Here is a 72,089-nt window from a genome sequence, read left to right as displayed (position 1 = left end):
GCAAAAACTCTCATCACTTTTTAAAAGACATGATAGTCTGACCATAAATATATCAAATATTTTATGTTTCACCTCTTGTATTTTAACTTTCCCTGGCATTGTAACAGATTTTTGATTTCCAAAGGAGTCTCACACACTCCTTTTTCAAGGAGTCAGTGCTGAATATTTTTACATCCAACGTCAGTATTGGCTTCCCCCTACAACATCAATCCCCACCCCTCATTTCCTGCAACAGGTCGGCTATATTGATTGCTGAGCTCCAATAATGTACCTGAATGAAATCAACAGCTTGCCTTTATATAGCACCTTCAATGTAGTAAGATGCCCCAAGACATTTCACCAATAATTATCAAATTTTGACCCTGAGCAACAAAAGCTTGGTCAAAGAGGTGGATTTTAAAGAGCGTCTTAAAGGACTAGAGGCATCAGAAAAGCACCACGACTGCATCAGTGGCACTTCCATTTTGTAGGCCAAATTATTGGGACGTCTCAGGGTGAGAGAAATTTAATTCTAATTTGCACTGAACTGTGGCAAATTTTGTGTCGTGAACTTGCAGAGTGGGAATTTGGTTGAGACTTGTCCAGATTTAATCATGCTGAACCTCTACAGCCAGCAGAGGGTATGCAAACTAAAGTCCCAGAACTCTAAGCACCCCTCACCTAATTCAGCTATGCTTTGGTGCTCTTTCTGAAAACTGAATTATTAGGTAGATTCTTTCAAAAAAGAAATGGATTATACAATGGTATGAAATTCTGCAAGAACACACATGTAACATCTTTCTCCATGGAATCTGGCTGTAAATGGATACATTGGTGTCTGAACCTGTAATGGAATTATCTGGAAAAATTGAAAACTATTAAAAATGAAATCCCAATTTTATCTGACATTTACTTCAAAGTCAGCAGCAGTTTTAATGAATTGCTAGTATACTTTCCAAGGAGTTGTTCATGAGTATATGAAACAGAAGTAAGAAATAACGTGCATTTTGTGACCTCAGGATGTCTCAAAGCGTGTTAGAGACTATGACGATTAAGCACTTTTAATGAATGCTGTAATGTTTTCCACACAGCAATGTCCTACAAACAGCAATGTAATAATTACACAATTGTGACCTTGAGTGAGGAATATATTTTGAGTAGGATATCAGGGATAACTCCCCTGCTCTTTATTTGAATAATATTGTGGGCTCTTTGAAATTCACCTGAAGGGGCAAATGGGCTGCTGTTTAATGTCTCTTCAGAAAGACACCACCATCTCAAGTGCACTGGTGCATCAGCCTAGATTTTGTGCTCAGGGTTTTTGGGTAGAACTTGAATTGGGATGAGTAAAGATGCTTATGTGGAAGGCTTTGAGGACTTCCCTGAAACGTTTCCTCTGCCCTCCTGGTAACTGCTTGCCGTGACGAAGCTCTGAGTCGAGCACTTGTTTTGGGGGTCTTGTGTTCGGCGTACAGATGATGTGGCTCCCCACACCCTCCTCCCACTTCTTTCATACACCTCTGTGAATGTATCGATGATAGTTTGGAGCTCGGCCTCAGTGCATTAAACAAGCGTCATTAGCGTGCTGCAGCTCAATGACAAAGGTAGGGGTGATCTTGGTTCTGCAATTGAGGCAGTTTAGATTTAATAGTTTCCACCCATCCTGCAGAATAGCTCCACTGTGATGGGGAGCTTCATGGAGATGGGATGCAATGTTGCAGCGCGGAAGATGGAAAAGCCTCGCTTGACCCCAGTTTACGCTTGTATTGGGTCTGTTGTTAAGGATCATGGCTTGCCTGTCATCAGAGTGTTACTACTGAGCTATGACTGACAATGAGTAAAAGCAAGTTAACGTTGGCTTCCCCTCATCAAATTATTGAATTTCTTTCAGCCCGGCACTGCAGCTCTTCAGGTCAGTGAAATTGCAATAATTTGTGTAGGAGCAGGAGTCAGCTGTTCAGCTCCTTGGGTCTGTCCTTCATTCAGTCTGTCCCTCAACTCCATTTACCTGCCTTTGCTCCATATCTTTTGATTCCACTAACTAACAAAGTGTATCAGTTGCAGTCTGGTAAATTTCAATTGATCCAACAGCCACTTATTTCACCACAGAATGGCTTAGCTTGAAGTTTAAGATTATACCTTCAGGGACTTTTTTGCTGCTGACCGCCCCCCCCCCCACCAAAAAAAACTCTCCTGTTCTGCATTATATTGAAGAACAGATCTGACTCAAATTTCCAGCACCTCACTGGCATCTTAAATAGACTGTCCGTAAACAGCATTCCATGTTAACATTACCCCTTCAAGCAACAGCCATTATATCCTGTTACTATGCACCGTACTGATTTCACTTACTCTACTTTTAGTAGCTATGCCTTCAGCTCTGGAATTTCCTCCTTAAACCTTGTTGCCTGTTTACCTCTTTTTCCTCCTCTAAAGACATTTCTTAAAAGTTACTCCCTTGAGCAAGCTTTTTATTATCTGCCTGTAATATATCCTTATATGACTTGTTAAATTGCACTGATTGAAAGACAACTGGTCACACCGCACCGACTGCAGGACAAGGCGTCACACCGCACTGACATACTTTCTCAAATCCTATGTTTAAAAAGGAGACTTGGGCTTATCAAAGTTACAAGTTGTCCAGTGGGACATATACAAAAGAGGAAATTGAGCTTCTTGGAGGCAGTTTTATTGATTGGGAAAAATTAGTTAGAATTAAGATCAGAGGAAATTGTTGATAATGCTCCTTAGGATGTTTTAATACAAGCACTAGGAGAATATCTTCACCCCAAGGACTGCAGCAGTTGAACAAAATATCTCACCACTACCTTCTGATGGGCAATAATCTAGTGATGGTCACATCAAGATTTAAAAAAAAAAATAGCCCTGTTAACCATTCTTTGCTTTCGAAGCATTTGATTCCTTCTACATGGAGGATGAGGATGGCATTTTGGTACCATCAGCACTGTCTTACTATCATGACTCTTTCTAAACTGGGACTCATCCATTTGTACCTTAATTATTTAAAGAAGGCTTATATTCCTGATTGGAAAAGGGACACGAGTACTAGGACCATTTTGAAGGAGTCTGAAAGGTGGATCCCTATTTTAAACTGTTATAAGCAGGCTCAATAATTTTTTTGCAAAAGATGGAGACACACAGGGACAGTCAGTAGCATTGATGGTTAGAGTACAGTGAAGTATGAGCCAGCAGTTAATGAAGGGAAAAGGAGGAAGTTGCAAGGTCCTGCAGCCCAGAGTCAGGTCTTGGTTGTTTGTATTACTGAATCGCTGAGTGGATGGGAAGTAAGCAGTGGCCTCTGCTGGTAAAAGGAACAACTTTGAATGAACTGACTGGAAAAACCAAGGCACAAAGTGTGAGACTCATTGAGGCTTAAAATTGTAGAAGAGAATGATATAAATCAAGATGTCAAGGTTGAGTGATGCCAGGAGCTGAAAATCATTGGAGTTAAAGAAGACTGAGGGAGTGCAAAGGTTGAGGAATATTGAGTTATAGTGAGAGAGACGGTTTTAAGGGTCTTGAGTCCAAAACAATGATCAAACAAAATGAGAGAGGGAAGAGCCTGAAAAGCATCATAGGAGAAACAGGAGGAAAGGAACATTGACCACGTCAGTATCAAATAGTAGCAAGAAAATTAATGGAGAGAGCATGAAACTGGAAGCCAGCCTGAGAGATGAATTACATACTTTCTCAAATCCTGTGTTTAAAGAGCAGACTTGGGCTTATCATAAAGTTATAAGTTGTCCAGCGGGACATAGTTTTTGATACTAAAGAGGAAATTGAGCTTCTTGGAGGCAGTTTTATTGATTGGGAAAATTTTAGTTAGATTTAAGATCAGAGGAAATAGAAAAGTAGAAATGTCAATAGATGAGGAAGGGTAAGGGCTAAACATTCATGGTGGGGGCACACATTGAGAGCTGGTTCCAAAGTTTGAAATTCAGTCCTGGTTCCACAATTTCTTAAAGCCTTTGATAGACTGATACATATAAGGCTTTGATTCCAATCCTATACACACCCATCATATTCCCCAGTCAAGATGACATAAATATACAACAATATATGATATTTGAATAATGAAGTGTCCCAAGGTGCTTCACAGGAGCTTTTATAAAACAAATTATGACACCAAGTTACAAAGGAGAGATTAGGTAAGATGAAAAAAAGCTTGGTCAAAGAAGGGAGGCTAGTGCGATAGAGAGGCGCGAGGAGAGAATTCCAGAGATCGGGGCCCAGGCAACTGAAGGCATAGCCACCAATGGTGCAGGAATTGTAATTGGGAATGCACGTAAGGCCAGAATTAGAGGAGTGCAGATATCTCAGGGGGTTGTGGGGCTTAAGGAGATTACAAGAGATAGACAAAGATGAAAATTTTAAAGTCAAGACATGCATTACTGGGAGGTCAGCAGGCACAGAGGTAACAGGAGAATGGAATATGCTGTGAGTTAAGACATGGGGAGCAAAGTTTTGGGTGACCACACACTTATGTAGGGTAGAATATGGGAGACCAGCCAGGAATGCATTGGAATCAAGTGCAGATGTAACAAAGCAGCAGCTGAGTTGAGATAGGGGCAAAGTTGGGTGATGTTATGGATGTGGAAACAAGCAGTCTTAGTGGTGGCACAGATAGGAGGCTGGAAGCTCATCTCGGGATCAAGTTTGACAAATGTGAAAGGAAAGATAGAGTCAGCCATATGGCCCCTCAAGCCTGCTCTGTCATTCAATTAGATCATGGCTGAACTTTTACAAAGCTCCACTTTTCTGACTGATACCCCACCCCTTGTTTCCCTTAGTACTCAAAAAGATCTAACAAATGCACTCTGACCAAGTATCCATAGTCCTGTGGCATAAAGAATTCCAAGGATTCGCAAGTCTCTGAATGCAGAAATTTCTCATTACTAAATGTTCGACCCTTTATCATGAGACTCTAATCTTAGTTCTAGCCTCTCCAGCGAGGGAAAAGAGCACCTCAGCATCTACCATGTCTGGTCAAACATGGGCAAGGAAAACCTCTTGCTGATTACTACATGCAGCCCTCTTTCAACTGATGAATCAGTACTCCAAGGTGAACACCATTTGAAACAAGCACCAAGGGTAGCAAGGGCTCAGAGTGTACTGTAGGTGGGGGACTTCACTGTTCCATCACCAAGATGGCTCAGCAGCACCAATACTGACAGATAGCCAACTCCTGAAGGACATATCTGCCAGACTGGGCCTGTAGTAGGTGAATGAGAAAACCAACAAGAGGGAAGAACCAACTTGATCTTGTCCATGGCCGTATTGGCAGGAGTGACCCCTGCAAAGTCCTTGTGGAAGTTAAGTCCTACCTTCACACAAAGGACACTCTCCACGTGGTTTTGCCTACTGCCATGGTAAATGGAAGATTCTGAACAGATTTAGTAGCTCAAAACTGGGATCCATGAGGTACATCAGCAGCAAAATTATATTTAACCACAATCTATAACCTTATGACCTGCCATATCCCTCATTCTTTACCATAATCAAGCCAGAGACCAAACCTGCTTCAATCAGTACTGTAGGAAAGTATGCCAGGAAGCAGCACCAGGCATACTTAAAGCTCTAACACAGGACTACATGCTTATTAAATGATGAAAGCAGCACACAGTAGACAGAAATAAGCGATTCACCAACCAACAGATCACAGCAAAAGTTCTGCCACAATTGTGAATGGCAGCGGACAATTAAATAACTGGAGGAGGCAGCTCCATAAATACTTCCATCTTCAATGATGGGCAGGGGGAACCAGCGTATCAGTGCAAAAGACAAGGCTGAAGTATATGTTATTATTTTCAGTCAGAAGTGCTGATCCATATTGGCTCCACCCAAGGTCACCTACATCACTGATGACAGTCTTCAGCCAATTTAATTCACTCCAGGTGATATCAGCAAACAGCTGAATGCACTGGATACAGCAATGGCCATGGGTTTCAACACCATCCGGCTGCAGTACTGAAGACTTCTGCTTCAGAACTAGCTACACCCCTAGCCAAGTGTTCCTGTAAAGACAAATACCATCCCAGTCTACTCTCAATCATCAGCAAAGTGATGGAAAATATCATTGACAGAGCTATCAAGTGGCACTTACTCAACAGCCTGTTCCACCTTGACCTCATTTATAGCCTGGGTCCAAACATGGATAAAAGAGCTGAATTCCAGAGGTGGGGTGAGCCTGACTGCCTTTGACACTGAGCAGCATTTGACTGAGAGTGGCATCAAGTAGCCCAGCAAAACTGAAGTCAATGGAAATTATGGGGAAAACCTTCCATTGGCTGGAGACATAACTAGCACAAAGGAAAATAGTTGTGGTTGTTGAAAGCCAATTATTTTAGCCCAAGGACAATGCTGCAGGAGTTCCTCAGGGTATTATCCTAGGCTAACCATCTTAGCTGCTTCAGTAACCTTCGTCAATCACAAGCTCACGAGTGGGGACAGTCATTGATTCAAACCATTCATGGGCACTGTTCAGTGCCATCTGCAATTCCTCAGATACTGAAGCAGTTCATGCTTGCATGTAGCAGATCTGGATAACATTCAGGCTTGGCTGATAACTAACAAGTAACATCCACACCATACAAGTGTCATGACTATCTCCAACACGAGATAATCCAACCACCTTCCCTTGACGTTTAATGGCATTACCATAGCTGAATTAGCCACTATCAACCACCTGGAGTTACCATTGATCAGAAAATGAACTGGACCAGACATATAAATACTCTGGCTGTGAGAGTAGGAATTCTAGGGGATGTTAGCATTGTGCTAATGTTACTAAACTCGCAATCCAGAAGCCATGACTAATGCTCCAGAGGCAAGAGTTCAAATCCCACCACGACAGTTGGGGGAATTTAAATTCAATTAATTAGTAAATCTCGAATAACATGTTAGTCACATTAACAATGATGCAACTACCAGATTATCAAAGAAACCCTAATGTTCTTATGGGGAGGAAATCTGCACCCCTTAACAGGTCCAGCCGAAGTGCAACTCCAGATTCCCAGCCACGTGGGTGAGTCTTAACTGCTCTCAGAAATGGTCAAGCAAGCCACTCAGTTGTATCAAACGACTACGGAAATGCTGTGGATATACCTTAACCACATGGACTTCAGCTGTTTAAAGTGACGGGCAAATAGGAATGTGGAATAAATGTGACACTCACATTCCAAGAATAAATTAGAAAGAAAATCTGCAGTAACTCTCCTCCTGACTCCCCAAAACCTGCTTAACATCTACAAGGCATAAATCAGGAGCATAATGGAATAGTCTCCACTTGCATGGATGTGTACAGCTCCTTCAACACTCAAGCAGCTTGACAACATCCAAGACAAAGCAAACAGATTGATCTGCACCCCATCCACCACCTTAATCATTCATGCCTTTCAGTTTATACCATATTCAAGATGTATTGCAGCAACTCACCAAGACTCCTATGACCTTCCAAACCTGTGATCACTATCACCTAAGGACAAAACATGGGCATACCACTGCCTACAAATTCCGCTTCAAGTCACACACCATTCTGATTTGGAACTATATCATTGTTCCTTCACTGTCGCTGGGCCAAAATCCTGGAACTCCCTAACAGTGCTGTGGGTGTACATACACCATATAGACTGAAACAGTTCAAGGCTGCTGTTCACTACCACTTTCTCAGGGGCAATTAGGGATAGGTGATAAATGCTGGCCTTGCCAGTGATACTTATATCCCATGAAGAAATTTAAAAAAACAGTAGAGGAAAAACGCTGACATCAAAAGGAAACTAATATTCAACTAGGGATTCACCAAAATTAACCTAAGCAAATAACATCAGTGCAGAAAACAATTGTATTAAAGAGTAAAATCCCCAGGACTAGATGGTTTCCACTCCAGGGTTAAGTAAGTAGCTGACAACTTTGCAGATACCCTTACTATAATCTTCCAAGGTTCTTTTTATTTGGGAATCATTTTTTAGATTGGAAAAGTATGCATTGCCTCTGTTATTTAAGAAAGGTGAAAGAGCAAATCCAGGAAATTATAGATCAGTTAACTTAACATCTGTTGTCAGGAAATTACTCGAGTCCATAATTAAAGGCTAGGTTGACTGAACACCCTGAAAGTTTTCAGCTGATCAGAGCACGCCAGCATGGATTTGTAAAGGGTAGGTCATACACGATTGAATATTGGAACATTTGAAGAGACAGCTATTGTGGACAGGGGAATGTCTATAAATGCTATTTATATAGATTTCCAGAGGCATTTGATAAAGTCCCTCATAAGCTCATGGAATTGAAGGCAATTTTTTGACTTTGTTTAGAAATTAGCTGAACAGCACGAGGCAGGGAATTGGCATAATAAGCAGATATTCCGTGGCCTGCTATATTGGGACTCAATTATTCACTGCTTATTGAGTTAGAATCGTGGGATAGAAAGCCACATCCCCAAATTTGCCAATGACACAAAGATTAGGCAGCAATGTAAGTAGTGTAAATAGTAGCATAAAATGAGATATTAATAGATTACGCAAATGGGAAAAACTGTGACAAATGGATTTCCATATAGGCAAATGCATTTAGGATCTCAAAAGCATTGAACAGGGTACTAAATGGTGAAAATTTAAAAACAGTGGAGGTCCAAAGAGACTTAGTCTCTTTGGACCTCCACTGTTTCTAAATTTTCATAGATCATTAATTGTCAAGGACAGGTAAAGAAAATAAACAAAAAGGCTAAAGGAATGCTGCTTTTTATATCTAGACAACTGGAATATAAGGAGGTAGAAGTCATACTAGAGCTATACAGAGCCCTGGTTAGACCCCACCTGGAGAACTGTGAGCAGTTCTGGATGTCACATCTTAGCAAGGATATATTGGCCTTGGAGGAGTGCAATATAGATTCTCCAGGATACCTGGACTCCAATTATGAGATTGCACAAATTAGGATTTATTCCCTGGAATTTAGAAGGTCAAGGGATGATTTGATCAAAATTTTCCAAGGAGAACCGATTGAATAGATAGAATGGGCTTGAGGGGGATATATGGCACAGGCCTTTTCTGATTTCCTACAGCAAGGTTCTTGAGCTTAAGTAACTGAAGTCCTTTAAGGTAGGAATCATTCTTGTAGCTTTCCTTTTGACCTTTTCCGAGGCCAGAGTGAGCTTAATTTTACATGTATAAAAGAACTTGTATTTGGCAACAGCTTGGTCAATACTTCAAAATATTTCATCAGCAGCAGGGGGCACTACACACTAAACAATCACAAACACAGCACACGCACAGCAAGACATGTGCAGGGCAATTTTTCCTTTGTTGAACCTTTTTACTAAGCTGCAGAAATCAAAATGTTGACGACATTACTGTTTAACAGGTGTGTTGATATGTTAATTGAGTTAATGAAAGCACAGTTTTTCAAAGTAATTAATTGCCTCTTTTAATCATAGGATGTGTACAGCACAGGAGACCATTTGGCCCATCATATGTGATGGCTCTCTACAGGGGCCATTCAGCTAGTCCCACCCCTCCACCTTTTCCCTAAAGCCCTGCAAATTTCTTTCTCCAGCTCCTTATCCAATTCCCTTTGAAAGCAATGATGGAAGCTGCCTCCATCACACACACACACATATTCCAGATCCTGACCACTCTGCATCAAAAAAGTTTTGGCTGTGTTTATTTGTGCCGCAACACTAGGGAAAGCACATGTGCACAGGCAATGTCAGTTGCAGAAAGTGCGAGATGCTTTTAGATGCAGCTGGGTGTCTTATACATTATCACTTGCAACTAGACAGACAACTTAAATTAAGTTTTGAGATGCAAACTGAAACCAGTTATTAGGAGTCATTAAAACAGAATGTTAGGATTGCCAATGTTCTATTCATTTGCCCTCATTATTAAATTTCTCAGAAATAATTCAGGGTATTGCCTTTTTAATAGGACATTTTGCAGATGCTACCAAAGAGACTTAGCGAAGCATCAATATGTATAGGCTTACTCCATCTTGCATTATATAATTAACATTTACTATTTTCTACAAATGAATGCATTCTTCAGTAGCTGGGCTTTCCTGGGAAGTTGTTATTCACTCTTAATCATTCTTGTAACTGTGACAAGCACCTTTAGTCACAATTGTTCGAATTTTAAAAAAAATAAAAATAAAACAACATTTTTTGAGACAACCAGTACCTATCAAGTGAGCTAGCCAGACTGCGCAAGAATTGGGATTTGCATACTGATGCTTATGCTGCTGACCAGAAAGACGTTAAGATCAGTTGCACATGTGGCGGCGGTCAGTGTGGGCCAACTGCAAATGCACGACAGTTCCTGACGCCTTGCCAACTGGTGGTAGGAGTTAGTGAAAAGTTTTTCATGCCACCATTGGTTCTTTTGCCAAGCACCATCAATCTGTCCCCTCTGGCCCCCGACCCTTCCAACAATGGGAACGGTTTCCATCTCCTCAGCCTACTCTAAGGACAACAATCCCAACTTCTCCAATCTATCCTTAGAACCATAGAAAATTTACAGTGCAGAAAGGGGCCATTCAACCCATCATGTCTGTGGCAGCCAAAAGGAGAAAAAAGAAACTTGCCGCTCATTTTAATCCCACTTTCCATCACTGGTCCATAGCCTTGCAGCTTACAGCACTTCAAATGCAGGTTCAGGTACCTTTTAAATGAGTTGAGCATTTCAGCCTCAACTACCAACTTAGGCAGTGAATTCCAGACACCCACCACTCTCCAGGTGAAAAGGTTTTTCCTCATGTCCCCTCTAATCCTTCTACCATCATCTTAAATCTATGCCCCCTGGTAATTGACCCCCCAGCTAGGGGAAACAAGTCTTTCCAGTCTATGCTATCAAGGCCTCTCAATTTTGTACACCTCAATTAGATTACCCCTTAGCCTCCTCTGTTCTAAGGAAAATTACCCTAGCCTCTCCAATCTCTTCTTATAGCTGCAATTTTCAAGCCCTGGCAACATGCTTGTAAGTCTCCTCTGCACTCTCCAGAGTGGTGACCAGAACAGCACAATGTAAAATTCCAGCTGTGGCCTAACCAGCATTTTTTACAGTTCCATCATTAGATCCCTGCTTTTGTATTCAATACCACTCCCAATAAAGGAAAGCATTCCATATGCTTTCTTGACCACCTTTCATGCCACCTTCAAGGGCCTGTGGACATGCACTCCAAGATGTCTTTCTTGCTCAACCCCTCGCAATAACTTCCATTTATTGAGTATTCCAATATTTTATCTGCATTACCTCACACTTTTCTGGATTGAACTCCATTTGCCACTTCCCCACCCACTCAGCCAAATCATTGATATAATTCTGGAGTCGACAGCTATCCTCTTCATGATGAACTACACAGCCAATTTTTGTGTCATCTACAAACTTACTGATCACACCTCCCACATTAAAGTCTAAATCATTGATGTATACAACAAACAGCAAGGGCCCCTATACTGAGCCCTGTGGAACACCATTGGAAACCATTTTCCATTCGCAAAAACATCCATTGACCATTACCCTTTGTTTCCTGTTGCTGAGCCAATTTTGGATCCAACCTGTCACTTTACCCTGTATCCCATGAGATCTCACTTTCCTGACCAGTTTTCTATGCGGGACCTTGCCAAATGCCTTACTAAAATCCATATAGACAACGTCCACTGCACTACTCTCATCAATCCTCCCCGTTACTGCCTCAAAAAATTCATAAAACTTAAGTCCCTTATCCCAGGAACGATTCTCATAAATCTCTTCTGCAATCTCTCTAAAGCCTTCACATCCTTCCTCAAGTGTGGTGCCCAGAAATGAGTTGAGATCAAACAAATGCTGGGTTTTTTGGAGATGTTGTTTTGGAAGTCTCTTAAATTGAAGATAAAATGAAAGTGAATAGGGCCATATTATATGTTACAGATTCGCCCAACAAGCTTGATTACCATGGAGCAGCGGACAGGCCTAGTTGGAGACTCTGCTGAAGGCAAGATGCAAAATGTTCACACCTGAAAGCAAAGGTGAGAACAGTTGGGCTAACTGTGGACAGGCTTTCTGTCTCAGTTTTTTTGGACAGAGACACACACGAAAGGTTGAGAAACAAAAGGCTGCACCTAGTGTGAGCTGCACAGAGGAGTGAACAGTCTTTCTGTGCACTGCTATGCAGAATGTGAAATGGAACACAGTTTCTGGTCAAAGGGTCGTAGCCTATGACAATTGAAAGATTCGCGCTGGCATGACAGGGAACGGAATTGTTGGAGCAGGCTTACTGCTAGTTCAAGACTTCCCTGGAAGCGGAGAAGAGTGCCTTTTGACGGTAATTCGATGTTACAACTTGGTAAACTGGGGAGATAGGAACCCATTGTAAGCGGGGAATGGTGTTGGACTGGTTTCTGTAAAAACTGTAATTCTGTGCAGAGCAAGCAGTGAGGTATAACTGTGGCATTGGATTTTCAGTCATGTTAAAAAGTTAAGAGGGATATCATATCTTTTAAGTACCTTTGACTAAACAGTTACTTAGGTAACTGGTACTCTATGTTGCTTTTAGTTTGAGTACAGGTCTTAAAACTTGAAATCTTGTCATACCATTTCTTTAAGTTGATCACTGGCAATTCAAATCTCTTTTTAAAAAGTTATCAGTCTCTACAGGGATCATAATTTTATAAAGTTTCATTATAACTTCCTTGACTGTGCGCCCTATTTATAAAGTCCAGAATTCCACGCCTTTTAAACCACTTTCTCAACTTGCCCTCTCACTTTCAACAATTTGTGCACGTATACTCTCAGGTCCCTGTTTCACTCTCCTTTTAGAATTGTACCCTTTATTTTACATTGCCTCTAATCATTCATTCCAGCCAAATGCGTCACTTCACAATTCTCTGCATTAAATTTCATTGGCCGCAGGCCCAGCCTGTCTGTCCTATCACAATCCTCCACACAGTTCATATTACTTTCAAGTTTTTTGTCATCTTCTAGATCATTAATATGAATTAAGAAAAGCAGTGGCCCTAATAGTGTTCCCTGAAGAACCCCGCTATATACCTGCCCCCCAGGCCAAAAAACAACTGTTCATCATTACTCTGTTTCCTGTCATTCAGCTAACTTTGTATCCATACATTTTCCCTTTTAGTCCAATGGCTTCAGCTTTGTTGATAAGCATGATATATGGCACTTCATCAAATAACTTTGAGAACTCCATATACATATCAATCACATTGCCCTCATCAACCCTCTACAAACATGATTTGCCTTTAACAAGTCCATGCTGGATTTCCTTAATTAATCCAAACTTGTCCAAGAGACTTAATTTTGTCTCAGATTATCATTTGTAAAAGCTTGCCCACCACGGAGGTTAAACTGACCAACCTGTAGCTACTGAGTTCATCCTTGCACCCTTTTTTTGAATAAGGGCGGAACATCCGCAACTCTCCAATCCTCTGGCACCACCCCTGTATCCAAGGATTGGAAAAATTAAGGACCGTGCCTCTGCATTTTCCACCCTATTTCTCTCAGCATCTAGGATGCTTCTGATCTAGTCCTGGTGACTGTCAGCATTTCTCCAATATTTCACCAATTTTTAGCCCATTTGTATTTCTGTGACCTCTTCTTTCAACACAATTTAGGAGGCATCTTCCTCCTTGGTAAAAACAGATGCAAAACACTAATTTAGTATCTCAGCCATGCCCTTTACCTCCATGTATATGCCCTCTTTTTGGTACCTAAATGGCCCCACTCCTCCTAATAGCTTTTACTACCTAGATGCCTATTGAAGACTTTTGGATCCCTTTTTCCCCTTGGAGACAATTGACTTTCCCCAGTGAAGTAGGGTCTGTGGAAGACACTGGCAAGTGAAAATATTCATACTCTCTCTTTATCTCTCATTCTTTTTCACTTGCCATCAAATTATTTAAAATAAATATTTAAGCTGGTTGCATTATCAACCCGGTTTCTGTCATCTACACTCTTTTTGGCTTGCTCTTACTCTCGCTTTCATCATCAAGTCTTTAACTGCCCTACCTTATCTCCTTGTGAGAAGATATCTTAACTATACCACCAGATTCCTTAGAGGGCCCCACAGCCCATTCTGCCATCCTCTCTATACATGGAATATTAAACCATCCCCATTGTGCCACTGCATGATTCCTAAGTAGATCCTAATCATACCCTGGAGCACATCATCAAACACTGCCCTCAAAGGAAAGTTGATTGCAGCCTACAAGATTTCGATGATATAGCATCAGAAGCTTTGGTGGGCACATCTAACTTAGATCTTGAGATCTGAGGTGTGTTTGGCTACTACCATACGAAAATTGGCCACCATAAACCTCAGTTTAACATCCACTCTGAGGTACCAGCTGACAAAGGGACCCATGGATTTGTAATGGATAGATCATATTTGACAAATCTAACCTCAATAGACCTGGATTAGGGAGAGCAAAATCAACCATGATTCCCTTGCCTGATCGTGTCGCTTACAACTCCTACTGGCAAGTGCCCGTGTTTACAGATTTTCACTTGGGTGTAACAGCTTCCATGGTTAAATAGCCTGTTGCTACTCAAAGTTCACAAATAAATAAGTCAATTGGGCAACTGGTCCCTGGGGAACTGTTCCCTAATAAGTCATCAATACCTTCCAGAAGAGAGAGAGAAAACTGTCAAAAAAAGAAATATAATTCTATATCATATACAAGGTAGAAGGGCCAAGCTTGAAAGTGTACACCACACTTGCAGAAGTGTGAAGTCATTTATTTTACTAGGAAGAACATGGAGAACAATATAAAACAGGGTACAATTCTAAAGTGGGTGCAGATATGCCGAAATCATTGAAGGTAGCAGGACAAGTTGAGAGAGTGGTTAATAAAGCATATACCCGTTTTATTAATAGGAGCAAAGTGCAAAAGCAAGAAGGTTATGTTAAACTTGTATAAAACACTGGTTCAGTCTCAAATGGAGTACTGTGTCCAGTTGTGGACACCACACTAGAAAAGATATGACAGCAATACAGAGGGCAGAAAATATTCACTAGAACTGTTTCAGGGATGAGGAACTTCAGTTAGATGATGAATTGAGAACTGGGACAGTTTTCCTTGGAGAGGGGATTTGGTAGAGGTATTCAAAATCATGAGGGGTCTGGACAGAGTAGAAAGGGAAAAATTGTTCCCATTGGTGGAAGGATCAAAAATAAAAGGGACACAGATTTAAGGTAATTGGAGACATGAGGAAAATTTTTTTCACGAAGTGAGTGGTTAGGATCTGAAATGTACTGCTGAGTGTGTGTTGGAGAGTAGGTTCAATCGAGGCATTAAAGAGGGAATTGGATTGTTATCTGAAAAGGAAAAATGTGCAGGGTTATGGGGAGGTGGTAGTGGAGTGACACTAGGTGACTTGCTCATTTGGTGAGCTGGCGCAGACATGGACTGATTGGCCTCCTTCTGTGCTATAACAATTGAGATTCTGTGAATTCATATAATAGTAAAAGGCAATTGAAAAGTGATAAATAGCATCTTTAAAAAGTATATTAAAAAGTTTCTTTATGCCAATTTACAAGCAGCTGTCAATCAACAAATATCCCTCAGCAACAGCAATTAGCTTTTGTCATCTTAAAAGGACAGCTTTAACAAACTTAGCAGCAGAATAATACACCATGCATTGCATAGTTAACACTCCTGTCACTACAAGATAGCATAAGCTCCTGATTCATGAACAAACCATGGACATTCAGCTAAAACAAACAAAAGCAGAGAAGAGGGAGATGCAGTTAGCTCAGCAAATGTCTGCCCACAACTGGAGGTAGGTAGATTACCTCTTAACCAAAAGGTAGCCATGAAACCAATTACCTAGCGCAGTGCTGTTAACTTCTTTTCATCCATTAGTTTTCAGTAGGGGATACCAAGCCCCTGGAACAAGACAATTGTGAACATTACAAATAATTTTGATACCCAGCAAGAGACGAGGCATACTTTACAGTAATGCAAAACGTGAAACCACTGCAACAGACATGTTGTTATGGCAAACATTAGGGCAGAGTACAAAGACATGCACCATTACTATACCAGGCATTAACTGGATAATTCCCCATTACAGAAGCCAACAGGACTCCAGAGCATACAGCAGATTTACACAAGATTAACAAACCCTAGTTTACCAGACAAGGATGAATGGTTAGGCTGTCCCTGAAATATATGCAAGACAGATTACAGAACTTAGGTAAAAACATTTTGCTGGATCCTTTCCTGGCAATACATTATCTTTAAAAAAAATTCATGACAGTTGTTTACACTTGTCCTGAAAAGGAGAGTGAATATGAAACTGGAAGGATAGCAAAGGATGGTCACTTGTATTAGTGTCATTAATAACAATTCTCTTCATCTGTTTAAACAATCGACCAAGGAGAATGATCCAAGTAATGAAAGGATCAAAGAGGTCTAACCACAAGCTTTCAGTTCCAGATCAGTATGAGATTAACTTTTGTAATGTGTCAGTACCACAAATAGCAGTCACAATACAGCATCCCCCGCCCCCCCATTCACTTGCACACATTTGAATCGAATTATTTTAACGCTTTTTGTTAAAAAGGTTCTGAAGGGTGTTTAAAAATACGAGCAGCTTGGTGGCAGGGACTGTTGGAGGCTCAACATGCAATCTTGTGGGGTACTTGACCAGGAGCCTCTTCTCACCACTAAAGGTCCGAATTGCCTGATCTCCAGCATGCCATCGGTTAGACAATTCCTCATGTGACAGGAGGGAAAAAAATAATGGGCTTCCCAAAGCAAGATTTCATACAGCTGGAAGCCACTAATTTTTTTTTTTTTTTAAATTGTGCTTTTTTATCCCCAAAATATGCAAGTGCATTTTCATTTGATGGACAAAATCCCACCTCCCTTTTCCCATGAACTTCTGGCTTTTGTACCTGCAAGGGAAAAAAGATACAGAAATCCAAGACCGATTGGATGAATTGAACAAGTGTGGTTGCAAGCAAACCACAGCTAAACATTTCTGATACAATTAATGGACATGATTTAGTACATGGATCATCCTCCTGCTGTTGCTCATGGTTGCTGCAATTGCTTGTGGGTCAGTGTAGGTTTACAGGTTCACCGATCTGCTCGGTTCTCCATCCCAGCTGCTGTTGCTAGTCATTAGGTCAGGCAACGTGCCTCATCTATAACCATTCAGCTTGTTCCACTGTACAGAGCTGAAAAAGGAGTGCGATTTTATCTCCTGTGTTCCATTCTCTCCTGAACCAAGCCGGCAGTGATAATTCCACTGTAACAACTGGGAGAGAAAAAGAGGAAGAGGGAGAGATGAAGGAAATATGGTTAGTCTTGGCATTCATTTCTGCTTGAAATAGATGTAGAGAAAGCTAATAAGTACTGCTGGGAAATAGACTATTCACAGTACTGAGTCACGATCTCAACATTCAAAGGTCTGGTGCAGCATTACATTATCGTCAACATTTTCCCAAACTCTAACGCAAGAAAGGAATCACATTATACCCGCTCTCTTCACAATCATGTTCAGTTAATTATACTGTGGAGTCCATCTAACTTCAGACCCTCCTATAAGTCAAAACCACTACTTTAGTGACCAAGATCATTCAGCTTTTATTAGTACCCACTGATGGTGAATGACGATGCTTAGCCTTTCATGCATCTGAAGATCAAATCTTTCCAGGTGCTGGACAGTTCTACGCTCTTGCCCATTTTCTACTATTATTTCTTCTGTTTTCCACGCAGCAGTATTTGCCAAAGGTTGGCCTTTACCAAACCTATTCCGATTCAGTAGTGTGCAGTGGTGTAGACCGTGTTAACTCAATGTCCAAAATCATTCCCTCTTATGAAGCAAAGCTCGACTTATGTTCCATACCTTGATGTGTATAGCTCAGGAAACAAATTCACTGTGTGGGGAAGAACGGCAGACAAAGTTCCAACTTTAACTTTGGGCACTGCATGATGATTGAGTGGCACTGTACTTGCACACACTGCCACTCAAAGTTCCATTTCCAAGACATTAACTTACAGTTTCCCTCTACCTCACTTGACAAAAATCGACATTCTCATTCCAGCTGCTAAAAATTAGTATCTGCAATCTGCTAATACTCACTTTCTCAAACAATCCACATCATGTCCTTGCCTAAAGAAGGATTTACTTCCCTTGGAGGGAGTGCAGCAAAGGCTCACTGGCTTCATTCCTGGGATGAGAGGACTGTTCTATGAGGAAAAAATGACTGGAATGGACCTATATTCACAGGAGTTTAGAAAAATGAGGGGTGATCGTATAAAAACTTTTTTTTTCATAAAGAGGGCTTGATAGGGAAATTGCTGTGAGGCTACTCCCCAGACTGGAGAGTCTAGAAGTGGTTAGTGCCAGAACACTGCGATTGCAGGGAGAGGGGGAGTTGCAGTCATTTTTTTCATTCAGAGAGTTGTGACCCTTTGAAATTCTCTATCACAGAGCTGTGGATGCGTAATCATCGATTATATTCAAGAGAGATTGAAGGTTCTTGTCAAAGGATATGGAGATAGGGCGGAAAAGTGGAGTTGATGTAGAAGATCAGCAGTGGTCTTTCTGAACAGCAGAGATGACTATATGGCCTACGTCTTTTATTTATGTTATGTCACTCAAATAGCTTTGGATTCAATCTCATACATCTAACAGAACTACTGCTATCAGGACAGGCAGCTCCGTGATATCAGTGATCACTACGCTGGCTGTGACTGAGACTGAAGAGGATGAATTTTAAGTGTTTTAGGGAAAAGGCTGAAGTGTGGGGCTAAATCAGACAGTTCTTTCCATGAGCCAGCACCACATGATGGGCCAAATAGTCTTTTCCAGTGCTAGGATTCCAGGGTTCTAGTGATACTTGAATCTTGTGACTATCGTTCGAATATATTTCAGTTTTTACTAGAGTGCGCTACTCACGTTTCTGGAAAGTTTCCCTCAACTCAGCCCTACACCACAATTAACCATGTCAACTGCTAATTGATGCAATAAAACATTCATCTCTTGGTCTGAACACCATACCTCATAAGCAAAGTATTTTAGGTAAAAGACAGACCATGTAGACCATAACTTGTTCCAGAATTACACCTAAAGTACCCTCATGTTCAAATCACAGCAATGCTGACTTCAATTGTGCAAAATCTCCGTGCTTAGTGATGTCAATTCAGAGAGAGGCGCTATGCAGGCTTGGGATGTAGAAAAAGACAAATATGAATAATTTTGTCATTGCTACTTTCTTCCTGGGCATGCTGTTACTTTAGATCGCTTTAGATTATATCAAAAGCATAATATTGTTCCGGTTCACTTCACGATTACATACGCAAACTTTGGTTAATTGGTAGAATTCTCTCCTTGGAAGCAGCAGTTTGTTGATTTAAGCCCTTTCCACTACATGTTGATTGACATTTCAGTGTAAAAGTAGAGAGTGCTACATTGTCACAGATGCTGTCTTAGAAGAATTGTTGAACTGAAGTGCTGCTGGGATGGGCTCAAAAGATTTCATGGTGCTATCTGAAGAGTAGCAAGCTTTCTTGGTGCTTGAGCCAACCTTCTTCCCTCAATGCTACCAAAAACAGATCATCTCATTTGCTACTGGAGACCATGATGTTCACAAACTGCCTGCTACATTTGCCTATAAAATCTTAACTTAGCTTAGTTCTTCAATGGATCTGAAGCACAGACATCCTGATAAAGATGTTATGTAATAATGGACAGAGTCTATTCTTACATCAAAAGTGCCATTAGTCCAGATGAATTTATGCCAGATGGAACTAAAACAACAACATTATTCTTGATTGGATGTTCATTTGGGATAAACCAATGTCCCATCCCGAGACACCCTGGATGTAAACAGCACAAACAGCTAATTGGTATCCTCACCTGCTGGAGAAGTGACACCGCTGCAGGACTGAGATGGTCTGGGAGTCGGAGCTGGGTGTGAGGATGGATTCTGGAGGGGTAGCACTGAGACAGGGTCTGAGACACACAAAGATACAGAACATAAATATACAACAATGGGGGAAACATACAATTCTAGGTAACAGTAATTTCGATTTTATTTCCTTAGTAGGGGCACGCTTTAATAACTAACTCAGTAAAAGACAAATTCAATATTAAGATTATCAATTGGTTAAGGTTAAAATCAAAAATTGTGGGGATTGAGGCTTGGGGGTGGATTAGGAGCGGCTGAAGGGTAGAAAACAAATTAATATTTGGTAGAGGAGTCATGCCAGGGTGGGGAAATACTCAGTGGAATATTTAACAGTTCAACATTGAGGCCACTACGGTTTTTAATTGCAATCAAATGACTTAGATTTATAACTCAACCTATTGCAAATTGGTCAACTTTGCAGATGAGTGGCAGTGACACTGAAGTTAACAAAACATGCAAGCAGACAGAACAACAGGTTACATTTAATGCCTACAGTAAAATACTGCTCGCAAGGAAAAAATAGGAACAGTATTTCAGTACAAATGGCATTTGAATCGATTAAGGATGAAGTTGAAAGAAACCTAGTGTAGTAGATTTGACATGCTACAAATCCAACCAATGCAGAACAGCCATCCATAAAGTCACCGGATGTCGAACTACAGAACCGAAACAAGTTTGAGAAGGTTGTGATCAAACCATACTGTGCTCTGGAGTCTGCATCCCCAGTTATGCGTCCTGTTCTGGTCACCAAGGTGCAAGGGAATAGATTAGGTGCTGGAACAGTTAAAGAATCTTAATGCTGAGCAGCAGCATCAGTAGTTTGAGCTAGAAGATTAGAGAAACTCAGGTTTTTGAGCCTCGAAAGGAGGTATCACAGAGGTGACCTTATTAAAAGATAAACAAGATAGTTAAGGGAATGGAAAGCATAAAGCCAGAATATGATATTCAACAAAACTTGTGTTGAAGGGGGACACAGATTAAAGCTAGCACAAGATAAATTGAGGATTGAGGATTGGTATCAGGATGCTCTTCACAGAAAAGAAGCTGATCAACAAAGGGATCGGAGTCAGAATGTAGGAGATCTAAACCCTAGGTTCATTTAAAGGAAAATTATTTGCAGCAATGGGGTTAGGTGGTGTCAATGCACCGACCCTCACACATACAGCCTGTAACACAGAAGATCACGATGTCACAAAAGCATTAACAACAACAGTTACCATCCCAGTTAGAAGTTCAAACAACAAAGCTCCAAGGCTCCACCAGTCACAGGCCTCCGTTACTCCTCCAACCCCACCGACCTCTGTCAAAATCAAAACAAGCATTTAGAAATTGGGAAGTTGATCTCAAATTGATAGAAACATTATGATTCTAATGTTCTACACTTTTTTTTTAAGCAGCGTAATTTGGGAGGTGAAAGCAGTGCAGGGGCAATTCTCCTTGTAATTTTTCTTCATCTGGCAGCACATTCTTGCCTCGGAGTACGATATTTAAGGCTATTTGGCCCCATCTTATTTCATCCATTCAGAACAGCTTTACATTCCCCCACTACTGCATCTAATTGTTAAATGATTTCAAGCTTTTTGCCTTTACCAGCCTGTTTGGAGGATCAGAGTGAAAAGGTTCCTGATAAGAGTCCTAAAATTTCCACTTACTGGCTTGAATCTGTCTCCTCTTTCCTTATTCCCAGGTTAACTTCTTCTCTACAGTTTACTACCAAACATCTGTGAAACAGCACCTGTGCAATGTCACTCTTCCGGGCTGGAAATTCAGAATCTCTCGGTCTTTCCTCATAAATCAAGAAGTTTGACTTTGGTGATCTGCTTCATGGCCCACCTCTACAATGGACATCCCCCTGTTTCTCAGCAGCCAAAGCCAAACACAGCACACAAGTGCATCCTGACCAAAGCACCGTAGAGTTTAAACACAACATGCTTGAGTATATTTTTTTTTTTTACTGTTTTGCCAATGCAGTTCAATATTCCAAAAGCTCTGCAAACTGCTGCACTGCTTTCACTGGTCGTGTCGAGCGTCGAGTTTAACAAGACTCAAAGGTCTCTTTCAATCCACATCCTCTGCTCTTAGTACATGCATTGCTCATTTTTCTTCCCATTTCACATTTACCGCCATTAAATTTAATTCGAAATTGTTCAATGTGCTCATTTTGTTTAACATACGAATCTCCTCTGCAAATTTGACCAGTTTACAGAAACTGGAATCCAAAATAAACTAAGAATCAGTATTGGTCCTAACACTGTACGTTGGGGTGCCATACTCAGCACCCATCTTCCTACACCTCACGATCTCAACATTAATTCCTTATGCAGAATGAATTTTCTTTCTTTAGGCAATTTCTTACAAATTCTCAATTTTACCCCAAAACTCCACAGCTTTGAGCTTCACTACTAGCTTTTCATGTGGACTTCATTTAGTCAAAAGGTCATAGGTTCGAGGCCGATTCAAGGATTTGTGTGCACACTCTAGACTAAAAATTGACAATACAGGACCCCTTCAAGTACTCCTTCAGATTTAAATGTTAAACCGAGGCCTTGTCTATATGTTCAAGTGGATGTAAACGATCTTTATGGCAATATTTGAAGACAATCCTCCTTCAGCCAAGGGTCAAGAGCACATTTATTTTCGGTTTGTGGAACTTTACTGTGCGCAATGTTCACTTGTAAAATGACTGACCTCACTTCAAAAGTGATTCATCGACTTGGAAGCATTTTAGATATGGATATAATAACAAGGTGCAACACAACTGGTAGTAATTTTTTCTTCCAAAATAAGTGCCTTTGGCAATCACATTCAAGAGGTGATATAAGCAAGGCAAGAACCTCGGTTATTCTTCTGAAAAATTTGGGAGCTGGAACAAAAAAGGAGTAGACTGGAGGAATCTTTGCCCAGAGTCCAACATGTGCTACACCTTACAACTAGTTGCTGGAATCTGCTACAGTCTTGAAAAAGGAAGATGCCTAGGATGCATAGAAATTTCAGCACAGGAGGTGGTCAGTTAGCCCACTATACACATTACAGTGCTAGGTACCCTAAGCCCTTTGCATGTTCTTTCCTTAAACTCTTTCTTTCAATACTTATCCAATTTGCTCTCGTGTTGATTGTCTATTGAAACAGAATGACTTTTATTACGAAAGTGACTCTAAGAACCTTTTTACATTTAAAAAATCTATGCTTGGTACTAATTTTAAAATTTATGCCCCTTGGTTACAAATTTGCTGACTAATTTTTCATTACCTACCCTTTCCAACCTTTGAACCCCTCAAACGCTCCCTACCCCTCCCCTTAATCTTCACTGTTGTACTAATTACAATCTTGTTTTTAAAGATTTTTGTATTTGTACCAATGGATCTCTATTTTTTTTTTACTATTTAGATCACATTTCCATTCTCTGCTCTTTTGCATAAATTTTCTGGGCTATGAGAAAAGAGCAGGAGAATGGGAATCCTTGGCTAGCTCTTTCAAAGAACCAGCACGTGCATGACAGTCTGAAAGGCCTTCATATGTGCTGCACTACTTCAGATTTATTTGCACTGAACTCTACTTTCCATTACTCAGAATTGGTAATGTACCTTGAAGAATAAAACAATGACAAAAACACTAAGATAATTTTAGTCACTGAGAAAAGCAAGACGAAACCTGAAAGTTAACAGCAATTTAACCAAACATCAAAACAGACCTTTCTCAACGCTAACTCCAGTGTCCAGCAAATGGACTTCAGGTAGAATGAGATCAATCAACAACATATATTTATATAACACTTTTCATGTAATAAAACATCCCAAAGCATTTCACAGGAGTATTATAAAATAAAATTAAAAGACCCATAAGGTGATATTAGGGCAGACGGCCAAAAGTTCAAGCAAAGACGTAGATTTTAAGGAGAATATCAAAAAATAGAGTAGAGAGTCAGAGGGGCTTTGAGAGGGAAAGACTAGGGCCCAGGCAGCCGAAGGCACAACCACAAATGGTGGAGCAATTAAAAATCAAGGATGTTCAAGGAGGCCAGAATTATCAAGAGGCCAGAATTAGATGAGTGCAGGTATCTCAGGAGCGTTGGGGAACCAGAGAGGTTACAGAGATATGGATGGGCAAGGTCATGGAGAGATTTGAAAAACATCAAGAAATTGCCTGACCAGAAGCCAACGTAGATCAGTGAGCAAAGGGTGATAAATTAACCATCTCAGCCGCCCAGATTCTAATTTGATCCTCAGACAGACCAAAGGAGGCCTGGCTTGGGATGGACAGTTCAGCTTTTGGATGCTGAGGTGTAAGAGATGAAGTCTCCTCATCTTCTGCTCATCAAAAGTCACTTCCCAAGTTGTCCAATTTTCTTTCCCCTTGTCCAGTTACCCATTCTTTATATATAAATCAAGTGGTTGATAGGCTGCTCATGCAAGAGGCCCATGACAAGCAACCTGGTTTAGGTCTCATCTAGCTACCACATATGAATTTCAATCAGCCAATGCATAAAAAGTAGGAGCAAAGAATCATGGTTTTAATGCTCCAAAAGTACAGTTCAGATCAGCTAATTCAGGCCAAGCACGGCATGTAGAACCTTTAGAATCTGTACACCTCAGTATATATGCTGTAAGTGCAAGTAAATCAACAATTCATATTCATATAATCGCCTTTATAAGTAGTAATGTCCCAAGATGCTTCACCAGGAAATCCAGTACAGTACTTGGATTGAGTCTTGCACTCCCAAACCTCAGCCATTACCTGGTGCACAATACATATCCTCTACGGCTTTAGTGCTACACTGAACTTCAACTTCACTCCATTGACCAAAGTACGTGAGGCAAACATGACCTGTCAAGATAGAAAACAGTAGCTCTAGCCAATGACTCAATACAACACACCCTACATTTCAACATGACAGAAAAATCATTATTTGAGAAATACGAGTGTAAATCTTACCTCCTATTGGTCTCACCTGCATTATCCACAAGTATATTTCTTGGGTTTAGATCCAGACATATAATTCCCTGCTGATGTAGACTTTCCAAGGCGAGAACCATCTCAGCCGCCCAGATTCTAATTTGATCCTCAGACAGACCAAAGGAGGCCTGGCTTGGGATGGACAGTTCAGCTTTTGGATGCTGAGGTGTAAGAGATGAAGTCTCCTCATCTTCTGCTTTGTCAGGGGCTAAAGACCCTGAAATCCTGTTTGAAGACCTTCCATTTTCAGCTCTGCAAAGACAAGTTTTGCTCAAAATAGCTCTGGAGTTGCAGTTCTCGTGGTCACAGCAAATTTCGGAGACTGGAATCTGGTTCAGAAGTTTAAGCTGATGGTCAATCCTCTCAGGATTCTCACCTTCAAAATTCAATACTTCCACTTCATTAGTTGAGATACCTTTTAATTTTAATGACTTTGTTGGCGGCTCAATTACAGGTAAAGATGATATCAAGAGTGCATTAGGTTTCTGTACAGGACTAAGTACACTTACTGAAGTCTTCTGCTCTGATTGTCCCCTTCCCAAGACAGTGACAGCTGTATTTCTCACAGGCATGGCAGACGATGATCCCACAAGGACTAGCTCAGAATTATCCATAACACAGCTGACTTTACTACTATTCTCAATTGTATCCAAAGGATTGACTGTAATTTGGTATGAACCCCTTTGCCCTTGCCTTCTGCTAGCCTTCAAGTTCAAGCTGGTGGCTCTAACAGGACTTCTAATTGGGCTAGATCCATGCCAAGATTCCTCATTAACCAACAAGGCCTTTTCTTTCAACAAATCTGAAGCTGCTTGGCTTTGGTGAGTTTTTGATAACTTTGGGCTCAATGTGGTATTGGAGCTTTTAGTCTCCAAGAAACAATCATGGGGCCGTAAAATCTTACCCTCGTAGAGAAGCTGACTATTTTCACTTTGAAGGTCTTTTTGCAGCAAACGGTCCACAGTTATGGTCATGGCGTGGTTCACAGTTTTACTGCTATGAGTCAACTCAGCATCCTTTTCTGAAAGCAAGGCAGTGAGATCAAAGTTTACATGATCACTGTATATCAGCTGTGTTACCTGCAAACTTGTCCCCTCAACATTCCCCCTCAAGCCATTCAATCCTATGCAACCTTTTGAAATTCCATTTTTTCCCTGCCAAATGTTTGCCTTGTTCACACTTTCATTCTGTGTATTTAGTTGGTCTCTGCCATTTATTTGGTTTGATGACTGGTCATTCACAAGCCTTTGTTGTGTCCTCAATTGTGGGTTACTGATACCATCAGTGCTGTACCCATATTTGTCATATTCCTTATTTGTTTCAGTCTTGGTCTCCCTTTGCCAATCCCTCTCGCTGTTGGATGTAAGTATGGAATTGTCATTATACATGGATGAGAGAGAGGGAGCGGTGTAGCTGTTCTTCAGTTTAATGGTTTTGTGATTCGGACTGGAGCATTCTGGAAATTCCATGCCTTTTTCTGTGATGGACAGACAGGAGTGCCGCAGCTGAGGCCAGAGCTTCCCTGCTGTAGGTAAAGGAAAAAAACAATGAGGATCATGTGTTACATGTTGCAGACATGGAAAACAGAGATTTCTACAGTGGCTCCACAAATGGAAAGCAGTAAGCAAAGCCAAAATTGATTAAAGCCACAGCCATGTACCAGCTGTAGAATAGTTGATAGCACTATCACTGAAGTTAGAAAGTTGTGGATTCAAGTCGTATACAAGATACTGTAGCACAAAATCCAGGCTGACGTACCAGTGCAGTACTGAAGGAGTGCTCTATTGTCAGAGCAAGGTAATGGCTTCTCTTGTGCATGCGTACGGATCCCATGATACAATTTTGAAGAGCAAAGAAATCTTCCCTGCCATCAAGGCCAATATTTAGCTCTCAAACAACATTACTGAAACAGACTCACAGTGGTGTTTGTGGGAGCATGCTGTTACATTTCCTATATTACACAGCACATTTTGATAGCACCTTCTAAACATGTGAACTCTAACACCTAGAAGGACAAGGGCAGCAAATACATGGGAACACCACCACCTGCATCATTCCTCCTCCTCAAACCACTTTAAGCAGGTCATTACCTGGTACATGCTCCAGGTGAAGGAGGACTGCATCATCACTGACATAATACTGCAGAAGTCGCACCATAAATGGAACACCCTGTGGAATTATCGTCTGACGTTCACGATTCACCAGACTACATTTGGGCAGGCTCTATAAAAAGGAGAAAGGAGAATATGTTGGTCTGAGTGTCTTTCTGCCACACACAACCCATGGCTAAACCACTGGACAGCCAATTTGTTCCGAAGCCTCTAAAACCAATCACTGGGGATGCACAAGGCAGGCCTTGCCAATTCATTTTTCTTATGTCCTCCGCTCAGTGCTTTCCACAATGAGAAATTTAAGCTCGAGAAATCATTGTCCATACAATCTTACAATTCTACCACTCTATGGTATTATGCTACCATTTCCAAAAATGAATTTCAGCTCATTCTGCTGTGTTTATACAACAGTGATGTGGCATAAATGTTTAAGTGATAATGGCAAATATATTTCTGTGAATAACTGATCCTACATGACTTTTTTCCAACTGTTCCAAGGAGAAAGCTGAGTAAAGTCAACATGGCAAACAAAAGTCAAACAAGGCGTGATTCATAAATGAGGAGAGGGAAGTACAGAAATGAGATGAGTAACATCCATTAAGAGTTTAAAAAGGTTGTGGAATCCAGCCCCAGAGAAGGACTTAAAACACAATCTAGGCCAACAATTTCTGGTCTGGCATCTATTTTCCTTACTTCCATCTGCCAAGCAACTTGGAACATTTACGTTAGAAGGCATGAAGTTGGCATCAGCCACCTTGATATTCCAGACATCTAAGTCTAAGTGCCACAACTAAGCCTATCCATCCAACAGTTTCAATCCAACTGCTCAAAATGAGGAGCTTTGGCAACACAGGCAGACACTTTGGATGTGTCGATCAACCCAAATACATGAAATTTGGGGGTTTGGATTTCAGAAGCTATCCCATCTCAAAAAAAAAACCCACAAGCATAGCCATGGTTCCTAGGAGTGCCAACTCTAGTTTCCTGCAAGTTCCATCGCAGGACCTCCTGCCTGGCAGTTTGCAAATAGTGCCCGTTTCCAATATTTCTTTGACTAATGAAACAAAAGTTCTTCTCTCCAGAGTTGCTTGCAGCTCTGTCCAAGAGACTAATTTTCACTTCCTGGAGATGTCAGGGTAATACTGGGAGGGCTGCCATCCCTAGTGGCACTTGCTACCATATTTGCACTGAGGCGTAAACTAACTTTTGTTGAGTGTGCAGGTTATTCACTAGGGTGCTGTGGAGAAGCTGCCAGTAGGTGAATTTGACCCTAGTTTATTTGGTGCCAACTCTTTTCTTCTCCGCCGATGCTGCCAGACCTGCTGAGTTTTTCCAGGTAATTCTGTTTTTGTTTTGGATTTCCAGCATCCGCAGTTTTTTTGTTTTTATTTATTTGGTGCCTGTTTGACCTTTTATTTCAGAACACACCCACCCTGCTGCTCCATACCTGGAGCTTCATGTTTTTAATCAAATTACACAATGTTTGTCATGTCCAGAACTTCCATTGGTTGAACGTCAGTTGAGCAAAATTTGCTACCCTTAAATATTGCTTTATGATTGGAAGCAATGTCCTGATAATGTGGCATTTTCAGTGTGACAACACAAATAGTGCATTCTTGCAGAGTTAAACAGTTGATACTTAAATAGAGCAAATCATTTACTCAAAAACCTATTACATTTCTCACTCTTCCCAGTTCTGATGAAAGGTCTTTCAGCTAAAACCTTGGCTCTGTTTCTCACTCAATAGATTCTGCCAGAACTGGTTATTTCCAGCATTGTGTGTTTTTGAGACTGAGGTATAGTGCACAGGATTTCAAAATACGCAGTCACGTGGTGCATTTTCATCAAATACCAGGATTCTGGATCAGTGCCATGCAATAACAAATTGCATTTATATAGCATTCTTAACATAACATGTCACAAGGTGCTCCACAGAGACAACAATCCAACAAAATGCGAAAGTCTCCTAAGATATGAGGACAAGTAACCAAAAACTTGGTCAAAGATGTAGATTTTAAGGAATGTCTTAAAGGGGGGAAAAGAGGATATAGAGAGGCAGGAATTCCCTCCTTTTGTTCTCCAAGTTTAAAGCTTAGGCAACTGAAATGCACTGGGGGACACTGCAAAAGCTCACTATCCACTACATCAGTGCCAAACAACTGGCCTTTTATGAAAGCATTCCTCATTATTTATAATTCAGATACCTACTTTGACAATGAAAGGCTCATTCGTGGATGGATTCTGCACCAACAGCACCTAAACAGGAATGGGAAGGAAACATTAAAATTAAGTAAAACAATTACTTTAATCAGTGAAAGGCAGATATTGTCAAAAGTGAGCGAAGGGATCCATCTCACAAATGAGTGATGGCCTCACATACAGACAATATACATCAGAAGTAACCAACTTCCAGTTCCAAAGTGGAGTATTCGAGAAGACTGGAGTCTTTTTGACTCATCTCTATTACTCTGAATTTCTTCTCCCCCCTCCCCCACCAGCAAGAGTTTGACATGACAATGGGGAAGTAAGAGTAGTGGGGTGTTGAAAGTCCAGAAACAGCACATACCTAAAAGGGCTCCAGGAAAGCAGAAATTGTGGGACGATCACCAATGCGTCGATAAAATGGAGCAAACAGGCAACAGAAAACTAAAGAGGAAAGCCCCTGGGAAACATTTTTTGACTAATTTCTACCGAAACTGCAGGAATGAAAAATGTACCCGCAAGCATGGTTTTTAGAATCAAAATTATGGAAGGGGGAGAAAGAGGGAAACAAAGAACAATCTGCTCAGCTTTGTCATGAAAATATAATTTTCATAATATCATTGTGATTTATTGTAAAAGTGGGTTAATAGTGGGGTTTGGTGTGTGCGTGCACATGGTATTTAATTGAATTGGAGACAGCTGGTCTAGAGGCTTTGAGTTATCTGCAAGAAGCTAGGTTTGAAATGCTAAACATGGCTAAAGTTTTAGAATATGAGGTGTAAGGGACATTTGCATCGTTAGGTAAATTAGAGTAGTTTGAATTTCAAAGAGATGGTAAGATATTACACCTAGCCAGAAGCTAAGCCAAACAGGGTTTATTTTCCCCCAAAGGTTACTGATAAAATTAATACTATGAAAGATTTATATTATGAGAAAAGTAAAGTTGCAAAGACATATTGGAACAATGGAATTTGCATTAAAAAGGGAGAAACGTGTAAAGGTGAGATTGTGTAAGAGGAGAAGGCATTCTAAGATCTAAAACAAGTTTGAAAAGCCTCCCACCTCTGCATCAATTTGCTGTCTACAGGAACCAAAGCTAAGAAAACTCGTTTTGAATGCAAATGCCCAGGGTAATGTGTTGCTTTGCCTGGGTCTGTTCATATATATTTATTTGTTTTTACTGTTACCTTAACAGAGGTGTGACTGGTAGCCAGATTAATTAGGGTTTTTAGGAATTATAATAGTAATTTGTAGACTTATGTACATTCTCAAAATCTTTTATTTTGTTAATAAATGTTTTAGTTTTCCAAAACCTCTGAAGTCCCGTTAGTCTTATAACTTCTGAATTCTAGGCACGTATCTTGAAATAAAATACAAATTGCAAAACAGTTGTGGCACCGTGATCAATTTTCCCTCGTGGATTTGATCCGCCTGGCACACACCATCTGTCACATAACAGCTTTAAATCTTTAGTTCGAAGATGCCCAATTATCACTATAAACCAATATACAACACAATTATCTCAGATCAAATTACCATAGAAAAGTGTGTAAAGTATTCATTATCAGTAACAATTCATTAGCTGAAATGAACACAATGGATAGCCTATCACAGAGAATCTTACTTGCACAACAAAAAACAAATGTACCCATACTGGCAGTTCTACTTTAAATATTGTTAAAAAATTGTGTTGTATTCTCAGTTTAATTATAAAAGTCTCTACCTACAAATCAATTACACGTTAGCAACTAATGCTGTTATGTAATGTCATAATGAAGACAGAGGGAAGGGTGGGGAAAGATTACCTTGTCGATGATCGCTATGACCTTGGACATTTTCAGATCTTCTACTGGAGAGCTGAGAATTCTATTTGGCCGAAATCTCAGGCTACTGAAACCCTAAAAACAATGGAAGAAAAGCAAGGGAGTTGATGCTGTTATTAACAGAGTTAGTTTTAAACATAGGGGAATAAAGCAATCATTTGATACATTATGTACAAACTATTAGTGCAAAACTGTCCTGAGAATACTTGCAAGGACAGTGTAAAAGACACATTATTAAACCCATACTATATCTGGCTTGGACATGTTGGATGCTGAGAATGGGGGCAAAACCATGGGTCAAAACTCATTTCTTTCTCTGCTACTGACTGACATTCTTTCCATTGATTAAAAAGGGGTGGTGGGGACATCCATTAGTATTGTTCCAACCTGTAAGATGTCATCTGTGCTAGAATTCCAATAAATCCAAGCAAGCAGTGATTCATTAAAAGGAATGAGCACCATTACTATAGTGATAATAATCTTGCAATTTTCTATTTCCATTACCTTATGTAATCTGAAGACTCATCACATATCTTCTTGAGAGAAACAGGCATTATGAAAGGTTTGTAAATAATTTCCATCAATTTGCAAGTAGTGCAATGGTGTGTTGACATAATTACACAAGTGAATGGCATGATAACATGAAAACAATTGCCAAACATTTACATGAAGGTTGTTTTCTCCCCACTTCTTAGATTATTCAAAATTGTTAACAATAATTAAACATGGATATTTTGCGTGTTTATGTTGGAGAAAGAAGATGGTTACATATATTGGATAAAATAATACATTATTTAAAAAAAAATCACTTGCTCAGCTTTGTTGAATATCTGGACATCGGCAGCCCAGCCTTTTTGAATATAAAACCAGTACCCTGTCCAGTCCAGTCCCGCTGAACATACAGATAGCATGCTTTCTAGGATTAGCCATGGGCTAACTGAGGCTACATTATATGGGTGATAGAAGTCCTAATATCATAACATAAGTGCTATTCAAAAGAGTGGTCACAGCAATTAAGGTATCTGCATGAAAGGAGATTGGAGACAGTTCTGACTACAGAAATGAGAAATCTCAGGAAAAAGGACCGACTTCGTCAGAGGACCTCGGCCTGCTCTCTATCCAGTGTGAATTTAGTACTGCAAGACTTAAAACATATTAGCAATTGCCAGATTCTATGCAGCTCTCCGTACCCCAGAATCGTCGGTACCATTTCCTAAGCTTCCCTGTAAGTGAGAGTTGAATATTTCCTCGGCTCGCTTCAAATACTGGGTTGTTTTTCGTTTCACAGCTTCGCGGCGCTCTTTATTTGGATCAACTGTAATAAAAAAAGCAGAACAATAAAAGTTGCTTGAGCCAGAATGGTCAGAAAATTAGGTTGAGTGGCACACAAACTTCACAGCGGATGCAATAGTTGACCAACAACCAGGTCTCTGCCTATGCTGGAAGAGATGACTCTCCTTCACCACATACTATCCATCTGTCAAGGTAATAAGAGCATAAGAAATAGGAGCAGGAGTAGGTGATTCAGCTCCTCGAGCCTCCCCCACCATTCAGTAAGATCATGGCAGATCTGTTGTGGCCTCAACTCCTCTTTCCTGTCTGCTCCCCATAACCTTCGAATCTTCTGTCAGTCAAAAATCTGTCTAACTCAGCCTTGAATATATTCAATGACCCAGCCTCCACTGTTCTGAGTTGTGGGCGAGTGTTTAGGGTTCATTCTTCCTGATGAGGCCACTGACTTGTAGGGAAGTTAGAATGACAAAGATCTCAGGATTCCTCACCACCACCAATGCTACCTCCATCAAAGTCAACTGCATCCCTACTTGCCAGCAGAATAAGAGATGGGGACTGTCAATGCTGTTTCAGGTTTCTTTCCAAGGTGCAAGACTGAGAAACGATAAGGTGCCAGCCCTGACAACCTGGCTAAAACATATCAATGTGTGATTCTAGGCACTACTCTCAATTTGGAGTGCCACGACAGCTCTCCAACTCACACCAAGATTGTCTATTTGCAATGCCAACATGCCACTCATAGGAATATAGAAGGTTTAAAGCACAGGCGGAGCTCATTCAGCCCATGGTGTCTGTACAAGCCAAAAAACAGCTGTCCAGCCAAACCTCACTTTCCAGTTTTTGGTCCGTAACCTGTAAGATGTACACTTGAAGTCCTATAAGTGCTTTGGGTCAAAATCCTGGAACTCCTTCCCTAACAGCACTGTGGGTGTACCTACACCACATGGACTGCAGCGGTTCAAGAAGGCAACTCACCAATACCTTCTTAAGGGCAATTAGAGATGGGTAATAAATGCTGGCTTAGCCAGCGACACCCACATCCCATGAATGAACAAAAAATGCTTTTTAAAAAAGTGATCAGGGTTTCTGCTTCCACCACCTTTTCAGGCAACAAGTTCCAGGTCCCAACCACTATCTGGGTTAAAAAAAAAAACCTTTCTGAACTCCTCTCTAATCCTTTTGACAATTCGTTTAAAATCTATTTCCCTAGTTATTCACCAATGCCCATGAAAGCAAAACAACCACTTTTTTTATTTTATTAACTTCCAAAAGGGTACCAATCTGGCATCACTGAAACAACTATATTACAGAGAAAAGTGAAACCACACAAATTTGCTATCCAGACCCTGGTTTCGACCAAACCAGATAGTCTATCCAGATTAAGTTCTGGTTGACCATGCACGCAATAACTGCCATCAACTGTCTCAGTATTTTTGTGCTCTAAGCATTAATTCTGAATTTTCATGTTCTCTCTACACTTCTCGTTCCTGCCACTAGTGTAACCTTCTCCTATTTAAGTAATAAGTGTTATTTATCAATTTTCTCTCTTGTTCTGTGGTAGGTTATAGATCCACAGGGAGTGCACACCCTCAAGCACCTCAACTAAGGAGCTCTTATTTACACATGCCACTAAGCTGCTCAACATGAAAGGCAACACAAATAAACTTAATCCAGTTTTATCCAAACTTCACAAAGAGAACAGGATAATCCTCCCCATCATAACCCTGAAGCAGTGTAAATTATAGCATCCCACACACACCCCACCCTCAAGGTTACATAGTAAGCCACAAAGCTGGATAACCTTGTTGAGCCCCATCTCTTATTTCTTCAACCTTTGAAGTGGGGGGGTGGGGAAAGAGTTCAGGAGCGGGCAAGTGCAGGTGCGCCTCTGATTGGCACCCCCAATTAAGGCCCGCCAGGAAGTGTTATGTGCTCCCCGTGCGAGCGGGGGGGAGGGGGGATTTCCTAAGCACAGGAAAAAGTGCACTCATTTCCCTGAGGCTAAATGCTACCTCAGGGAGATCAGTGCCAAATTCAAAAATGTTAAAAAAATAGAAAAATAAATTTCCCTAACACTGTCACATGAGTTGGGACATGTCCAACACTTTTAGTTAAACCTTTAAAAACGTACATGAAACCTCATCCCTCCAGTGGATGAGGTTTCACACTTTCTCTGAAGCCCGCCAGGGCTCCCAGCCTGCCCACCAACCTTAAGGTTGGACAGGCAGGTCCTTTAACTACTGCAATTACTTTTTAAATGGCCTCAATTAGCCGTTGACAGGTCGGCAGGTGCACAGCCGATTTGTCTATGCCCCCGCCGACCTGAAAATTGAAATGACACGGGGTGATGTCAGGAGTTCCGCTCGACGTCATCCTGTGTCATTTTACGCGTTGGCATGCGGGTCCCGCCCTCCCCCCACGCACCTACCGGGAAATCCTGCCCTCGGACTCTGAGGCAAGCATTCCCCTTGCACTGAGGAACTTACAGTAGTTGGTGGTAAAATAACACTGACTATTTCTGGTGAAAGGAAGACAGCACTCAATTTTTCCTGCTATATCATCAAGCAGAAATGGCAGTGTGTGTTTTGGGACAATTCACTGCAAATTAGTCCTCGGTTAAAAAATTAAATCTTACACACCCAACTTTTCCTCCATGGCTCCTGAGTGCAGTGATTCATGTCAGGGACACTAACCTCAGGTACTGCGGTTAAGCTGACAATTTTCACTACCATCCTAGTTAATATAACTAGCCCAGCACAGACTGATGACCAAAACTGAAACCATCTTGACTGATAAGAATCAGTACCAATACAGGAAGTACACAATGAGTCATCAGTGATGATTCAACAAACAAAATTTGCCAAGTGTGTGACTAAGGAGGGCACCACTTTAAACATAGTGATTAATAGTGGACTGCAAGAAGTTTTTGTTGTGAGGTTTTATGCAGGACACATTCACCTATCAAAACAATAACAATATGAACACCAAAGCATCTGGTGCTCTTCAGTGCCTCAGGAGTCTAATCTCTTCCCACATTATTGTGGATTAAAACACTTGGATGTTCTAAATAAAAATGTATACCTTGCACTCCCTTCAAGAGCAGGTCCACGCCATTCTTGTAATAGTTAAATGCAGCTTCATAATCCTCATTGACCTCTCTGTCCAATGCTAAGCGGATCTGCTTTGCTGCATCAACAAGATAGTCTCGTTTGGTGGCTATGCTTCTGGTTGCCTGGCCCTCCTGCATGCTGGGAGACACTCGGCTTCGGATCTGCTCCAAGTATACACGGGCCTGGGACAGAGGACGAGAGCAGGGTTCAGCATCCTGTCCAGTCGGCCTTTCTCCAGCAAGGCTGTACATGGTTGGTGTCTTCAGAATATGCAGGCTCTTCTGCACTCAGTTCCATTCAGTGCTATTGCTGCCAAAATGAAAATAAGTCAGCTGAGTCTACATGACAAGACAGAAAGGTGGAAAAGTTAATGAAAGCCTTAATTTTTGTTTCATATATGATCAAATTGAAGGGCATGGAACATTTCTCATTTTATCAACAACACAAGCATTCCCAGGAAGGTACATGATGGATTAGAAGTAAAGCTATGCTGGGGCAAGTATGCCCAAATCCTTGCCACAGAAGGGCAGTTCTAACTACTGTGGCATTTTCATTTCAGATTGAACTGGAGAGAGCACAGAGGAGATTCACCAGGATGTTGCCCGGGCTGGAGCGTTCCAGCTATGAAGAAAGACTGGATAAGCTAGGATTGTTTTGCTTAGAGCAGAGAAGGTGAGGGGGGACCAAACAGAGGTGTACAAAATTATGAAGGGCATCAATAGGGTAGATGGGAAGTAACTTTTCCCCTTAGCAGAGGTGTCAATAACCAGGATGTACAGATTTAAGGTAAGGGGCAGGAGGTTTAGAGGGACTTGAGGAAAAATTATTTTATCCAGAGGGTGGTTGGGAATCTGGAACACGCTGCCTGAGGGGGTGGCAGAGGCAGGAACCCCCACAACATTTAAGTATTTAGATGAGCATCTGAAAAGCCATAGCATACAGGGCTATGGGCCAAATGCTGGAAAATAGGATTAGAATAAATAGGTGCTTGATGGCCAGCATGGATATGATGGGCCGAAGGGCCTGTTTCTGTGCTGTGTAACTCTATGTCTAGTATCTTTATGTTCTTCACAAGCGAGATTGATAATTTATTACTCAATTGTAGTGAACGACAGTTCTGTACTGTGATTTCGCAACTAGTAGTTTGGACTACCCCCTGCTCATGTTGAACTCTCACAGATGTTTGAGATGTACAGCCAGTTAAACCTAACATATAATAAAATGTCAACTTTAACTAGACTCTCCACTGAATTATTGACATGCATGAAAAATGGCAGTAAGCTGATGTTTTAAGAGCTTCACAATGTGGTAGCAGAGTGGAGGGGTGAGCCTGAGCAGATTTCCTGTGCATCTACCTTGTACTATGAGAACCTAAGTCATACAATCGAACAGCATTTCTGTTGACGTCATCAGCTCTTTTTGCACCTCACACAACTTTTCACCTGCAAGGGCAACAAGCAAGTGGCCACCTGCAGTCCTGAGCTGAAATCCCTATTTCATCAAATGTATGAATAAAAATCAAAAACATGCATTTATGTAGCACCTTTCCCAAACTGAACCAAATGTAGCAGCAAGGTACCATCAACAGTACTGAGATAAACAAGCAGATAATCTGCATTTGCCAAAAAACATGTTGCTGCTTGGTGGATAAGCATTGGCCAAGACACTGGAGAACTTCCCTCCTCTTCTTCGTCCAGTACCAAAGGAGCTTTTGTGTCTAGCTTAGAGGGTAACCAAAGCCCCAGTTTAATATCTTACGCAAAAATACTCCTTACTATTGCACCGAGGTGCCAGCCCAGATTGTGCGCTCAAGTCTCTAGACTGGAGCTCAAACTGTCAGTCTCTGATATCAACTGAGTTGACATTAACTCCTTTTGTAAATTTCCCCACCCTTCCTGTGGAAGGCTTCTTCTCTACTCAGTGCTCCCCCACCCACTTATTTTAATCCTGGTAATACTGGTCTCACCAGCAAGGTTAACATTTTATTGCCCACCCATAGTTACCCTTGGGCCTTGCTCAGCAACGTGTTGGGCCTTCTTCAGCAGTCCATGTGCTGAAGGCACGCCCTAAAATGCTGTTCAATAAAGGAGCTCCAGAATATTGCTGCAGAGACAACAAAGTAATACCAATAAAATTTCCAAGTCTGGATGGTATGTGCAGCCAAAGGCATGCAATTTGCTGCAGTGCACCCCACAGCTATGGCACACCCAGTATTAGAGGAAGTGGAGGGGATTTGGAGTTGCATCGGACCAGGCAAATGGAAAGTATTTCATCACACTCTTGACTTGTACTGTGTAGGTGGAAGAGGGGTTCTAGAAGTTAGAAGATAAGTCACTAGCTGTAGGTACCCAGCCTCTGACCTGGTCTGAAGGCTACAGGTTTATATAGCTAGTTTAGTTTCTTGTCAAAGGTGGCCTCTAGGATGATAATGATGGTAACATAGTGGTCACTGGGCTAACAATTGAGAGGCCAAGGCTGATGCTGTGGTGACATGGGTTCAAATCTCACTGTGGCAGCTGGTAAAATTTAATTTAAAAAATACCTGAAATATAAAGCTAGCCTCAGTGATGGTGACCATGACAACTATCATCGATTGTTGTAAAAACCCATCAGGTTCACTAATATCCATCAGGGAAAGAAATCTGCCATCCTTACCTATTCTGGCCTACATTCAACTCCAGATCCACAACAATATGGTTAACTCTTAACTGGCTTGCCAGGTCATTTCAGAGGGCACTCAGTTTAAGGGCAATTAAGGATGAGAAACAAATACTGGCCTCATTAATGGCACCCACATTCCATGAAAGAACAAAGAAAGAATCCTCCATGATGTAATACTACATCACTATCAAGGACTGAGTGAAAACTACCTCCGAGTTGGGTGCAATAACCAAATGAACTGTGTCTTGGATGGGTGGCATGTGGTCAATGGAAGATTATTTTTCAATTTTATTCACCAAGGTATGGAATATAAAATAGGATTCATTGCAAGCTTCAAGAAAAAAGTTATTAAATGTCCCTTTTATATTAGTGTTTTTCTGCGTGCAAGCAGCAGGGCATTCAGTGCACAATGATTTCACATTTCTAGCTTGAACAAACCTTGCCCAACAACTGGAAAAGGTCTGGTGACCAGAAAATTAGATGATCTTTCTTTTTAAAAAGAAAACATAAAAATCATACACGGTCATTTCTCTGCTACTCTTTAATTTAACCCAGCAGAAATAGGGTAGGGTCTGGAGAATTGAGAACCTCGGCAGACTGTTGAAGGTTGATCCATACCAGACTGGACACTTGCATTTCAGCTGCAGAAAGAGGCAGAAAACCACTGTGCCACATCTGCAGCACAATCAGCATAGTTAATGTTAACAGTAAAACTAAAGTCATCTGCAGGGTGGAGACAGTGCACCCACACACACACACACAGTAAAAGCTGAACGCTCCTTGAAGACAATGTTCAGTGTGGATTGGTTGCCAATGACATCAGCCTGTTGTAACTGTCACAGGGTGGCACCCACCTGTGGGAGTTGTGCATTCAGCCCTCGCTCTTCTACAGGGCTTATACAAGGATTGGAACAAGCAGCATTTAATAGTACCGCATGCCTGGTTTAATCAGTTATTCCTGTGCCACTTAATTAAAATCACCCACGCAGAAAAACACTGATTATTTTCAGTTTCCTAGAGAGAAAAAAAAATACAGCTGCTTTTAGAAAAGGATTTATTGTACAGTAATTTTTACACAACTCCATCTCATTCACTACTCTCCAGAAGACCAGAATATTAATTATTTTGCTCCATAATATAGTCAATTATCTATATCTATCCTCCTCATCACAGCCTTCAACCATTTCCAGATAGAGATATTTAGCAAGATTTCAACAGATTGAACTGTTTTTTGGGATGGGAGTCCACTGCATATATCCATTTCTAAACAAGGAAATAAAATTGTTCCTGAGTGTGACTTAAATTTGTCACAATTTTGTCTGTAATTGTGTCCTTTAGGAACATAGGGAGGAACATGGGAGGAGTAGGTGGCCATTTGGCCTGTCGAGCCTGCTATGCCATCCAGTTAGATCATGGCTGATCACCTACCTCAATGCCACTTTCCCACACTATCCCCATATCCTCGATGGGTCATTGGTATCCAAAAATCTATTGATTTCTGTCTAGAACATGCTCAATGACTGAGCTTTCACAGCCTTCTGGGGTAGAAAATCACAAAGATTCACCGCCCTCAGTGAAGAAATTCCTGCTCATCTCAGTCTTAAATGTATATCCTTCCTTAGACAAGGAGACCTAAACTGTACACAATACTCAAGTGCAGTCTCACCAACGCTCTATAAAATTGCAGCAAGACATCTTTACTCCCATACTCAAACCTCTTCGCAATAAAGGTCAACATATCATTTGCTTTCCTAATTGTCTGCTGCACCTGTATGCTAGCTTTTAGTGACTCATGAACAAGGACACCCAGGTCCCTTTGGGCATCAACACTTTCCAGCTTCTCGCCATTTAAAAAGTACTCTGCCTTTCTATTTTTTCTACCAAAGTAGAAACTTCACACTTATTCACATTATTTTCCATCTGCCACGTTCTATCCCATTCTCTTAGCCTGTCCAAGTCCCCTTGAAGCCTCCTTGCATCCTCTTCATAAACTTATATTCCCACCTATTTTTATATCATTAGCAAATTTGGAAATATTACATGGTCCCCACATCCAAATCATTTATATAGATTGTGAACAGCTGTGGCCCCAGCACTGATCCTTGCAGTACCCAACTAGTAACAACCTTCCATCCTGAGATTAACCGATTTATTCCTACTGTCTGTTTTCGGTTTGTTAATCAATTCTCAATGCATACCAGTATATTACCCCCAATCTCATGTGCTCCAATTTTGCTTTCTAATCTCCTCTGTGGGACCTTATCAAAAGCCTTCTGAAAATCTAAATACACCACATCCAGTGGTATTCTTTTATCTATGCTACAAGTAAGATCCTCAAAAAATTCCAACAGGTTTGTCAAACATTATTTCTCTTCCATAAACCCACGTTGACTCTGCCCACTCACTTCATATTATTTTCCAAGTGTCCAGTTATCACATCTATTATAAAGGATTCTAAAATTTTCCCTACTCACAGACATCAAACTAACAAGTCCTCAGTTTTCTCTCTCCCACCCTTTTTAAATAGTAGGGTTACATTTACTACTTTTCAGTCTGTGGATAGAATTTTTCAAGATAACCATCAATGAAAGTCATGAAACAATGGGCCAGGTTAAATTATCTGCTTACACCTACTTTATCTATGTTAGTTTAGAACACTGCTTTGCATATCTTCATAGTTCTGCTGCCAATAAAAATAAATTCAACTAAGCATCACATCATTACAGTTCTAAAAAAAACACCACTGCACCTCCGAACTCTCCAAACATCTCAATGCTCTTTCACTGCTTGGGAGCTAAACCTGCACAACTTTTACACATGGTTATTCCAATGAATTCTATAAGCGTATTAAAATAATTGGTCCACTGATGCATTTAGTGGTCCTATTAGCCCATTTGATTAACTTAATCCTGGCTAGACAGTTTCACTTTATGGTAAACAAACAGACAAATTTTATTTTATTATCTTTGCTAATAGAAAGCCTTTTGTCCTGTACATTGGTCAAGTTTTCTGTTTTAGTGTGCATGTCACCTCATTTAACAGCATTAAATCCAGTCGTCATGTCTAAGCCATAAAGGGCTTAATTCCCTTGAATGGCATATGTTAAAATACAGTATACAATGGCTTTGCTGGCAATAAGAACTAGTAGGTAATGTTATCACGGCTAATCTTTCAGCATAATTATCACAGGTCAACTGAATGTAGAAAGAAATAAACAGACAAAAAGATACTTATTCTTGTAGTACTGGCAGATGTTAATTTTGATATAGACTGGCAAAGCAAACCAAATTGGCAAAAGTAGTTTGAAGGGTGAGTTCAAAGAACGCATTCAAGACAGTTTTCTAGAACAATAGACTGAGGAACCAATTAAAGAACGAGCTATTTTAGATCTAGTATTGTTCAATGAGACAGTCTTAGTAATATTAGAGTAAAAGGGTCCTCTGAGGAAGAGTGATCATAATACAATGGAATTTGAGAGTTTTCAAAATTTAAGATATTTGTAAAATCAAACAAAGACAATTATAGAGGTAAGATTGGTGAGTAGGTCAAGGTAGATTGGGAAATCAGATTAAAATATATGATGGTAGACAAGCAAAGGCAAAAAGTAGCAAGCCTGAGTGTTGGGAAGGGTTTAGGAATCAGCAAAGAATGATCAAGAAATTGATAAAGAGTGAAAAATACGATGACTCTAACCAAGCAAGAAATATAAAAACAGATTTTAAGAGCTTTTACAATAGGTAAAAAGGAAGAGATTAGCAGAAGTAAGGGTTAGTCCCTTTGAGGCAGAGGCAGGAGAAATTATAATGGTGAATAGAAATTGCAGAGTCCTCAAACAAATATTTTGTTTCTGTTCTCAGTAGATATAGAATATACAAGAAATTGTGGGAAACAATAATTAATATTAAATAAAAATTACCAGTACTAAAAGCCAATAAATCCCTAGGACCTGATGCTCTGCACACTAGGGTTTTAAAAGAGGCGGCCACAACAGATAGGGGATGCATTGGTTTTGATCTTCCAGAATTCCCTAGATTCTAGAATGGTTGCTATAGATTGGAAGATAGCAAATCTAACCTAGTGCTTCATGAAATGATGGAGAAAGAAAACAGGAAACTATAAACCAGTTAGCCTGTCAGTGGTAGGGACACTGCTAGAACCTATTAAGAGCATGGTTACAGCAGTCTAGGGGGAAAAAAATTCACAATATATTAGGCAGAGTCAACACTTATGAAATGGAAATTGCATTTGTCAAATCTATTAGAGGTTTTTGAGGGCAAAACTAGCATGTAGATAAAGGGGAACCAGTGGATGCAACATATGTAGATTTTCAGAAGGCATTCGATAAGGTACCACGTAAAAGTTACTGGAATTGAGGTGAATATATTAGCATAGATTCAGGATTGGTAATTGGCAGAAAACAGGGTGCAGATATAAACAGGACATTTTCAGGATGCAGGGTATTCCTAGGGAGTTCAGCAAGGATCCATACTTGGATCTTAGCTATTTAGAAGCTATATCAATGACAAAGATGAGGAGGCCAAGACTAAAGGCAAGTTTTCTAGTGAAACATAGGTAGGTGGGATACCAAGAAGTGTAGCGTAGGCATGAAGGCTGGGAAGAGACATAGACCAATGAATTATTTGGGTATGTAGTGGCACATGTAGTACAATGTGGGAAAGTGTGGAATTATCCACACTGGTAGGAATAATGGCAAAGTAGAATTTTTTTTTGAAGATGATTGTCAAGTAAATAGTAGGATTCAGAGACTCTTAAGGATAAAGCCTGCAATTAGGAAAGCAAATAGTATGTTAGCCATTATTGTAAGGCCTTAGTGTAGAAGAATAATGAAGACTTGTTGTAATCATAAGGTCTGGTGAGACCACAGCTTGATGACCGTGTACAGTTTTGGTTTCCTGGATATACCCACCTTAGAAGGATTCAACAAAGGTTCACTAGATTGATTCCTGGGATGAAAGAGCTGTCCTATAAAAGGAGAGACTGAATGGAATGGAACAAAGAATGGGAGGTAAATTCACCAAAATCTAGAAAATTCTTAGAGGGCTCAACTGGATAGATTCTGAGAGGCTATTTTCCCTAGCTGGGGAGTCTTGAATGAAGAGTCATTGTCTCAGAATAAGAGGTTGGTCATTTAAGCTGAGACAAGGAGAATATTTTCAGAATCTTTGGAATTCCAGGCCAGTGAGTCTCACGTCAGTGGTAGGGAAACTATTGGAGAAAATTCTGAAGGACAGAATCGATCTCCACTTGGAGAGGCAAGGTTTGATCAGGGATAGTCAGCATGGCTTTGTCAGAGGGAGGTCATGCCTAACAAATTTGATTGCGTTTTTTGAGGAGATGACCAGGTGTGTAGATGAGGGTAGTGCAGTTGATGTAGTTTATATGGATTTCAGCAAAGCCTTCGACAAGGTCACACATGGGAGACTTATAAAGAAGGCAAATACACATGGCTTACAGAGTAATTTGATAAGATGGATTCAAAATTGGCTTAGCTGTAAGAAACAGAGGGTGATGACAGAAGGCTGCTTTAGTGACAGGGAGCCAGTGTCCAATGGCATACCACAGGGATCTGTGCTGGGTCCCTTATTATTCATCATTTATATAAACAACATAGATGACAATGTTGGGGGGGGGGATTAGTAAGTTTGCAGATGACACAAAGATTGGCCGGGTGGTTAAGTGAGGTTGAGTGTCTTGGGCTACAGGAAGATATAGATGGGATGGTCAAATGGGCAGATGGAATTTAACCCTGAAAAGTGTGAGGTGATACATTTTGTAAGGAGTAATTTGACAAGAAAGTATTCAATGAACGGCATGACACTAGGACGTTCTGAGGAACAAAGGAACCCTGGCATGTGTCCGTGGATCTCTGAAGGTGGAGTGGCATGTTAGTGGGGTGGTGAAAAAGGCATATGGGACACTTGCCTTTATCAATCGAGGCATAGATTACAAAAGTAGGGAGGTCATGTTGGAGTTGTATAGAACCTTGCTGAGGCCACAGCTGGAGTACTGTGTGCAGTTCTGGTCACCACATTATAGGGAAGGATGTGATTGCACTGGAGGGGGTGCAGAGGAGATTCACCAGGATGTTGTCTGGGATGAAACATTTAAGTTATGAAGAGAGGTTGGATAGACTTGGGTTGTTTTCGTTGGAGCAAAGAAGACTGAGGGGCGATCTGATCAAGGTGTACAAGATTATGAGGAGCATGGATAGGGAGCAGCTGTCCCCCTTTGTTGAAGGGTCAGTCATGAGGGGACATAAGTTCAAGGTGAGGGGCAGGAGGTTTAGGGGTGATGAGGAAAAACTTTTCTACCCAGAGGGTGGTGACGGTCTGGAATGCGCTGCCTGGGAGGGTGGTGGAGGCGGGTTGCCTCACATCTTTTAAAAAGTACCTGGATGAGCACTTGGCACGTCATAACATTCAAGGCTATGGGCCAAGTGCTGGTAAATAGGATTAGATAGGAAGGTCAGGTGTTTCTCACATGTCAGTGCAGACTCGATGGGCCGAAGGGCCTCTTCTGCACTGAGAGATTCTGTGAACTCTCCATCTCAAGAGTGCTGTGATGCTTAGCCAATGAGTATATTCAAGACTCAGATTTATTGGTTTTTGGTCCCCAAGTGAATCAAGAGATATGGAGATGGGACAGAAAGGTTCACTACTACTCTCAGCTTCTCTTCACTCAGACAACTTGTATCCTGCTGCCACTTTCCCTTTTATTCTATAGGAATCAACTTTCTTGATAAGCTATTATGAGACACTTTATCAAAACTCTTTAGAAGTTGATGTACACATCAACTACATTACTCTCGCCAACCCTCTGTTACCTAATTAAAAAGCTCACTTAAGTTAATTAAACACAATTTGCCTTTTAAAAAAAATCCTGTCTAGGTTTCCTCAATTAATCCATGCTTGTCCAAATCATTGTTAATTTTATCTTGGATTATGGTCTCTAAACGGTTTCCCAAGATTAACTGTAGCATCTGCGTGGAGAGAAACAGATCTGTTTCAGGCCATGACAATGTTAACTCTGTTTTTCTCTCCTTCGATGCTGCCAGACCCCAGCATCTGCAGTATTTGGCTTTTGTATAAGTGTTTAATTCACTGCTAGTTCTCTTCCAGGAATGCCCGAGAAGTTGTTCTGCTCTTCTCTCTGATGGGCTTTCTATTTGTCTTATTTTATTCACCTCCATTGTTTAACTGGTTGGCCTGTAGCCTATGTGCTTATTCTTACACTTTCTTCTGAAAAAGGATGCAACGTTTGCAACACTACAGTCCTGTGGCACTACTCCTGTATCCAAGGAGGTTTGGAAGATTATGACCAGTACCTCCGATTTCTTTCTCCTTCCCTACCCTCAGCATCCTCAAATTCAAACTATTTGGTCCGGATGTCTTATCAGCTTTAAGTAGAGCCAACTTTTCTAGTACATCCTCTTTATCAATTCTAAGTCCATCAAATATCTCAACTCTAATACAATTTTGGAGGTATCTTCTTCCTTGGTAAAGATAGATGTACAATACTCTATCCTGGATTCACATCTGCAGTTGCAGAAACACCTGCCCATTTCCCTAGCTGCAGAATCTCCAATTACTATTGCTTTTCCAACCTTCCTTCTGCCTCTCTGTACAGCTGAGGCACCAGTGCTGCCATGGACTTGGCTCTGGCAGCACACTTGAGAGGAGCCACCACCTCCACTAATATTTAGAACTGAATATCGGTGGGAGCCAGATGTGTTCATGGAACTCTTGCAACACCAGCCTGGTCCTAATTATCTGAACGGTAGTCACCCATTCCCTCGAGAAGTGTCCTGGAGTTCCCACATGGAGCAGGATGTACATCTAACAAGACTGAGGTACCCTGACATGTCTCTATTTATTGGACTATTAACTGCAGTTGATAAATCAGTACTCAGAGCTTACAACATCTAATATTACAATGCAGACAAGCCAAAATTCACTCCAACTCAACATGTGAAGGACAAACATTTTCAAAGACAATAAAATTTAATGTTCTGCCACTGACTCCATTCCTCCTAACTGGAGTTGAAACAAACTTTGTGAAAGTCAAGCATCCTTTTCAACCCACAGCTAGGCATTAACTTTTTCCTCAAACCTACAGAAACCCATACTTATGCCTTTTATCCCTTCAGACACAAATTGTCCACATCTTTAATATCAGCCACAAATTCTACACCTCCCATAAACCAACTTATCCAAACTTTCATCAGCAACAAATCTCACTTGCATCTTCATTGGTTACCAATGGGCCCTCATGCCTCAGTAAATTGAATTTATAATTATTGTCCTCATCTTTAAACATCTCCCTACACTGTCCAACCCTGCATACAGTGCAACCATAGCCATACCTCGTCATGCCATGTCACTTGGCCCTTTGTTCTTACCCTCTTTTTCCCATCATTAAGGTCACTGCAGGCTCTACCACCAGTTTCACACTGAAACTCTTCCACCTCCCCACCTTAAATATTGCTTTCTTTGATCAAATTTTGTCAAATCTTCTGACTTTCCATTATTGCTAAATGTTTATTCCTTCCACAAGATTATAGACAAGAAAGGCCATGCATATCATCTTAATTCATCCAAAGACTGTAAAGTCCCCACCTGGCAGCATTCAATTGATTCTTAAATTAGTCCCAGGTTTTCATCTGCACTACTTTATCCAGAACTCTATGCCATGTATTTATCACTTTACATGAACAGAAAGTTTAAAAAAAATCTATATTAGGATTAATATTAAAGGACTAGCCTGAAGTTTTGCCTCTTATACTACCAAAAATTAAAGATGTCTTGGTTCAAAAATTAAAGACATTTCAATATATTTAACTATCTTATGTATCTCTATAAGGTAATCTCAGACCTTTTTTGGCTGAAAATCCCATTTTTCCAGTCTCTCCCTCCCCATGGACACTAAAAGGATGTCTCTCTCAAGTAGATATCTGGCTATCCCTGTATACTACAGTAGGTTACAGGAAAGATCCATGTTCACAGAATGGTTGTATAATGAACATTTGAAAATTATAAATAACAGTCTACCAAACCAGTACTACAGCCATCCAATAATACAGAAGAGAAATCATCATCCTGGGCATTCAGACAATGTCAGAACCTGCACCAGTGAACAAAATTAGTAAAATCACTTCAGCTATGAGGTACATCACTTCCTTCCAGCATGATCCACTGGGGAATAATTTATTCAGCACATAGAACTGTGATGGTTTCTTACCATATTGTCTCTTTCTTAAAAGAAATAGAGTTGTCAAGTATTAAAGGGACAGAACAGGTTTGAGAAAAGAGCAGAACTTAATTTTGACTGACCTATAGACACTACTGCTTTGGAACAACCAGAAAAGAGATACAATTTCAAGAAAGAAACTGGCAAATATCTCTTCACTTGTTTGCAAAATTGAATTATAAATTCACTCTAAGTTGCATAATAGTAAGACTAATCTTTTAATTGCCTTCTACTTCCCAAATAAAATAGCTTGCCAAACACTTTCCTCGAAACCAAGTGCCTTTTTGAAAATGTTATGCTAATACAAGCCACTTAGATACTACCACAATATTAGAGGTGCTAATTTGCTAAATCTTCCCATGGCACTCAGCAGTTAGACTCAACATGTCACACACTTCACACATTTAAACAGCAATGATATTAGGCATGCAAATTAGTTATCCGCTGGGAGGGAATCCAGGTTGGATTCGTTTCTCTGCTCCTTTTTATAACTATTAATTAATTAACAGGCACGCTCGGAGCTCCAGCATCTGCAGACGCATTAAATAGTGTGGGAGGAATAGTTGAATCTTATGCAATTTGGAACCAACCTACAAACAACATGATTGCCACCATCCATGTTTTATACATCGAGTAGATCTTTTTAAAAATCTGAGTTGGAAAGAAGTACCTTAACAATTGGGAATTTAAGAACTTGATTTCCCTTTCTAGACAGTTTGAGAAGGCAGGATTAGATTGATTTGATTTGTGGTTCTTGCCGCTGGAATACAGGCTTTGTGTCTCCCGCTCTCCTCCAGGGTGATGTGCAGACATCTCTGGCCCTGGAGCTGTGCTGCACCGTGCGGGATCCGGATTCACTCTTCACTCAGTGAGCGCTGGCTTACAATGTAGCAACAAAGAACAACTGTATCGCTTTCGCCTACTACCCGGCTTCATTTCCTGCCGACTCTCTCCTCCGCCTCACGATGCACCAATTCTTTCTATATTATTCTCTCTCTCCCTCGCATATTTACCCTCTTCCCAGCTGCCATTCTCCTACTTCTGCAGCTTTCACCACATTTTTCCCCCACCCACACCCAACCACTTTACGGCAACGTTGTAAAATCCACCCCCTCCCAAAAAAACAAAGATATTGTCGCAAACCGACTCGGAGGGAGGACCCAACACTTTGATTGACTGCAGCGACAGCTTTTTTTTAATGTCAGTCACTTTCTTTAGTGCTACGGATTTATTGAACACTTCAGTTCATGGATGAACCAGTTCTGCAGCGGCATTTGCAACAGTATTTTCCCACTAACTATGTGGAGGTGCCGGTGTTGTCTTGACATATTTGCCTTACTCCTGTCCTGATTCGTGCTGAATCTTTTATGTCCTCTTTTGCCAGATTTTCCTTGCTTTCCACGACCCACTCTGCGATTCTGTGACTACACATCATCTGAACGCATCTTTTGTTTTTCTTTAATTTGTCTCATTACTACGCCAATTTGCCTTGCACCATCATACCTTTTGTCGTGTAAACTCTCGTTCTCCATCCTATCTAAGACTTTCTATCTCCCTCACTCCACCACACCCCTTTTTCCTGATTATTTATTGATTGTTAATCGCTACAGTGAACTAGCATTTATAGTAATTTCAGCAATTTTCACCTTTTTAAAGTAAATGTTATCTGTTGTTTTGTGAAAGACAATCTGGAATCATTGATGGGATCTTTCTAATGATCCAAAGTAACAACCTGCATTTATACAGCACAGTTATAACATAATAAAATGTCGCAAGGTGCATCACAGGAGCTTCATCAAACAAAATTTGACACTGAACCACATAAGGAAATTTTAGAATCATAGAATGGTTACAGCACAGAAGGAAGCTGGTCCCGCTCCCCTTTCCTTTACTCCATAGCCCTGCACATTTTTAGCTAAAGTAAAAGTTAGTCCTTTAGAAGCAGGGACAGGAGAAATTATTATGGGGAATGAGGTAATGGCAGAGACATTGAAGGTGTGTTTTGTGTCTGTCTTCATTGTAAAAGACACAAGTTGCATACCAAAAATACATATCGGAAATAGAGCATAACCTATGTCCTAATAAGAGTGAAGAAATTAAGGTAATTAATATCAGCAGAGAAAAAGTATTAGAGAAATTCAAGTGGCTAAAATCTGACAAATCCCTATGACCTGATGGCCTACATCCTAGAGTTCTAAAAGAGATAGCTGCAGAGATAGTGTATGTGTTGGCTATGATTTTCCAAAATTCACAAAATTCTGTAATGGTCCCAACAGATTGGAAATTAGCAGATGAAACAGTGCTATTCAAGAAAGGAGGGAGAGATAAAACAAGGAACTACAGGCCAATTAGCCTGGCATCAGTCATCCAGAGAATGCTGGAATCTGTTACCAACGAAGTAATAACAATGCACTTAGAAAATCATAGTGTGATCAGACCAAGTCAACATGGCTTTATGAAAGGGAAATCATGTTTGACAAATTTATTAGAGTTTTTTGAGGATATAACTAGTAGAGGAGATAAAGGGCAACCAGTAGATGTATATTCCTGGATTACCAAAAGGCATTTGATAAGGTGTCACTTAAAAGTTTAATTGGCAAGTTAAGGGCTCATGGCATTGGGAGGTAATATATTAGCATGATTATTTAATAGACTGAAAGTAAAAGCTATGCATAAATGGGGCATTTTCAACTTGGCAGGCTGTGACAATTGGAGTGCCACAAGGATCAGTGCTGGGGCCTCAGCTAATGACTTAGATGAAGGGACAGAGTAATGTATCTAACTTTGCTGACAATACAGCTGTAAGCTATGAGGACACAGGATGAATAGAGGTATAGACAGGTGAAGTGAGTGTGCAGCAAAATGGCAGATGCAGTATAATGTGAGGTTGTGTGAGGTTATTCACTTTGGTTATTAGAATAGAAAAGCAGACTATTTTATAAAATGTGTGAAATTTGTAAATGTTGATGTTCAAAGAGACTTGAGTGTGCTTGTTCAAGGAAGATAGAAAGTTAGCATGCATTAGAAAGATAAATGACATGTTGGTCTTTATTTCAAGGGGATTGAAGTGCAAGAATAAACTAGTCTTGCTACAATTATGTAGGGGTCTGCTAAGTCCACACCTGGAATACAATGAATAGATCTTAGTCATCATACTTAAACAAGTAAATACTTGAATTGGAGGCATATGACAGCCACAAGTTGTTGTGTAGTGACAATCAAAAGCCCAATCACTTTTGGTTACTGATGCATGGGTTTGGTTGCCATGGAACCATTGAAGTACAGTTATTTTAATGTTCTTACTGTTGCCACAGGCTGGAATGCTCAAGATTTCATCTTTCTTGGCTTTGTTGTCTTGCTGTGAAACAGCAAAAGTAAAGTCAGGTTGTGCCAAGTTAGTCAATAGTTTGTCAATTTAGTGATGTCTTGTGAACGCAAAACATCTTTATTCATTTTAAGTATTTCAGGTTCAACTTGCTGGGAATGTTTTGGTACACGTTCAACATTATTGACTGGGCATGTTGTACCTGTTGGGAAGATTTTATAGACACACTTGCCTGTTTTTATTGACACTACACATCTCGTGTTAAATTACAAGAGCTCAGATGCCAAAAATAAAGAAAAACACAATTATATTAACATAAATGTTGACACATTGAATGAATGTGAAATTCCACATGCAAATCTATTAACTATGATATATCTGACAATATTATAAAATTGCAAGTTACTTCTTTAAAATTTCCCCTTGATACAAATCATAAAGCTGAAGGGGTAGGCAGGTAATATAATCTGTTAGTTCTGCTGTAATCAGCTGGTAGGAGGGATGTGAAAGAGATGTACTAGGAATAGAGGAGGAGAGTGGACATTTTTGTCTAAATTTCCTTCCCTGCCTGTGAAAATATGCTGGCTTCCACTCTGCATTGTATCAGAACATCATGTCATGTGACTGAGAACTCACTATGAAACAATTTATAAGAACGCAATCTGCACCCTCCCATTCTGTTTTGAGATGCATTGAAGTGATAATCCTTCGTGCCACTAAACTGGCAATTTATATATTTTTTGTAAGATTACAGAATACTTATTTTTCAAGTTGTTTTCTGACTTTTTGCATGATCTGACCACCGTGCTCACTGACTGCATTCTGGAAATAGATGATTTTCTCTCAGGCTTCCATGGAACCATGTAAAGTGCAGAAGGGAAATTCTCTGATCTTTATTTATACCTCCTCTGATGAAAGATCATGTCATTTTACTTTTCATTAATCACATTCTTATATAAGACTAGGCTCATAACCCAGATATTTTATCCGCTTTAATAATGATTTAACCAGCATTAGAACAGTTACCAATGGTTTGCATTAATTAAATGCTACTTTGTTTTTTTTCCCCCTGTAATTCAGTTTTTCTCTCTTTAGACTTTCCTTTACAAATTGACACTGCTGGATGTAGAAATTGGGAAATATTCAAAATTGGTACAGGAGAGGAAGCAATTTTTACAGCTGAGAAATAGATCCAAAAATTTTTTTATTCACTCATGGGTTGTGGGTGTCGCTGGCTAGGCCAGCATTTGTTGCCCATCCCTAACTGCCCTTGTTCAGAAGGCATTTTAAGAGTCAGCCACATTGCTATGGGTCTGGAATCACATGTAGGCCAGACCAGGTAAAGACGGCAGATTTCCTTCCCTAAAGGACATTAGGGAACCAGATGGGTGTTTACAACAATTGGCAATGGTTTTGTGGTCATCATCAGACCTTTAATTCCAGAACCATCTGCCATGGTGGGATTCAAACCCCAATCCTCAGAGTGTTACCCTGGGTCTCTGGAATACTAATCCACTATGCCACTGCCTCCCCCAAAATGTCAGCCAGATGGATGCTGGCCTTTTCTCTTTGGCTTCTGCCATGTGCTCTTTGTACTCTAGCCTTCAATTCCAACTCCTCCCTATCTACTGGATTAGGCTGAACCAGATTGAGCAACTCTGGCATCCTATTTCAACTTCAAGCTGAGCTTCTGACTGCATATCCTCTCCATCACAATCACCACCTCTGTAACATTGTCCATCTCACCACTGCTTCAAACCATCTGATGTCAATATCTTTGACATTTCCAGATTTGATTATTCATACCCTTTCCTGACCAGTTTCCCATGTTCTACCCTATGCAAACTTAGGCTCATCAAAAATTATGCTGTCTATATTCAATTCACACGTAATCATCCATCACCTCGGTTTTTCACTGACCTACACTGGATCCATGTACTCCAATGCCTCAAATCTGAAAATCCTGTCTTTATGTTTAAACACAATTTTATGGTCTTGCCCTATCCTGATCTCTGTAACCACTACCTGTTCTCCAACATCCAGAGCTAAATGTTCCTTAAAATCTTCCCTCTTATGCATTCCTCCCTCCCTCACCCCACCATTGCCTCTGTGCCTTCAGTTGCAGGCTATGGAATCCTCTCCTGACACCCCCCTGTCTATTCACTTCCACCTTCTACTTAGAGATGCTCTTGAAAATCTATTTCTTTGACTAAGCTTCTGGTGCAAACTGAAGTTAAATAAAATCTAGGTTCCAGTAACCATGCTATCAAATTTAATTTCAATATCAGAGAAAAAAATCAGGAGTGAGATTTATTATCTAGATGAATGAAATCTACCTCATTTAAATACATAGAGCTATGTTTGCTTACATTGTTAGTCAATTTCCCATGTTGTTGCACATTGGGTATAAACACCAAATAAAGTCTTCATAGAAAGCTGAGTTGTTGGGAAATGAATTAATTAGATCAGTAAATCAGTTTTTATTATTGTATAATACTTTTGACACTAATTATAACAAAAGGGGATCCAGAATAAGTTGGAGAATAGAGTTTTGCTGAGACACAGGCTGAGGGACAAGATGAAAAACTGAAAAATAACACTGGCAGAAAGGTGTAATTATAGTGTGACTAATTTATACAGACAATTTCTATTATGAATTTTGACATGAATTTGTCATGGAAAGAAATAATCAATGTGTGCAGAATTATGATTTTTAAGATTTGAAAGATACATACAGTATTTTCATTTTCTGTACTCGAAAAGCACAATATTAATAAGACAAAGGCATAAGAGAACTGATAATAATAAAAAAAACTGCTGCCACCAGTACGAAGACATAAAGAAAGAGACAGTTCAAATTTTAAATTCAAAATAACTCAGTTTCTGTCCCAGTAAGTGGGGCCTGACAAATTGATTTCATAAGCCTCTTTACACAGTATGGAACCAAACTGAACATAGAAATTATGGAGGAGATCTAACGAAGGGAATAAGAGGATCAAAGAGAGACTATGAGAATAGATTAGTGGCTAACATAAAACAAAACCCAAAAGTCTTTTATAAAGACATAAGTAGTAAAAGGATAGCCAAAGAAGGATTGGACTAATTAGGGATGAAAAAGGAGATATTACGGCAGAGGGCATAGTTGAGGCAATAAATGAACATTTGTATCTGTCTTCACTAGAGAATAAGGCACTGCCTATGTAGCAGTAAAGGAAGAGGCAAGAATGACATTGCGTTGTGTAAAAATAGATAAAGAGGAGGTACTTAAATGTTGGTAGTCATCAAAGTCGAAAAGTCACCTGGTCCAGATGGGATGCATCCAAGGTTCTGAAGGAAGTAAGGGCAGAAGTTGCAAAGGCTCTGGTCGCAATTTTCAATCTTCCTGCAATAAAGAAGTGGTGCCACAGGACTGCAAGGCTGAAAATGTTACACTCCAGTTTAAATGGGGACACGGTTAAGCTCAATAAGTACAGGCCACTCAGCCTATAGCCAGTGGTGGGGAAAATTTTGCAGACATTAATCTGGGACAAAATTAATTAGCATTTAGAAAAATATGGGCTAAAGTCAGCATAGATTAGTTAAAGGTAAATTGTAAATGACCAACTTGATCAAGTTCATTCATGAAACAATGGAAAGGGTTGATAAGGTAATATGGTTGCTTCTGTGTATATGAACTTTCAAGAGGTGTGCAATAAAGTGTTACGTAATAAAATTGTTAGTAAAATTATAGCCCATAAGATTAAAGGGACAGTGGCAACATGGATGCTAAACTGGCAGAGGGACAGAAAGCAGAGAATAATGGTGAATGGTTGCTTTGCAGACTGTAAATAGGTATACAGTGCTGCTCCCTGCTACTATTTTTGATATATATATAGATTTTGGTATACAGGGTGTAATTTCAAAGTTTGGAGATGTTACCAAATTTATAAACATAGGGCAGGATTTTACCACAGGCTTTGGGACTCCAACATCCAGATGAAATGGCAGTCCCAAGCCTGTACTTGACAATGGGACCAACTCAGCTATTTCCACATAGGTGGTCTCCTAATGGATGCTTCCAGGCTTGCCTATAGCCAGTGGTGGGGAAAAGTTTGGAGACATTAACCAAGTAGCGACAGTGGACGGATGTAGATGCTGCCAGCTTAATCAGAAGACTGGCAGTTCTAGAGCCTTAACAGCCTCACCAAGAGCACAAATATAAAGGGGACGATAGAACAGAGTGACCTTGGAGTGTAGGTAAATAAATTATTGAAGATGGACTAGCTGAGAATGCTATTAAAAAAAGCATATGTGATACTTGGCTTTATTAATAGAAGGAAAGGGTACAAAAGCAAGGAAATTGTGCTTAACCTTAATGAAACGCCGATTAGTCCTCAGCTGGAGTACTGTGTTCAATTCTGGGCACGACACTTTAGGAAGAATGTCAAAGCCCTGAAGAATTATACTAGCAATGAGGGACTTCAGTTGTGTAAGAGGGAGTGGAGAAGCTGGGGTTGTTCTCCTTAGAGCAGATAATAAGAGATTTGATAGAGGTGTTCAAAGTCCTGAATGGCTTTGATAGACCAACTAAGGAGAAATTGTTTACAGGACCAAGTGTTGGTAATTAGAGAACACTGATTTAAGGTGATTGACAAAACAAAAGGCGACATGAAAAAAATTTAAAAAATTACAGCCAGTTGTTGTGAGATCTGTAATGCGCTGCCTAAATTCCTAAAGTGGAAGCAGATTCAGTGGTAACATTTGACAGAATTGGATAAATACTTGAAGGGAAATAATTTGAGAAGCTGTGGGGCAAAGAGCAGGGGAATGGGATTAATCAGATAGCTCTACCACGTAGAATGGGTTGAGTAGCCTCCACTGTGCTGTATCCTTTCATAGTTCTCTGATATTTTTTTTCTTTCTCATTCAGAGTGCCACCATTTTTGATTGGTTGAGTTTGGTGACATCGCAACTGCAGAGGGCATACTCCCGCACATATTGTTAACAGTGCCTGCTATATCACCGCCAATGATGTCCCGAAGATGGTGTTGACCAAATTCAACCAATCAATCAAAAAAAATAAAAATAGTAATATTTTAGCAGATTGAGTATCAGTTAATTATTGCTGAGATTGGACCGATCCTGAGATAGCTTTTTCAAGATGTGACCATAATGCTCCAGAAATAGGGGAGAAGTGCAGCTTGGGAAAGAGGCAGCAAGGGCTCAGGCCAATGGCAGTCTGAATGACATGTGTACAAACCAATGCTGGCACCATCTGAGGGCCAAATACCAATGACCTCAATGATGGGAGAAACTGCACCAGTGCTAGTGGGCACAGTGCAAATAGAATGTGCCTGCATATCTATTCTTGGCGCTGGCTGTTTGGCTTCAGGAGTTACAACCACAAAATCACAGAATGTCAGAATGGTTGCAGCATAGAAGGACATTCAGCCTGTCATGTCTGTGCTGACATTCCAAAGGAACAATTCACTTAGTGCCAATTCTCTGCCTTCTCCCTGTAACCCAGCACATTCTTCCTTTTCAGATAATAATCAAATTCCTTCTTGAATGCCTTGATTGAACCTGCCTGTACAAAACTCTCAGGCAGTGCATTCCAGATCCTAATCACTTGCTGAGTGAAAAACATTTTCCCTGAAGTCACATTGCTTCTTTTGCCTTAAATCTGTGTGCTCTTGTACAATCCTTCCAACAGTTTTGCCAATTTTCTCCAGACCCCTAATGATTTTTAATGCCTGTACCAAATCTCCTCTCAAACTTCTCTTCACCGAGGAAAACAGTCCCGGCTCCTCCAATCTCTACCCTAACTGAAGTTCCTCATTCCTGCCCAACTGTTATGAATCTTTTCTACACCCTGTCGATAATGCCTTCACACCTTTTTTAAAGTGTGACATCCGGAACTGGCGCAACACTCCAGCTGAGGCTGAACCGGTAAAGATCCAATGATACGAGTTTAACATTCCTTGCTTCAGTAATTTTGATTTTATATAAAAAACCGGTATTGATGACCTCATTCTCAAAACTAAAATTAACTTAATAGGGAGTGGGGAGTGGGCTGTGTCCTGAGTGAATGACTGGTCCCAGCTAATCTCCACCCCGGTGACGGATCTTCTGTTGATGATGGTAACTGATGATACTGAAGGGTCACCAGTAGAAGAGCGGCCATTTTGTTTGATGTTGTCGGTGCCGATCCTCGAGGCCAGGGCGGAAACCGGAGGCTGCGCCAAACTCTCGCGCTCCCTTTAAACGGTTGCCAGGGGTTACCAACCGACAGGCTGGGCCCTGAGATAAGGAGGTAGGAAAAAGCGTCCGATTCCCCGTGTAGGGGGGCATCGGGAATGCATATAGAGGAGTGAACTATAAATTAGCATGTTAAGTCTTCCATTTCAACTGCATTATGGCCAAAAGGAATCTAGAAGATGGCCACGGTTCTTTGCAACTCACCTACCCTCATATCACTTTATCTGACCTCCTAAATGACCCAACCTCTGTTGCTCTTTCCACAGATGCTGCCAGACCAGCTGACTTTTTTTTCCCCCAGCACTTTCGTTTCCAACCTCTTCTCCTACCTTTTAGTCAGCTCGCAATTTGCTATGCTCCCTGATTCTGTGGTCCATCCTGAAGTTTTTACAGCTCCTGTGATGTTTCCCTCCAGTTCGATCCTCACCCTGAATATTGCATCCTCCCCTCCCCATTTTGTGCTGCCTGAGTTTGATGAACCCAATTGGCATCTGATACGTAGTGCCCACCACTTATTTGAAATGTCCACGTTGAATAGCGGGCCCTTGCTTATATTGTCCATAATGCGATAACCATTCGCATTAATATTTATTTCAAAGTTGCCGTTTATTTCAGGTAGAAACAGCAGTGCTTGCTCACTTGTGACCTTGAATGCGTGAAGTACAGACAAACAACATGATGCATTAAAAAAATATATAGATTGGCTTTTAAAGTTGGCTAAGTTTTATGACAATGCAACTTCAGAAGGCGCACTTTGCATTGTCTTTGATGTCAAATCCAGCGACTGAAACTACAGTCTTCAACTCCCCAAACTTGTGCCCTTTCAAGGACAAACTGTACTCCAGTTCTGTCTGCACTACGTTAAATGTGTGTGTGTGTGAGAGAGAGAGAGAGAGAGAGAACTTCAAAGAGAATTGTTTTCTTCACAGGGCCCCAATCTAAAGAATTAGTTGCTTTTATTATTCATTCCTCCAAATTTATTTCTCAATTCGTGTTGTCGAGATTTCAAAGACGGGCTTGGAGCTGCATCTCCACAGTCAGCGCTGTTAAAGGTTTATATATCAGAAAACTGCTGCACCCTTTCAATAAGGACCACATGACACATGATCACCAATTCAGCTCAGACCGCTCTCACACTATGGTCCAGAAGTTAAGCACAAGAGAGGGCGGGCGAGGGCTCATGGTGGCAGAAGGATCGGGCCAGCGACTGACAGGAGATGAGGGGCGAGTTGGGGGTGGGACGAAGTACGGGGTCCAGCAGCGGACCGAATGCAACAGAGAAGGGTCATGCGGACTCAAAAGGTCAACTCTGTTTCTCTCTCCACAGGTGCTGTCAGACCTGCTGAGTTATTCCAGCATTTTCTGTTTTTGTTTCAGCTTTCCAGCATCTGTGGTATTTTGCTTTTATTGTCTTGCAACGGAGAGGTCGAGCTGAGTGAGTGATGTCACCACTTGTGCCGGCGCAAACCAGTACTGGCACCGGCTGATGGGTGTACACCAATGATTTCAGTGTGGCAAAAAATCCGTGTATCTACCAGTGGACGCAGTGCGAGCCAAGTGCATGCAAGCAACTGTTCCTGCCGATTGGCATCATAAATTGCAGTGTTTAAAGTTCATTGTGAGGTGCTGAAATAAAAACAAAATGACAAAACGGATAGTGCATTTACTTGTATAAAACAACCTCTAGCTTTGTTTTTGTAGATTCTTTAACATAAATGTTCTGAGGCACTTTGTAGCTTTCGGGTCAAAATTCGCTATGAATAACAAGGAAATTAGGGGAGGTGGGGGAAGTTATGCTTAAAAAGTTAAGTTTTAAGGCAGGTTTTGAAATTAGAATGGGGGGGGCAGGTGGCAAGATGGCCACAGGTCTTGTCACGGTGGGGAAAGAATTGCAGAGCAAGCTATGGATGTAGGGCTAAAGCAGCTGGCAAATATTGGTGGTGAGGCTGGGGTGCTGATTTGAAGTTGCTGTTCTGAGGGCTGGGAACCAAAAGTAGTTCTCAAGTTTTCAGTTTCTGAAAAAACAGACAGATTGTGGGCAGGACTTGATATTACCCTTGATAGCCAAGGTACATAAATATATAGAAATACATAGATGTTGCAACATGGAAACAGACCATTCAGCCCAATCAATCTGTGTTGACATTAACCTGCATGGGAGCAAGTAGTCCTTAATCAGATTTACCTATCTTGTACCCATATCCACTTTTCCTTTATTTAACCCATCCAATCTAACCGAGAGTGTCACCATGATTTCTGTTTCAACCACTAATCCTAGAAGTGATTCCATAATTTTTTGTTTCTAGTGCTCCCTGTTCTAAATTGCTTTTAATCTTGTATGTGCAGCTCTTTATTCTGGATTGTCCAACTACTTAGAAACAGTCTACTCTTATTATTTATTTCATTATTTTAATCATTTCTATCCTATAACCGTGTTACTTTGGTGAATAAGTGCTGATTTTTCAAGTTTTTCTTTGTATTTGTTTTTCATCATACCATGTGACGTCCAACTACTACTGTGCTGTATACCCTCTAAAGCCTCAATATCCTTATAGCCTGGTAGAAGATGAGCACAATATATATTGATTTTCTTTTCATCTAACAATTCCTACGCTCTGTAGCTTTGTTCACTTGTGAAATATCTAGTGTTTTCACCTCAATCAGCAAATCTGTGGAACCAACCATGCAGCATCTGATGACCAACACTTCAGCTTCCATTGCAGCACAAGTAGCTTCCAAAACTCTTGAGTTGCCATGTAAGCTTAGTCTGTTGTTATGCAATGTTAGCTTGTGCCATGGAAGCTAAAACTGCTGCCATCATGATATCAGTGTTCATAGGGGCTCTGAGGGCTTCAGAGCATCCCAGCAATCTTCTCCAATGGATTGATAGGACTACTGAGGCACTACCACATAGAATAAGCAGTGTGGTTGACTCTTAAATGCCCTCTGAAATGGCCCAGTGAGCCACTTAGTTGTATGAAACACTTATGAAATCAAAAAGGAATGAAACTGAATGGACCAGCCAGCATCAATCTAGGTATTGGAAATGATAATAGCACACCCAGCCCTCTTGACCGTGTGAACCTCCTTACTAACATCTGGGGGCTTGTGCCAAAATTGGGATTGCTGTCCTGCAGACTAGTCAAGCAACAGCCTGACATAATCTCACTCACTGATTCATGCCTTACAGACAATGTTCCAGGATTCACCAACACCCTCCCTGGGTATGTCCTGTTCCATGGGCAGGACCGACCTACTGGAGGTGGCGGTACAATGGTATACAGTTGGAAGGGAGTGGCCCTGGGAGTCCTCAACATTGATGCTGAACCCCATGAAGTCTCATGGTATGAGGTCAAACATGGGTGAGGAAACTTCTTGCTGACTACAACCTACCAGCCCCCCTCAATTGATGAATCAGTACTCCTTCATGTTGAACAGCAATTGGAAGAAGCATTGAAGGTGGCAAGGGCACAGAATGTATTCTGGCCAGGGACTTCAATGTCCATCACCAAGAGTGGCTCTGTAGCACCACTAATGGCCAAGCTGGCTGAGTCCTAAAGGACATACCTGATAGACTGGGTCCCCATCAGGTGGTGAGAGAATCAACAAGAGGGAAAAACCTACATGACCTCATCCTCATTAATCCACTTGTTGCAGGTGCAGTTGTCCATGACTGTATTGGTAAGAGTTAGGACCACACAGTCCTTGTGGAGAGGAAGTCCCATCTTCAAGTTGAGGATACCATCTATCCTGTTATATGTCACTACCACTGTACTAAATGGGATAGTTTTCAAAACTGGGCATCCACCAGCAGCAGCAGAATTGTTTTCAACCACAATCTGTAACCTCATAGCCTGGCGTATCCCCCACTCTAACATTACCGCCAAGTTGGAGGATCAATCCTAGTTCAATGAAGAGTGCAGGACAGCATGCCAGAATTAGCACCAGGCATACCTAAAGATGAGATGTCAAGCTTGTGAAGCTACTACACAGGACTACTTGCATATCCAACAGCATAAGCAGCATGCAATAGACAGAGCTAAGTGATCACACAACCAACGGATCAGATCTAAACTCTGCGGTCTGGCCACATCCAGCTGTGAATGTTGGTGGACAATTAAACAGCTAACAGGAGGAGGAGGAAACTGAACAAATATCCCCAACCTCAATGATGGTGGAGTCCAGCGCTTTAGTGCAAAAAAGAAGGCTGATGCATTTGCAATCATCTTCAGCCAGAAGTGTTGAGTGGATGATTCATTCTCCTGCTGAGACCCCCAGTATCTCAGATGCCAGTCTTCAGCCAATTCGATTCACAGAATCACACCTTATAGAAGAGGCCCTTCGGCCTATCGAGTCTGCACCGACACGTGAGAAACATCTAACTTACCTACCAAATCCCATTTACCAGCACTTGGCCCATAGCTTTGAATGTTATGATATGCCAAGTGCTCATCCATGTACTTTTTAAAGGTTGTGAAGCAACCCGCCTCCACCACCCTCCCAGGCAGCGCATTCCAGACCGTCACCACCTTCTGAGTAAAAATGTTTTTCCTCACATCTCCCCTAAACCTCCTGCCCTTCACCTTGAACTTATGTCCCCTTGTGACTAATCCTTCAACAAAGGGAACAGCTGCTCCCTATCCACCCTATCCATGCCCCTCATAATCTTGTACACCACGATCAGGTCGCCTCTCAGTCTTTTCTGCTCCAATGAAAACTATCCAACCATTCTTCATAACATAAAAGTATCATCCCAGACAACATCCTGGTGAATCTCCTCTGCACCCCCTCCAGTGCAATCACATCCTTCCTATAACGTGGCAACCAGAACTGCACACACTACAGCTGTGGCCTCACCAAGGTTCTATACAACTCCAACATGACCTCCCTACTTTTGTAATCTATGCCTTGATTGATAAAGGCAAGTGTCCCATATGCCTTTTTCACCACCCCACTAACATGCCTCTCTGCCTTCAGAGACCTATGGACACACACGCCAAGGTCCCTTTGTTCCTCAGAACATCCTACTGTCATGCCGTTCATTGAACACTTCCTTGTCAAATTACTCCTTCCAAAGTGTATCATCTCACACTTTTCAGGGTTAGATTCCATCTGCTACTTATCTGCCCATTTCACCATCCCGTCTATATCTTCCTGTAGCCCAAGACACTCAACCTCACTGTTAACCACCCGGCCAATCTTTGTGTCATCCGCAAACTTACTAATCCTAACCCCCACGTAGTCATCTATGTCATTTATATAAACGATGAATAATAGGGGACCCAGCACAGATCCCTGTGGTATGCCACTGGACACTGGCTCCAGTCACTAAAGCAGCCTTCTGTCATCACCCTCTGTTTCTTACAACTAAGCCAATTTTGAATCCATCTTATCAAATTATCCCATGTGTATTTGCCTTATTTATAAGTCTCCCATGTGTGACCTTGTCGAAGGCTTTGCTGAAATCCATATAAACTACATCAACTGCACTATCCTCATCTACACACCTGGTCACCTCCTCAAAAAATGCAATCAAACTTGTTAGGCATGACCTCCCTCTGACAAAGCCATGCTGACTATCCCTAATCAAAGATGGATTCTCTCCTTCAGAATTTTCTCCAATAGTTTCCCTACCACTGACGTGAAACTCACTGGTCTGTAGTTCCCTGGCTTATCTCTACAACCCTTCTTAAATAGCGGAACCACATTAGCTGTTCTCCAGTCCTCTGGCACCTCCCCTGTGGCCAGAGAAGAATGAAAAATTTGGGTCAGAGCCCCTGCGATTTCCTCTCTTGCCTCCCTCAGCAATCTGGGACACAAATTATTTTGACCTGGAGATTTGTCCACTTTTAAGCCTGCCAACACCTCCAATATCTTGTCACTCCCTATATCAATTTGCTCAAGAACCTTGCAGTCTCTCTCCCCGAGTTCCATACCTTCACACCTCATTCTCTTGGGTGAAGACGGATGTGAAGTATTCGTTCAACACTCTACCGATGTCCTCTGGCTCCACCCGTAGATTGCCTCCTTGGTCCCAAATGGGCCCTACTCTTTCCCTGGTTATCCTCTTCCCATCGATATACTTATAGAATATCTTGGGATTTTCCCTACTTTTAGCAGCCAGAGCTTTCTCATATCCCCTCTTTGCTCTCCTAATTGTTTTCTTAAGCACCACCCTGCACTTTCTGTACTCCACTAATGCCTCCACTGATTTGCTCCCCTTGTACCTGCTAAAAGCCTCTCTTTTCCTTCTCATCGTATCCTGAATATCTCTGGTCATCCATGGTTCTCTGGGCTTGTTACTCCTTCCTATCACCCTAGAGGGAACATGTTGAGCCTGTACCCTCTCTATTTCCTTTTTGAGGCCCCCCCCCTCCCCAAGAGCTCTTCTGTAGATTTCCCCACAAGCAGCTGTTCCCAGCCTACCTTGGCAAGGTCCTGCCTTATTTTACTAAAATCCACTCTCCCCCAATCCAAAACATTTTTTTGCAATTGTTTATTTCTTTGTCCATAACAAACTTAAATTGTACCCCCATGTTGTAGTTACTATCACTAAACTGCTCCCCTGCCACCACCTCAGCCACCTGTCTGGCTTCATTCCCCAGAATTAGGTCCAGCACTGCGCCATCCCTTGTTGGATCCTCTACATATTGACCTAAAAAGTTCTCCTGTACACATTTCAAGAAATCCACTCCATCTAAGCCCTTAACACTATGTCTATCCCAATTAATGTTGGGAAAGTTGAAATCACCTAATATAATTACCCTGTTGTTATTGTAATTACCCTATTGTTATTGTACTCCATGTGATATTAAGAAATGGCTGAAGGTACTGGATACTGTAAAAGCGATGGCCCTGACAATATTCCGGCAATGGTACTGAAGACGTGCTCCAGAACTAGCTGTGCCCTTAGCCAAGTTGTTCCATTGCAGCTACCACACTGGCATCTACTCATCAATGTGGAAAATTTCCCCTGCATGTCCTGTCCACAAAAAACAGGACAAACCTAACCCTGCCAGTTACTGCCCCATCAATCTACTCTTGATAATCAACAGTGATGGAAGATATCATCAACTATGATATTAAGCAGTACTTATTCAGCAATAACCTGTTCATTGTCACTCAGCTTGGGTTCTGCCAAGGTCACTCAGCTCCTTACCTCATTACAGCCTTGGTGCAACCATGGAAAAAAAAAGCTGAATTCAAGAGGTGAGATAAGAGTCAGAGGCTGAGAATTCTGAGACAAGTAACTCACTTCCTGGCTCCTTAAAGCCCGTCCACAATCTACAAGGCACATTTCAGGCATGTGATGGAACACTGTCCAATTGCCTGGATGATTGCAGCTCAAGAAGCTTGACCATCCAGAACAAAGCAGCCCATTTGATTGCCACACTACCCTCCACTTAAACATTCACTCCTTCCACCACTGACGCATAGAGGCAGCAGTGTGTATCAAATCTACAAGATGCACTGCAGCAACTCACCAAGGCCCTTTCGACAAACCTTTCCAAATGCACCACCTTTACCACTAAGAAGGACAAGGGCAGCAGATGCATGGGGACAACACCATCTGCAAGTTCTCCTCCAAGTTCCTTCCTCCAAGAGGAAGTGAAGGAACATGAAGATGAGGAAGCAGAGGGTGGGTGGAGATTGTATAGCCCATTTTTCTGGTGGGGCACTACGTGATCAAATAAGTATTATTAGGAACTAGAGATAGTTTAAGCAAGTTATGTGTATTTGTGGGTGTTAGGAATGGAGTTTGATTTTTGTTTCCATATTTGTGTGTAAAGAAAAGGGGAAGTTGATTTTAGTTTCACTTTAAAAGATGCCTGTATTGTAATGAGATTTTATGACTCTTGAAGGGGAGGTAAAACAAGCAAGCTAGAGAAAAAACCGTGCTGTTGCCCAGCAACAGGGGTCCAGACAGGGAGGCTCCACACAGACACAAGGTAACCAAAAGCAATTTGAGGGCAGTTGGTCATTTTGCTCTAAGGTGAAGGGAGCAGTTTAAGTTTCTCTCTAGCTGGCATACTAGCAAACTGCTGAGGAAAATAAGCCTAAGAATTTTAGATGAGTTGCTCTAAAGGTAAAATAACAATGAATGTTAAGTGAGTTCTGGATTTTGAGGGAGGTACCAAGTGGTCAGCAGTCTACTGGGAGAGGGAACTGCAAATAGAGTAGATTACCCAAAAGAACCAAAAGATTCCAAGGTGAAAGAGTGAGATGGAAAGGAGGGGTCCCAAGAAGACCTTCTAGTCAAAGGAAGAACAGGAGTCTGGGAAAGGTCCTGTTATATGGAAATGGAAGTAAGGAGCAGAGAGGAGGGCCCCAAGCTTCAAGCTTAAAGGGACAATGCTGCAGGAAGCAGATTTAAAGCAAAAGAAGCTTTGAGAAGCCAGAAGATCCAAGGAGACAGCCAAAGGCCTGTAACTCTTTACTATGGGCATCTGAAGCAGTAATGTTCTGTTGGCATGGCTGAGCATTTGAGAGAGGGAAGGCAAAGCTTGAATGCACGTGGTGATTCAGGGGAGAGGAACATTGGAAGGAGAGTTTGAAACCCTGGAGGTGGACCCTTGTGGAAGGTGTCTGAGAGAAAACATCAGCTTGGGAGGAAATTCCAAAGCGAGTTCTTTGAGAATGGAGATTGGAAACTCTCATGTGAAAGATGGAGTTCAGTGAGACTGGTTGGCTCATGCTGTGACAGGTGTCTGGGAGGGAGTTATGAGAGACCCAATAGCATCTGTTTGGGGTGGTATCTGTCACTTGGTTTCAGAGTGTGAGTGTGTCTGACCACAGGTTGCCTATTGGTTTACATGGACTATGAACATTAGAGTATAAGATAGTTTTTGTAACTTGTGTTATCCTTACAAATCTGTATATATAGTCGTGGGTGAAGGAGTATTGTAATATAGTTCATCATTTCTTGTTCAATAAATGTTTTATTCTTTTGTTAAAAGTTCATCAGGTGACTCCTATGCCTCTGTTCAGTAGCTATCCTCCGTGTAACTAAACAAGCAAAATAAAAGTTAAGATCTATCAAGTGGATTCCACCCTGGGATTAGCTTGTCCAGTAGTAACATCACCTGGGATCATAACACTATCAATAATCTCAACAATTCCCAATCACTAGCAGTTCCACACTCATTACTTTTCCTCTGACAATGAGCACTTTCTACCCAATGCAAAAATAAAAGCCAATATATTCCATTACATACAAATACATTCCAATCCAAATTTTTAAATTAAATCATAACCTATTGCATATAAAGACATTTACTAAGAGAATGTGCATTCCCTTAGTATCTTTCCCATGTACCTATACCACATGGACTGCAGCGGTTCAAGAAAGCAGTTCACCACCACCTTCTCAAGGGCAACTAGGGATGGGCAATAACTGCTGGCCCAGCCAGTGAAGCCCACATCCTGCAAATGAATTTTAAAAAAGTAGTGTTTTTCCTAGTGTCTACAGTGTGGCTGGTACAGCTGATGATCTTCAGTTGAAAAAATTGCAAATGGCCTTACAGGTTGTCCTTGACCATCTCTGAGCCTAGAAGGTCTGGCTTCAGAATGCACCATCTCAGCATGGACAGCAGAAAGTCTAGGCTGGCTGGCTGTGGCAAGTGCAAGGGCACTGGCAGATTAGCAGAGATGGGAGCACAAATTATGTCATTTTGAGAGGAGCAGTTTTTTTGTAAATTTATTCCTTCATTGGATGTGGGCATTGCTGGCTGGACCAGCATTTATTACCCATCCGTAATCACCGTTGAGAAGGTGTGGTAAGGCACCTTCTTGAACTACTGCAGTCCATGTCATGCAGGTGCACCCACAGTGCTGTTAGGATGGGCGATTCAAGATTTTGGTCCAGCAACAGTGAAGGAATAGCGAAATATTTCCAATTCAGGATGGTATATGACTTGGAGAGGAACTTGCAGGTGGTGGTGTTCCCATGCATCTACTGTCCTTGCTCTTGCCCTTCAGCATCTTACCTTTTAGGTGGTGGCAAGTGCTGCTTTCCCATAATGGAAAGGTTGTTCTACATGCAGCATATTACTACAAATCTTGAGACCCACTTTTTGATTACTGCATGTCTCCTCCAGTGTAGTCTGGGTCAGCCGATAATGTGCTTTATAGTATTGTACTATAATATTCAGGGGTTGGCTGGATGGCTGGTTTGTGATGCCAAAATTGCGGGTTCAATTCCTATTCTGGCTAAGGTCATCAAGCCCCTGCCTTCTCAATCTTGCCCCCCACCTGAGGTGTAGTGACCCTCAGGTTAAACTCACCACCAGTCATCTCTCCTTAATGAGAGAACAGTGTGTGGTCCTCTGGGACTACAGCGACTTTCATTATGTAATATTCCATGGGCAGCATGGCTTTCACTGAATGGCTATGTGAGAATTCATGAGTGATGTTGTGAAAGAAAAAAAGACTTACATTTATATAGTGCTTTTTGTGACCATGAGTCGTCTGAAAGCACTTTGCAGCCAGTAGTCAATATAGTAATGTAGGAAATGTGGCAGCCAACATGTGATTAGTAAACTCCCACAAACAGCAATGTGATAATGATCAGATAATCTGTTTTTTGTGATGTTGACTGAGGGATAAATATTGGCCAGGACATTGGGGATAACTCCCCTGCTCTTAAGGACATAGGAATATTGGAGCAGGAGTAGGCCATTCAGCTCTTCAAGTTTGCTCTGTCGTTCAATAAATGGCTAATCTGGTTGTGATCTCAACTGCACTTTCCAAGCTGCCCTCCATAACCCTTCACACCCTTATCAAAAATCTGTCTAACTCTACCTTGAATAAATTCAATGACCCAGCCTCCACTGCTCTCTGGTTAAGAGAATTCCAAATACTAATGACTGTCTGAGAGAAAAAAAAGTTCCTCATCTCAACCTTAAAAGGGCAACCTCTTATTTTTAAACTGTGTCCCCTAGTTCTAGTCTCTCCCACAAGTGGAAACATCCTCCTAGTGTCTACTTTGTCAGGATTTTAAATGTTTCAATAAGATCACCTCTCATTCTTCTAAACTCCTATAGGTATAGGCCCAATCTGTTCAACTTCCCTTCATAGGATAAGCCCTTCATCCCAGGAATGAGTTGAATGAATCTCCTCTGTACTGTTTCTAATACAACTATAACTCTTTTCAAATAAGGAGACCAAAACTGTACACAGTATTCCATATGTGGTGTCACCAAAGCCCTGTTTAGCTGCAGTAAAACTTCTCTGCTTTTATGTTCCATTCCCCTTGCAATAAACGCCAACATTCCATTTGTAACCCTAATCATTTGCTGTACATGCCTACTAACTTTTTCTGATTCTTGTACCAGGACACTCAGATCCCTCTGTACCACAGAGTTCTGCAATCTCTCTCTAGTTAAGTAGTATACTGCATTTCCATTCTTCCTGCCAAAGTGGGCAAGTTCACATTTTCCCACATTATATGTTTTCTGCCCAAATAAGGGGTGATAATAAGGGGTGGGATCAATACATTAGTAAGGGAGGATCTCAGATCGGAAGAACAAAATGTGGAATCTGTTTAGGTGGAGCTCAGAAAGAGCAAGGGGTGGAAAAATTGGTAGGTGTTACTTATAGGCCACCAAACAGTAGTGGTGGTGTGGGGCATGGTATTGATAAGGAGATTAGAGAAGCATGTAGCATGGGTAATACAGTAATCATGGGTGACTTCATTCTGCAAAAATACTGGCAATCCTGGATGAGTACTAATGCTGTGGAAGACAAGTTTCTGGAGTGTGTTGGGGATGGTTTTCTAGTGCAGTATGTTGAAGTATTATGAGGTATTACAGTATTATGTAACTAGAAAGGGCTAATTAATAATCTTGTTGTAAAATAACTTTTAGGGATGAGTGACCATAATATGATAGAATTTTACATTATGTTTGAATGTGAGGCAGTTCAATCTGAAGCCAGGGTGTTAAATTTGAACAAAGGAAATTATGAAAGTATGAGGGGCAAATTGACTGAGATGGATTGTAAAATACATTAAAAGGTATGATAGTACATAGGCAATGGATAGTCTTTAAAAAATTATTACATAGTTTACAGCAATTAAGCACTAAACCTCAAAAAGAAAAGCCAGTTAACTGTGGTTAACAAAGGAAGTTGAGGGTTGAATCAGATTAAAAGAAAAGGCCTATAAAGTTGCCAGAAATAGTAGTAAACCTGAGTATGGGAGGATTTTAGAATAAAGCAATGGAGGACCAAGGAGCTTGATAAAGAATGAGAGAATAGAATATGAATATAAACTAACAAAAAATATAAAATTGGACTGTAACCTCTATAGATATGTAAAAAGGAAAGGTTAGGCTAAGACAAATGTGGGTCCATTACAGGTAGAGTCAGAAGAATTTATAATGGGGAACAGAGAAATGGCAAAGAAGCTAAATGATTACTTTATGCCTGTCTTCACTGAGGAAGATACAATAAATCTCCAAGAGATCCAAGGGCGAATGAGGAATTGAAGAAAATTTGTGTAAGAAGGTTGTATTGGAGAAATTAATGGAACTGAAGGTTGATAAGTCCCCAGGACCCGATGATCTACACCCCAGAGTGTCCAAAGAGATATGGAGAAAGTGGATGTATTGCTGATCATTTCCCAAAATTCTGGAATGGTTCCTGCAAATTGGAAGGTCGCAAGTGTCACTCCGCTATTTAAGAAGGGAGGTAGAGAGAAAATGGAGAACTACGGACCTGTTACCCTTACATCAGTAGCAGGGAAAATGCTAGAATCCATTAAAAGGATGTGATAGATTGACATTTAGATAATAATGGATTTATGAACGTGAAATCATGTTTGACACTCCTGTTGAGTTTTTTGAGAATGTTACTAACAGAATTGATAAAGGAGAGTCAGTGGACGTAGTATACTTGGATTTTGAGAATTCTTTTGATAAAGCCCCCCACTAGAGTTTGGTTAGTAAAATTAAAGCACATGGGATAGGAGGCAATATACTGGCATGGATTAACGATTAGTTAACAGGCAGAAAATAAAGAGTAGGAATAAATGGGTCATTCTCGCCGTGGCAGACTGTGACTAATGGGGTACCACAGGGATCAGTACTCAGGCCCCAGCTGTTCACAGTTTATATCAATGACTTGGATGTGGGGACCAAATGTAAGTTTGTGGATGACACACAGCTAGGTGGGAATGTGTGTTGTGAAGAAGATGCAAAGTGGCTTCAAAAGGATTTGGACAGACTTAATAAGTGGGCAAGAACTCGGCAGATGGAATATAATGCGGAAAAATGTGAGGTTATCCACTTTCGTAGGAGGAACAGAGTATTTCTTCAATGGTAAGAGATTAGAAAGTGTAGATGTGCAAATGAATCTGGATGTCCTCATCAATAAGTAGTTGAAGGCTAACATGCAGGTGCAGCAGGAAATCAGGAAGGCTAATGGTACATTGGCCTTTATCGCAAGAGAGTTTGATTATAGGATTAACAAAGTCTTGCTTACCTTAGGAAGAATATTATTGTCATAGAGGGAGTGCAACAGAAGTTCACCAGACTTGTTCCTGGAATGGCAGGACTATTCTGTGAAGAGAGATTGGGGAAACAGGGCATGTATTCTCTAGAGTTTCAAAGAATGAGAGGTGATCTCATTGAAACCTATAAAATACTTAAAGGGATAGACAGGGTAGATGCAGGTAAGATGTTTTCCTGGTTGGGGAGTCCAGAACCAGGGAACACAATTTCAAAATAAGGAGGAAGCCACTTAGGGCCGAGATGAGGAGAATTTTTTTTACTCAGAGGGTTGTGAATCTTTGCAATTCTCTACCCCAGAGGGCTGTGGAAGCTCAGTCACTGAATGTGGTTACAGTAGAGACTAACAGATTTCTAAATGCCAATAATGTAAAGGGATATGGCGATAGTGTGCGAAAAAGGCAATGACGTGGATGATCAGGCATGCTCATGTTGAATGGCGGAGCAGGCTCGATGGGCTGATGGCCTACTCCTGCTCCTATGTTCCTAATCTCAGGAACCTAGACAAATGAATATATACCCTTTGTCAAAACCAAAGTGGAGAGATGAGAGTCATATGACTGGTTGGGAGAACCAGTTATACTGTCTTGCTGTACTGCAAAACAGCCTGCTATCTTCCAGCTACTAAGCAGCAGCTCAGAAAAGGGGCTCTGTCCAGGTTTGGAGGCCTTCCCCCATCTACACTATTTCTACTGAAACTTCTGAACTTCTGTATCATCATCTACAAGATTAATTCATCTCTGTGTGCCTATCTGATCATGGAAGTCAACTCTGCAGGAAAAGTGAATTCTCCAGCATCAGTTCAGCCTGCTGACCTCTGTGAAGGAATACACCATTGGACTTTGATTCTGGAATGTAAACTTAAGTGAAACAGTAATTCTTTGTTCTGTGGTCTTTGTCCTGTAAATCTTTCTTTCTCTATCCCTCATTTGTAAGAGGGCTACGTGGCATCATCCCCTTCCCGTGCTTTGAATGTGTGTGAATAAACTAACCCTTTGAGTTCACTCTATCTCGAGTTTGCTGTGGGGTTATTAATAAAAATTTGTTCACATCAAAACTGAGGGGTTGGGAAGAATGTCACAGCTTATAAAGGGGGAAACCAAAATCAAAACACCTTTATGGACGGGCGATGAGAGGAGAAAGCAGGATTGTTCAAATTAAACGCCTTGCTGTCCTTAAAACCCTTAATACCTTGGGAGTTAACAAAAATGCATTAATCTCAGTTTTAAAATGAACAATTAAGCTAACGTCAATAGCTGTTTGTGGAAAAGTGTTCCAAACTTTTACCACCTTTTTTGTGTAGAAGTGTTTCCTAATTTCATACCTGAAAGGTCTGGCTCCAATTTTTATACTTTATTTCCTTGTACTAGACCCTCCAAGCAGCGGAAATAATTTCTCCCAGTCTAACCTATTTGTTCCCTTTATTATCTTGAAAGCTTTGTTTAAGGTACCCTATAATCTTATAAATTCCAGGGATTATTAGTTTAACACTTGGAGTTGAGTAAATCGATACTGCACTGCTCCAAGGCCAATATATCCTTTCTAAAATGTGTAGTTCAGAATAACTGGTCTAACCAGGGATTTGTGTAACTGAAACATAACTTCCACTCCCTTGTCTTCTAATCCTCAAGATATAAAGGCCAGCATTTCCTTATCCTTTTCTTTATTTTCCGTACCAGTACATGGCTGGTTAATG

General features: G+C 41.0%; 1 protein-coding gene across 8 annotated transcripts; it reads right to left on the bottom strand.

The window, feature by feature from the left end:
• Nucleotides 1-15,486: 15,486 nt before the first annotated feature.
• Nucleotides 15,487-48,389, bottom strand: rps6kl1 (ribosomal protein S6 kinase-like 1). Of its 8 annotated transcripts, none has more exons than XM_041214504.1 (12): nucleotides 47,997-48,389; nucleotides 38,914-39,073; nucleotides 35,370-35,736; nucleotides 32,186-32,310; nucleotides 30,978-31,070; nucleotides 29,179-29,226; nucleotides 26,950-27,082; nucleotides 24,855-26,384; nucleotides 24,641-24,730; nucleotides 21,124-21,206; nucleotides 19,855-19,950; nucleotides 15,487-17,247 (listed from the first exon to the last, which is right to left on the bottom strand). In XM_041214504.1, exons 3-12 carry the CDS (start codon nucleotides 35,647-35,649, stop codon nucleotides 17,131-17,133), a joined length of 2,595 nt encoding a protein of 864 aa, XP_041070438.1. In that variant the 5' UTR covers nucleotides 35,650-35,736; nucleotides 38,914-39,073; nucleotides 47,997-48,389; the 3' UTR covers nucleotides 15,487-17,130. The 8 variants fall into 8 exon arrangements, 7 of the variants coding, with proteins under 7 accessions (XP_041070438.1, XP_041070437.1, XP_041070440.1 ...); XM_041214503.1 differs by having other exon boundaries at nucleotides 35,370-35,707; XM_041214506.1 differs by having other exon boundaries at nucleotides 35,370-35,701.
• Between the last annotated feature and the right edge of the window lie 23,700 nt (nucleotides 48,390-72,089).

This window comes from Carcharodon carcharias, chromosome 20 (genome assembly GCF_017639515.1).
Source record: "Carcharodon carcharias isolate sCarCar2 chromosome 20, sCarCar2.pri, whole genome shotgun sequence".
In the NCBI taxonomy this organism is placed as follows: domain Eukaryota; kingdom Metazoa; phylum Chordata; class Chondrichthyes; order Lamniformes; family Lamnidae; genus Carcharodon; species Carcharodon carcharias.
Note: the sequence above shows the minus strand (reverse complement) of the source record. Positions and strands in the feature narration are given on the sequence as shown.

Coding starts and splice junctions, on each gene's coding strand:
- rps6kl1 (XM_041214504.1), bottom strand. CDS start 35,649: ATGTACAGCCTTGCTGGAGAAAGGCCGACTGGACAGGATGCTGAACCC. Junction 29,227..30,977: donor TCATAGCGATCATCGACAAG/GTAATCTTTCCC, acceptor ATTCCTGTTTAG/GTGCTGTTGGTGCAGAATCC. Junction 24,731..24,854: donor TATACTTGTGGATAATGCAG/GTGAGACCAATA, acceptor CTATCTTGACAG/GTCATGTTTGCCTCACGTAC.